General features: G+C 35.1%; 10 protein-coding genes and 1 long non-coding RNA gene across 11 annotated transcripts; 7 read left to right on the top strand and 4 right to left on the bottom strand.

Annotated features, from left to right (window-relative positions):
- Window positions 1-1,551: 1,551 nt before the first annotated feature.
- Window positions 1,552-2,620, top strand: LOC105954246 (putative F-box only protein 9; the record flags this gene model as incomplete). The annotated part of the gene is made up of 1 exon (XM_088827308.1): window positions 1,552-2,620. A coding segment is annotated over one exon (954 nt), but the record flags the coding sequence as incomplete, so codon positions are not given.
- Window positions 2,621-11,038: 8,418 nt separating this feature from the next.
- On the top strand, window positions 11,039-11,875 carry LOC148766477 (uncharacterized). The gene is made up of 2 exons (XM_088827307.1): window positions 11,039-11,087; window positions 11,544-11,875. The coding sequence occupies exons 1-2, from the start codon at window positions 11,039-11,041 to the stop codon at window positions 11,873-11,875; spliced, it is 381 nt and encodes a 126-aa protein (XP_088683433.1).
- A 5,367-nt stretch (window positions 11,876-17,242) lies between these two features.
- Window positions 17,243-21,763, bottom strand: LOC148766476 (uncharacterized). Its single transcript, XM_088827305.1, has 7 exons — window positions 21,474-21,763; window positions 19,836-21,425; window positions 19,460-19,709; window positions 18,895-19,357; window positions 18,723-18,744; window positions 17,703-17,875; window positions 17,243-17,544 (listed from the first exon to the last, which is right to left on the bottom strand). The coding sequence occupies exons 1-7, from the start codon at window positions 21,761-21,763 to the stop codon at window positions 17,243-17,245; spliced, it is 3,090 nt and encodes a 1,029-aa protein (XP_088683431.1).
- Window positions 21,764-28,684: 6,921 nt separating this feature from the next.
- LOC148766475 (zinc finger BED domain-containing protein RICESLEEPER 1-like) lies at window positions 28,685-29,750 on the top strand. Its single transcript, XM_088826742.1, has 2 exons — window positions 28,685-29,456; window positions 29,553-29,750. The coding sequence occupies exons 1-2, from the start codon at window positions 28,709-28,711 to the stop codon at window positions 29,594-29,596; spliced, it is 792 nt and encodes a 263-aa protein (XP_088682868.1). The 5' UTR covers window positions 28,685-28,708; the 3' UTR covers window positions 29,597-29,750.
- Window positions 29,751-35,568: 5,818 nt separating this feature from the next.
- LOC105950063 (uncharacterized) lies at window positions 35,569-36,444 on the bottom strand. Its single transcript, XM_088827304.1, has 2 exons — window positions 35,980-36,444; window positions 35,569-35,880 (listed from the first exon to the last, which is right to left on the bottom strand). The coding sequence occupies exons 1-2, from the start codon at window positions 36,442-36,444 to the stop codon at window positions 35,569-35,571; spliced, it is 777 nt and encodes a 258-aa protein (XP_088683430.1).
- A 1,111-nt stretch (window positions 36,445-37,555) lies between these two features.
- Window positions 37,556-40,456, top strand: LOC105954276 (alpha-galactosidase 1). The gene is made up of 14 exons (XM_012977950.2): window positions 37,556-37,902; window positions 38,020-38,078; window positions 38,235-38,291; window positions 38,392-38,426; window positions 38,534-38,637; window positions 38,732-38,807; window positions 38,910-39,034; window positions 39,152-39,235; window positions 39,311-39,375; window positions 39,471-39,553; window positions 39,660-39,750; window positions 39,859-39,908; window positions 40,049-40,189; window positions 40,280-40,456. The coding sequence occupies exons 1-14, from the start codon at window positions 37,775-37,777 to the stop codon at window positions 40,370-40,372; spliced, it is 1,191 nt and encodes a 396-aa protein (XP_012833404.2). The 5' UTR covers window positions 37,556-37,774; the 3' UTR covers window positions 40,373-40,456.
- On the bottom strand, window positions 40,427-45,816 carry LOC105954247 (DNA glycosylase/AP lyase ROS1). Its single transcript, XM_088826128.1, has 20 exons — window positions 45,371-45,816; window positions 45,211-45,249; window positions 44,361-44,843; window positions 43,959-44,264; window positions 43,793-43,883; window positions 43,335-43,674; window positions 43,191-43,270; window positions 42,954-43,038; window positions 42,762-42,853; window positions 42,599-42,667; window positions 42,424-42,460; window positions 42,257-42,339; window positions 41,751-42,137; window positions 41,592-41,628; window positions 41,443-41,500; window positions 41,281-41,339; window positions 41,129-41,194; window positions 40,907-41,021; window positions 40,786-40,824; window positions 40,427-40,672 (listed from the first exon to the last, which is right to left on the bottom strand). Exons 1-20 carry the CDS (start codon window positions 45,465-45,467, stop codon window positions 40,536-40,538), a joined length of 2,700 nt encoding a protein of 899 aa, XP_088682254.1. The 5' UTR covers window positions 45,468-45,816; the 3' UTR covers window positions 40,427-40,535.
- Window positions 45,817-52,889: 7,073 nt separating this feature from the next.
- Window positions 52,890-54,907, bottom strand: LOC105949477 (uncharacterized). The gene has a single exon (XM_012972789.2). It carries the CDS (start codon window positions 54,822-54,824, stop codon window positions 52,890-52,892), a length of 1,935 nt encoding a protein of 644 aa, XP_012828243.2. The 5' UTR covers window positions 54,825-54,907.
- Window positions 54,908-54,940: 33 nt separating this feature from the next.
- LOC105962645 (uncharacterized) lies at window positions 54,941-57,031 on the top strand. Its single transcript, XM_088827303.1, has 5 exons — window positions 54,941-54,966; window positions 55,607-55,823; window positions 55,906-55,963; window positions 56,050-56,108; window positions 56,173-57,031. The coding sequence occupies exons 1-5, from the start codon at window positions 54,941-54,943 to the stop codon at window positions 57,025-57,027; spliced, it is 1,215 nt and encodes a 404-aa protein (XP_088683429.1). The 3' UTR covers window positions 57,028-57,031.
- Window positions 57,032-57,099: 68 nt separating this feature from the next.
- LOC148766474 (uncharacterized) lies at window positions 57,100-58,059 on the top strand. The gene has a single exon (XM_088827302.1). The coding sequence runs from the start codon at window positions 57,100-57,102 to the stop codon at window positions 58,057-58,059; it is 960 nt and encodes a 319-aa protein (XP_088683428.1).
- A 982-nt stretch (window positions 58,060-59,041) lies between these two features.
- LOC148766473 (uncharacterized) lies at window positions 59,042-60,088 on the top strand. Its single transcript, XR_016035102.1, has 2 exons — window positions 59,042-59,676; window positions 59,763-60,088. It is a non-coding gene; the product is annotated as an uncharacterized LOC148766473 (long non-coding RNA).
- The last annotated feature ends 10,303 nt before the right edge of the window (window positions 60,089-70,391 follow it).

The raw sequence follows: 70,391 nt of genomic DNA, 5'->3' as shown, positions 1-70,391 counted from the left end.
CTACAAACCAAACTCATTTTTTTTGCTGCTATATAATCATGAATAGTGTTATATGACATAATCCTAACATTTTATCTATCCCATCCATCAAACCAAAAGAGGCCCAAGGGGATTATTTGCTGATATGCCGAGCAAAAGGAGGTCATCTACAAAAGCTTGTAACTACAGGGGATTAAGTGATATTTATTCTTCTTTTTTAGATTTTACATGAATAGGAAAAATGAAAATTGTAGTTCTGGTCCTCTATGTTGATCTATTTAGGAATTTAGTCCTCTAACTTGTCATATTTCACTTTTACATGCAATAACTTAACAAATATATAGTATTTTTAGTCCTATTTTGCATGATTTTTAATTTTATGACGCGACAAATAAACTTGACATATTTTACTTATATGGGCGATTGGAAATTTATAAATTAGACATCTAACATACCATTTGTAGAACTTTAATTATGTGAGACATCTATAAATCAAATTAGAGGAGCATTTATAATATTTAAGTGTCCATATAAATAGATTTCTACGGCTTTGTTAGGTGCATCATTAAATGACGGCTAAAATTCAAGTTCGAGTGAAATAGGACTAAAAATACTATTTTTTCATAATTCTTGCATGTAAAATTGAAATATGTCAACTTACAGAACTAAATCTCTAAAGAGACCAGCATATAAGACCAAAATTAAAAATTTCCCAAAAGGAAAACATGTACAAAGTTTAAGAATTTGGAATTTGATGATGCTAGAAATAGATCACATTAGAGAGTGGAAGTATGATGAGCTGGAAGAGCAGAAATGATCACTGGCTCACGAGCTTGATGACCTTGAGATACCTGCGATCATAGAACATGTAAACTAATCCGGGGTTTGATACGGCGGAAACCCTTCCGACGCTCAAGTCAGACGTGCGGATAGTGGAAATAGTCTAGAGAATAAGTGTTATAGTATTACTCAGATAATAAGACATACCTTAAGGAATGAGTTCAAACCTTTATTTATACCTCATTGATTGGGCTGAAGTTTAATTAGTTGAGATTATCGGGCCAAAACCTTATTTGAAGATGATTGGGCCTCGATAGTAGTGCTCTTCAATATTGGGCTTGTAGCTCAATAGGTAAAGAAATTGTAGGCATATTAGGTTGACCCAATTAGACATATCAGAATTGGTTGTACTATACTGCTTGTATATTCATTTTTTATTTTTATTTTGAAACGATATTTTCAAAGATAAGGAAAGTTAATCTTCTAGGAGAAGCAAATACCATACAACTCTGTTGCAGAATCCGTAACTCACGGAACTGTATATATATATGTATATATATATATGCACACACAAATGCTGCAAATCAATGCCGCTGCCTACAAACTCCAAACCATGGCTGATAAAAAATCAAATTTTCCACCGGAAATCGTAGAAATTATTCTATCAAACTTATCAGTAAAATCTCTTTACCGATTCAAATCAGTTTCCAAGTCATGGAATACTATAATCACAGATCCTGTATTCATCCAGAATCATATCCAAAAATCTAAGCATTCAACCTCGCATAACCTTTTCCTAACTCGTGCGATGTCGAGTACTTCTTCTATCCGATTTTCGTGGTTAAATTCGACGGTGAAAAATTTCAAACCCTACCAGTAGTAATAGAAGCCCCCTTTGGGTGTGGGTTGGTATTATGCTTTTGTGATGGCATCCTACTCTTAACCAGCCGTTCGTACCAGAGACTTGTGTTGTGGAATCCATCCACTCGAACAGCGGAAAAGCTTTGGCATCGGAAGGGCTGCAGTAAGGCGGCTTTCGGGCTTTGCCGCGATCCGAACACTGACGATTTTAAGGTTGTTGTTGCGGATTGGTACCACTACTCAGTTTATTCTTGTAAGAAGAAATCCTGGATTCTGATGAAAAAAGAATACGAAATTGAATACACTGGTTTAGGTTTCAATCCAAGGAACACTTCACCGAAAGGAGTCTGTGTTGACGGGGTTAGCTATTGGGTTTGTAGTCGCCCGACTGTTACAAAAATAGTGTATTATGATCCGAGAGATGACAAGTTCAAGTTTTTGCATTTGCCGGAAAATGTAGACGGGTGCAAAATTATTCACTTGGTTAATGTGAGGGGTTCTTTGTGCATGTATTGCAATTTCTACAAGGTTCGGATTTACACGAAGGAAAATGGCGTAGACAATAATTCTTGGAACGAGTTAATAACGGTTGAATATAAGATGCCAATTTGGTTGTCGTTGAAGCTATGTTCCGTGGGAAATAAGATTGTATTCCACGAAAATCATGATAGATTAATAATTTACAACCCTTGGGAAAAGAGGTTTGAAGAAAGTGAAGTAATAATTTACAATCCTTGTGAAAAGAGGTTTGAAGAAAGGGAAGATTACAAAGTACTTTTTCGCGGTGGAGTGGTTACGGTTCCATATATGGAGAGTATGTACTTCCCCATTGAGAAACCGAAACCGAAGAGGAAGTGGAAACGAAAGCGCTCGATAGATATATAGTCTCTATTTTTTGTCTCGAGTTCAGTGTCGAAGATTCTTTTGATCCACGCATATTCGTTATGTTTTAATGTTTTGGTTTTTATTTACATGTCATTCAGGTTTGTTCATATCATAACAAGTCGATTCTCTTTTTGAAAATAGGGGATATTTTCTTTACTTATTTTTTTTGCTGTAGTAATTTATTGAGCCCTTTCAGTTCTTGTTAATTTACAAATTTCGTGTCTGGAAAAGGTTAGTTGTTTGTTGTATACTAGCACACAATATTTTGTTGTCATCAACGAAGTTTTATTGTATAAATTAGGAGCTCTTAGCATTGACCACCCATGTGATATATTGCCACCAAAGTCTCCGTGTTAAAAAAATTAGCAAGAATCCCCCTAATAAAGTTAGTCAAAGGCAATAAGGCTCTTTCGAGTTGATGGTGGCATACACTCGCGAAATCTGCGACTAGGGTTTGGTTTTATTAACCTGAAAAGACTGAAATATCATTTAATTTAGAAATTTGATAAACAAGCCCCACAATGAAGTTTTTACGAACCACACTGCTAAATAGTGTTTACAGAGTTCATGATCGAAAAAAAAATTGGGTTAAGTTGGAGAAGATGGCTTTTCTGGAAGTGCTAAGGACTGAATTGAAATTGTTTTAAAACTTCATTTTGGGGCTTAATTTTTCTGGGGCGAATCTGTAATTTCTGAAATTTATAATTGAAAGGAGGGATAATTACACTTTTGGTCCCTCATGTTTGGCCCGATTTCACTTTTGGTCCCCTTGTTCCAAAGTGAACAAAGTTCACCTCAAAGTATCAATTTTAAACACTGGTCCCCACCGTTACATGTCCGTTAGCAAGTAACGGAAATCACTATTTTGGGGCGATAATTAAAATTTTAAATTGTTTTGGGGCTGGAAACTAATTAGAAATTTAAAATAGAGTACTTATAAATAAATATTTAATAATATTAAGTATGATTAAATTTATTTAGAATTTATGTTTTTATTATTAAAAAAATAATCATAAGTAGTATAATTAAAACTATGTTAAGTATAATTCACATTAATGTATTTAATTCATTTTTTATTATTAAAAAACTAATTATAAGTAGTATAATCATAATAATATTAAGTATAATTATAAATAACTTGTTTAGCTAATTTCTTTTTTTTTATTATAAGTAGTATAGATAAAAATAATATTAAGTGTAATAAAATTAAATTGTTTAGCTAATGTATTTTTTATTATTAAAAAATTAATATAAGTAGTATAATTATTATAATATTAAGTATAATTAAAAATAATTTGTTAAGTTAATTTATTTTTTTGGTACTCATTTTTTATCATAAGTAGTAAAATTAAAAATAATATTAAGTATGATTAAAAATAATTTGTTTAGTTAATTTTTTTATTATTAAAAATTTAATTATAAGTAGTATAATTATAATAATATTAGTTATCATAAAAAATAATTTGTTTCGTTATTTTCTTTTTTTATTATTAAAAATTATAAGTAGTCTATTGTAAATTTATAATTATTTTATAGCCCCAAAAAATTTTAAAATTTCAATTTTCACCCCAAAATAGTGTTTTCTTTTACTTGCTAACAGATATGTAACGGCGGGGACCAAAAGTGTGTAAAATTGAAACCTGGAGGTGAACTTTGTTCACTTTGGAACAAGGGGGCCAAAAGTGAAATCGGATCAAACATGAGGGACCAAAAGTGTAATTATCCCATTGAAAGGATATTTTGGTCTTTTTGGGGTAAAAAGTACACACCAGGGCACAAAATTCGCGCGGGTAACACACGATAAGCTGTCAAGGTCCGTATTGCCTTAGACTAATTTTCATAGGGGGGTTTTTGCTAAATTTTTTAATACGGGGTTTTTTTCGCCATTCAAGATTACATTTAGGTGGTTTTTGCAAAAATCCCATATTTTCAATTTAGTCCCCTACAATTTCAGAAAATCCCTCTTCTCCCTTATGTCAGGGACTGTTTTGCAATTTTTGCGGCTCCTCCATGACGAAAGGCAAAACACTAGAGAATCTTCGACTGCGAAGAAAGAGGATCTAGATGATCGGTTTGTAAAGCACATTTCAACTCATACTTCTCTCTTAATTTCCAAGCCTCAAGCTCTCTTGAAAAACAAAAAACACTCAGATTTGAGCCTCAAGCTCTATTCTGATCAAGATCCAAAAAAATCTAACAGTGGAATAGGAATAAGCTTCAAGCTTGTTTTTCTACTGTAAAAATCCCAGCAACAGCTTGTGCAAATTCGCCACAAGAAAACAGATCTCAAACCTCTTGAAAATCCCAGGAAACATCTGCCCCGATCGATATTTTCAGAAAAAAAAACATACATAATTCGAGATTTTTCAGAAGAAAAGATTCACAACGAATACTAAATTTCGTGCTTTTTCGGTGTCTTCTCCGACGTCCATTTGTCCTTTTTCTCTTCATTATTTAAAATTGAATTGTTTAAAATTTACTGGGGTAGTTTCGTCTTTTCACGAAATCCAACAGACAATTTTTTGCAACGACGGGTGTGCGTCGCAAAACATGACATAGGGGGGGTTTTCGTTAATTTTTTTAACATAGGGACTTTTTGGACAATTAGAGATAACACAGGGGGTCTACGCTAATGCCTCCATAAATTAGATGTAATAGCATTTTGTGACCTGTACTTTGCCTGTTTTTGCCCTTTGCCACCTTAAACAAAAGAATATGCATAGGCACATTCAAACCCGTTATTTTGACTCACTTAAAAACCTAAGGAGAATATTCTGTCAAATTTTCACAATTACCACCGCGCGGGACTTGCACATGCCTAAGCACATTAGCTTTTTCGTCTGTTTTTTCCTCAATTAACCACGCACGTAATTTTTCTATGGATTTCCCAATTGCTTTCCAACAAATATACACAAAACCTTTCTCGGATTATTACATCTTTCAAAATAATTTTTTTTTTGGTTTGAGTATTTTCTTCCCTGTTTAGAATTATTAACCATCTCTAACGAAAAAAATAGGAAAATTATAATTTTTAAGACAAAAAGAACTAAATTTTCCAAAAAAAAAAATTTCCCTACAATTAAAACTCAGTTCTTGATTTCGAAGAATCAAATTGAGTTTGCACCATGGTGGCCAAAACCCCAATGGTTCTTCTCGATAGATAAATGCATTAATTTAGGTGCACAAATTCAGATATATTCAGTCTAGCTCCGGTAGAAAACGCAGCCATTGATGGCGGTCCTCCAAATGTTGTTGGTGATGATGATGGGCGGTGGCGAACACAAAATGAGGGTTTTGGTACACAAGAACCACTCTAATCGGCCTCAGAAAATTGAGTTCTTCGTAGGAGAGCCCTTGATGAAGGTGGTGATGTGGCGAATGGGGAAACCAGCGGCGCGGTGAGCCGTCGTGGAGGGGGTGGCGGTGGAAGTACTGATTCGAGGGGAGGAATTCATTCTTGTGGGAAAAAAATGTTAGAATACTTAAAGCAGTTGCCTGGTGAAGGCTTGGCGATGGCGAACATTGGAAATAACGATAATATTGGTGGAGTTTCTTGAATTAAGGGCTCTCCTCCAGAACAATCGGAAGTTCTTTTCGAGCCACTCGAAGTATTTGTATTAGTATTAGTATCAGTATCCATATCCGTAATCAATATCAGTATCAGTATTAGTATTAGTATTAGTATTAGTCTTAGTATTAGTATTGGTATTAGTATTAGTATTAGTATTAAGCAAGTTGCTTCCAAAAGTCTTCCTATCAATATCATTCACCAGTTCCTGAGCCACAACCATTGTTTCATGAATATACCTATCACGTTCAAAACCACTTTATTCTTCATTAGTAAGCTTAGGTAAGATCTTGGCAAGTTAGAAGCTATAATCTTGGATATAACCTTTCTGGATAAGTTCCCAAGGCTAATAGGTCTATATTCTCCCAACTATATAGGTTGCTCCACCTTTGGCGATCAAAACCAAAGAAGTAGTAGATATACCTCTGATGAGGTGATCCCCTAAAATAAAGCTTGTAACTACTTTCATAAAATCATCCCTAATGATATCCCAACAATGTTTGTAAAAGTGACCAATAAAACCATCAATTTTAGGAGAGTTATCAGGAGATAAATTTTCAACTGCTTGATATACTTCTGTACATGTAGGTATTTGACTTAGCATGGCATTGTCTTCCTCTTGAAAAGCCAATGGGTAATCCTGGAAAAGAGACTCTTCCATATGGTATGAGGATGCTGTGAATAATTTGGAGAAGTGTTGAACTGCAAAATTACCCAGAATCTTTGTGTCCTCAATTCAATTACCATCATCATCCTGGATTTCTATCTTTTTTATTTTCCTTTTGTCTCTCATCAAGGCATGGAAGAATTTGGTGTTCGTGTCCCCATATTGAAGGCCATTTAGACATGGTTTTATTAATATGAATCTCAGCCTCCCATTTAAGAGCATGCTCTAGATCATTTATGTGGCTCTTAACTTGATTATCAATCTCATCAGACCATCCAGTTTGAAGTTGGGCTTCTAAAGTGTCAATTTGATCAGATAATATTCTAGATCCTAGCCTAAACATTATCAAAAGTATTCAATTACATGATTTAAGAGAATTTCACCCTTCTCAGATTCTTTACAAAGATAGAGGATGGGTTGCCATAAACTGGTTGATGCCAAGTTTCTTCCACCTCTTTAATAAATTGAGGGTGGTCAATCCACATTTTTTGAAAAATAAAATATATTTAGGCTTGAACCTACCTGTAAATTTTAACAAAAGAGGAGTATGATTTGATACAGTTCTAGTTAAGTGAGTAACTTTGAGATCAGGAAGATCCAGCTGAGCTTCCCCATTTATCAGAAAACGATCCAATATTTCCGAGATCCTTCTTCTTCCCGTTGATTGTTACTCTAAGTGAATTTGTTTCCTTCAAATCCTATATTAGATAATTGAGCATATAGAGTACAAATAATCCAAGGAAGATCTCCACTACTGGTATTTTGAATGTGATCCCAAAGATCAGTTCTCTCTGTTGGCACAGCGGAAGATCGTTAAATGAATTTGCCCTTTGATATGGAAGAATATTGTTGGTAAAGAAGACAAAGAAGATGAACAAACAAGAATTGATTTTTTAGGGGACAATTGAGCCCTTTCAGTTCTTGTTAATTTACAAATTTCGTGTCTGGAAAAGGTTAGTTAGTTGTTTGTTGTATACAAGCACAAAATATTTGCTGTCATCAACAAAGTTTTATTGTATAAATTAGGAGCTTTTAGCATTGACCACTCCTGTGATATCTCTAATTGCCATCAAAGTCTATGTATCAAAATAATTAGCAAGAACCCCCTAATAAAGTTAGTCAAAGGCAGTAAGGCCCTTCCGATGTCGCATACACTCACGAAATATGCGAGGGTTGGTTTTTTTACCTGAAAAGACTCAAATACCATTTAATTTAGAAATTTGGAAAACAATAAGTTTTCAATATTTTCAATTTAGTCCCCTTCAATTTTAGAAAAGCCCTCTTCTCCCTTGTGTCAGGGACTGTTTTGCAATTTTTTCATTCAGGCAACGGGTTATCAGCCCTTAAATTTCGGTCGCGGCTCCTCCATGACGAAAGGCAAAACTCCGGCGACTCTTCTTCGACGAAGAAAGAGGATTTAGATGATTGGTTTGTAAAGAACATTTCAACTCATTCTTCTCTCTTAATTTCGAAGCCTCAAGCTCTCTCGAAAAACAAAAAACACCCAGATTTGAGCCTCAAGTTCTATTCTGGTCAAGATCAAAAAAAAAATTAATAGGGGAAAAAGAATAAGCTTCAAGCTCGTTTTTCTACTGCAAAAAACCCAGCCACAACTTGTGCAAATTCGCCACCAGAAAACATATCTCAAACCCCTTGAAAATCCCAGGAAACATCTGCCCCGATCGATATTTTCAGAAAAAACAGAAATAATTCGAGATTTTCAGAAAAAAAAAAAATCCACAACAAATACTCATTTTCGTGTTTTTTCGGCGTCTTCTCCGACGTCCCTCTGTCCTTTTTCCCTTTATTATTTAAAATTGAATTGTTTAATATGCACATACACATCCAAACCCGTTATTTTGACTCACTTAACCACCTAAGGAGAATATTTGGCAAATTTTCACAATTTCCAACGCGCGTGAATTGCACATGCCTAAGTACATTAGCATTTTCGTTTTTTTTTTTTTTTTTCCTTTTTCCCGTGTGAATTTACCTCAACTAACCACACACATAATTTTTCTATGGATTTCCCCATTCCCCATTGCTTTCCCAACAAATATACACAAAACCTTTCTCAGATTATTACATCTTTCAAATTAGGTTGTTTTTTTTTTTTTTTTTTTTTTTTTTTTTTTTTTTTGTTTTGAGTATTTTCCTCCCTGTTTGGAATTATTAGCCATCTCTAACTAAAAAATAGGAAAATTGTAATTTTTAAGACAAAAGAACCAAAATTTCCCAAACAAACATATTCCCTGGAATTAAAACCCAATTTTTGATTTCGATGTATCAAATTAAGTTTGCTCCATGGCGGCCAACACCCCAATGGTTCTTCTCGATAAATGAAGGAATTATTTTAGGGCGAAAATTCAGATATATTCAGTCTAGCTCCGGTAGAAGACGCCGCCATTAATTGCGGCTCTCCAAATGTTATTGGTGATGATGATGGGCGGCGGCGAACGCAAAATGAGAGGTTTTGGTACACGAGAACCCCTCTAATCGGCCTCAAGAAATTGATTTCTTTGCAGGAGAGCCCTTGATGAAGGTGGTGATGTGACGAATGGGAAACCAACGGCGCGGTACGACGTCATGGAGGAGGTGGTGGTAGAAGTACTAATTCAAGGGGGGAGAAATTCATTCTTGTGGGAAAAATGTTAGAATACTTAAAAGCAGTTGCCTGGTGAAGGCTTGGCGGCGGCGACAATTGGAAAAAAAAGATAGTATTGGTGGAGTTTCTTGAATTGAGGGCTCTCCTCCAGAACAATCGTAAGTTCTTTTCGAGCCGCTTGAAGTATTTGTAGTAGTATTTGTAGTAGTATTAGTATTAGTATTAGTATTAGTATTAGTATTAGTATTAGTATTAGTATTAGTATTAGTATTAGTATTAGTATTAGTATTAGGCAAGTTTCAAGATTAAGTTGCTTCCAAAAGTCGTTCTATCAATATCATTCACCAGTTCCTGAGCCAAAGTCACTGTTTCATGAATATATCTACCATGTACAAAACCACTTTATTCTTCATCAATAAGCTTAGGTAAGACATTGGCAGGTTTAGAAGGTATAACCTTGGATATAAGTTTGCTGGAGAAGTTCCCAGGGCTAGTAGGTCTATATTCTCCCAACTCTTTAGGTTGCTCCACCTTTCGGGATCAAAACCAAAGAAGTAGTAGATATCCCTCTGATGAGGTGACCCCCTAACAATAAGCCTGTAACTACTTCCATAAAATCATCCTTAATGATATCCCAACAATGTTTGTAGAAGTGACCAGTATAACCATCAATACCAGGGGAGTTATCAGGATATAAATCTTCAATTGCTTGATATATTTCTGTACAGGTAGGTATTTGACTTAGCATGGCATTGTCTTGATTTTGAAAAGCCAATGGGTAATCCTGGAAAAGGGACTCTTCCATATCATATGAGGATGTTGTGAATAATTTGGAGAAGTGTTGAACTGCAAAATTACCTAGAATGTCCTTGTCCTGAATCAAATTACCATCATCATCCTTGATTTGTATCTTGTTTCATTTCCTTATGTCTCTCATCAAGGCATGGAAGAATTTGGTGTTCACGTCCCCATCTTGAAGCCATTTAGACATGGTTTTATTAATATGAATCTCAGCCTCCCATTTGAGAGCATGCTCTAGATCTTTTATGTGGCTATTAACTTGATTATCAATCTCATCTGACCATCCAATTTAAAGTTGGGCTTCCAAAGTGTCAATTTGATCAGATAATATTCTGGATCCTAGCCTACACATTGTCAAAAGTATTCAGTTCCATGATTTAAGAGAATTTCTCACCCTTCTTAGATTCTTTACAAAGATAGAGGATGGGTTGCCATAAACTAGTTGATGCCAAGTTTCTTCCACCACATTAATAAATTGAGGGTGGTCAATCCACATTTTTTGGAAAATAAATTATATTTAGGCTTGAACCTATCTGTAAATTTTAGGAAAAGAGGAGCATGATCTGATACTGTTCTAATTAAGTGAGTAACTTTGAGATCAGGAAGATCCAGCTGAGCTTCCACATGTATCAGAAAACGATCCAATATTTCCCAGATACTTCTTATTCCCGTGATTGTTACTCCAAGTGAATTTGTTTCCTTCAAATCCTATATCAGATCATTGAGCAGATAGAGTACAATTAATCCAAGGAAGATCTCCACTACTGGTATTTTGAATGTGATCCCAAAGACCAGTTCTCTTTTCCTTGTTACAACTAGCATAGACACAAGGAAAAATAATCCTCTTGCCCGTAGACCAAGTAACTTGAGTAGTAATACCTTGAGAGGTGATATGGAGAGGTTGAACTATGATATTCTGATTCCAAAAAAGTCGGTTATTGGTATGACCCCCATGCATAAATCCAGTCAGCCCCAGTTTCCTAGCATAATTCTCAATCTTGTTGTTATCTTGTTTAGGTTCCAAAATACCAATCAATCAGGATTGTATTTTTTCTATAGCTTTAAGGTATTCAACAGCTTATGCCATCATAATGCTCCTTATGTTCCAAACTATCACATACATATTAAATAATAGCAACAACAAGGTCAATCTCTTTAGTGGATCTAGTATTTCTCTTTTTTGTAATGGTGAATTTTTTCCTTTGTGTCTTCTTTTTTTCTGTACGAGTGGGAGCTTCCTCATTGTCCGAGGTGGGAGTTGATGTTGTGAAAGGGACTCCTTGTCTTGATCTATGTTTAGTCCCTGGTCCATCAGACAAATTGCCTAGTTCATGTGGTTCATTCTCCTCAATCTCCAGATCATTACGTTCATTGGTTTTCTCTTCTGTTCATATCAGGATCATTTCGTCCCTTTTCAGGAGATCACCTCAGCAAAGGGATATCTACTACTTCATTTGTTTTGATCCCTAAGGTGGAGCAGCCCAAAGAGTTGGGAGAATATAGATCTATTAGCCTTGGGAACTTCTCCAGCAAGGTTATAGCTTCTAGACTTGCCAAGGTTTTACCTAAGCTTATTGATGAAGAACACAGTAGTTTTGTACATGGCACATATATTCCTGAACTAGTGGCTTTGCCTCAGGAACTGGTGAATGATATTGATAGAAAGAATTTTGGAAGCAACTTAATCTTGAAACTCGATATGTCTATAGCCTATGATAGACTAGAATAGAGGTTCTTACTGAAGACTTTGCAGAGTATGGGTTTCGCTAAAACCTTCAAAGACATCATATATAGAATGATCAGTAATATTTGGTACTCTATAAGTGTCGATGGTGATAATTCCGAGTTGTTTAGATCTTTGAGAGGTGTGAGGCAGGGAGATCTTATATCTCCTATGTTATTCATCCTAACTCAACACATCCTATCATATAATATCAAATAAGAATAGAGTAAAGGCCAGCTGAAACCCTATAAATTGGGTAGACATTTACAAAGTATCTCTTATTTGTTCTATGCAGATGATATGTTGTTTTTCACTAATGGAAGTAGAAGATCTTTGAACCACTTGAATGGGTATATTAATTTCAATATATAATATTCGTTGAGTTTTATTTTCTTGATTACTTAGAAAATTCACTGGGCTACAATAGGGACTAACGAGAAAATATAAATCAAGAAATTATAATTAATCAAATCCAAACTCTTAAAAAATCATTTAATTAATCATTAAATAATTATTTATTTTCCACTACCAAATAATTATTGAACTCCCACTTATATTCTCAAATATTACATTCGAGTTTCGGTCGATCATTACTTCGATTCTCCCTGCATTAAGATGTCTTATAACCACCAAATAATTTATTCTCTACTAAATAAATTAAATGGTTTCTTTTCATGAGTCTTACCCGCTTAACTTGTTTGAGTATGCCGGATACGAAATCCTCCTGGCTAGGACTTGTCATAAACAAATTTTATAAGCTACTCAAGGGTTATGATCAATCTCATATTTCAGAGATGTGGATTCCTTTCGATATAACTTTCACCTATTAATTCTTAATGTCTCTACCCAACTCACCGGAGGCCATTTGACTCAATATAGCAATCTCTCCCATTGTGACATTCAAAGCAGAGATCATCAATTAAATGTGTACGTTAATTATCTAGGGATTATGAGAGTATGTAATTTAGAGCCCGTTTGGCTAAGCTTATTTAAAACATCTTATAAGTTCATACATCTGATAAGATGTTTTAGGAGCTGATAAACTGTTAGATCTTATTTTAAAAATTATTTTTTAAGGTGTTTGGATATGTAGCTTATAAGTTACTTTTTGTTTTTATAAGTTGTTCAGGTGTTTGGAAATAAAAGGTCTGTTTATTGCTATAATGACAAAAAAGTACATGACGCCAGTATAATTGTTAAACTTATTTGACTCAAATACTTTTGTTCCTAAAATATTATTATAATATTTACAAATTATTTTTTCAAATAATAATAATAATAATATAAAATTATATAATAATATAAAATAAAAGTTGTAAAAGAAATATAATTTTTTTTTGTAGATGAAAGAAATATAATTTATTATGGAGATAATAAGAATATTCGTGTATTTTTATATACATATAAAATATAAACAGAGAATATTTTTTTTTACAATTATTATGATAGTTACGATAATTATATTTAACTAATTATTAATCTTGATTACAAGAATACGTTGTTTTGATAAAATATAAATATTATTAGTATTCATGTAATATAATAAAGTAGTTGAGGGTAATTTTGTATTTTAAGTGTTTTAGTAAAGAAGCAAATGAGATCTTAAAGAAAAAAGGTGGGGTAGAGGTACTTTTTTAAAAACATCTTATAAGCTCCCTAACAGCTTATTTTTGGTAAAAATAAGATCTTTTGCAATTTTTTTACCAAACACCTTTTAACAACTTATAAGCTCCTAAACATCTTATAAGATGTTTTTAGGAGCTTATAAGCTTAGCCAAACAGGCTCTTACTGTCGACTAGAAATAATTCAGTTTCATTTATGAACAGTGATGAAACAATTATTTCACTTTGTCCGGTCCAACACATGTCAGATAAGCTAGCACAATAAGTTAAAACAGTAACTACAAAAGTTATTATTTGTTTACCATGATCAAGACCAATCACTCAATTATTGTGCTACAATCTTTTACCAATGGTTATTCCATTTCCATCTAGATGGTGAACGTTTAACTTTATATTCTAAACGAACTTCCGAAATGATCTTTCTGTCCGCCGTAGCACACCATTTCAAATACTATTAGAATATTAGACTTGTCCATTCAATTATTTAACAAACCATCAATCAAATGTATTGAATGCCCTAGTGCATATTCTCATTATAAAATGATAATATATTATTTATTAATTCAATAATAAAATTATGTAGCTAAAAGCGAGACCTTTAGTCGACTATCCTAACAATCTCACACTTAGACTCAAAGAGTCGCAGGTTAACATCTCTAACCCATCCATAGAACAAATATTTTGGGCTATATATCATCCGATGTAAAAGCATGCATCTTATTTCTAGCATAATAAGCAACCGCAGGATTGCATAAACCTCCCACTACACGGTTTCACTTCATTAAGAAAATAAATGTCCCAAAGTGATAACACACTAAAGAAAAATTACTATTACTCGACCATCAATTATTGAGTCGTACCAAGACTAACCGCCATATAAAGTAGTATATAATCTTGTAGCGTTGAATACTTAAGAATATAATTCTTTCTTTGGAATTTGTACATGCTAAATTTGGAAAGTACTTAAATCAATATAATCTTGTAAGGGTTCCTTTCAAATAAGAACTTTCTTTAATATATCTATTGCATTACGTGTTCAAAAACACTAATTTCTCGATAGAGTGACTTCGTGCCTGAAAGAAATAATTCTTTATTTAGAATTTGTATATGCTAAATTTGGCAAGTATTTAAATCTATATTATGTGACAACTTAATGTCTTATTTTATAGATCCTATAAAATGATACGTACGACATAACTAGTCTCACTCAAGTTATCCATATCGATTTGACTCGAGAAACAATTCTCGTACCTAAATAATTTCCAAAATATTTGTCCAGTATCTAGTATGTCTTTTAAGAGTTTCACCACGTTTCCGTTAAAATGTGATATATCGAGATTCCTAATCAAAATCAAAACATTGATTCTACGATCAATCTAAATATCACATGATATGCGAACTTTGCTTAAATTCGTAAATGAATTTATTAGGTTTACATTACAATGCATATGAATTTCACAACATTTCCGTTACAAAATGTGATATATCTCGATTTATAATCAAAATCAAAACATTGATTATATGATCAATCTAAATATCACATGATATGCGCACTTTGCTTAAATTCGTAAATGAATTTATCAGATTTGCATTACAATGCATGCATATGGCTCTAAGCTAAAATCCATTTAATTTGCATCGTGAAATGCACTCGTCAAGTGATACGAAATCTTGACATCCATCTACCAAATTTAAAACAAGGGACTAATAGATTATAGGAATTTAAATAGAGTAAAGTGTGGCTACTAGCGAGAAAGTTTCCTCCTAGTCGGTCCATTTCTTTCCGACAGAACCTTCTTACTTTAATCCTAACCTTTTAAAAGGTTTTCACTTTTCTTAGTCTAATAATTTTCATTTGGATTCTTATAGCATTAAGTCAATTTCTTGCATCTATAGAAACGAGCTTTTATTCATAGTTCTAGGAAGGAATTATATGTTTATCAAGAATCTCGTTATCACTTAACATTTAATAAACATGCAACCTTTCTCTTCCTCAATAAATCCTCCCACTAAGATAACTTCCTTTAGTGCAACGCTAGTAACTTAAATTCCTCCCACTGAACAGTGGCATTGGAATTTCTATACTACATTAAAAGCGAAACTCTTAACATATTTAGGGTATACTGAAGATTAAGACGGTCAAACTTCCTAAAACTTCGTCATTAGGCTATGTAGTCCAAAACATGATCTTCCTTTAAGAATCCAACATGAATACAAATCAATGTTTTCTTAATCAAAATGGACCATTATTATTTTACTCTTACTATTCCATACAAGAGACATTTATTTCTAACTTATCTTCTACCAATCGTGTTCTCCCGAAGCATAAATGTTAACTGACTCCAGTTCCAAATATAGCAAAGATTGTACGTTTAAACAATCTATAATTCGGAAAGAGTCATTAGATACTAACTTAGAAGATCTTAAGTTCATAAATACATAACCAATACAAAATACCAATAACAATACCATAACTATTATCATTACCATTATCATTATCATTACCATTACCATTATCATTACCATTACCATTACTATTAGCTTTTCCAATAATTAAATCTTAATCATAGTCCTAATCTTAATGCTAATGTTAATTATAATACTGAACTTAATTCTAATCATAATATTAATATTAATACAAATCCTAATCCTAATGATAATATTAATCCTAATACTAATACTAATACTAATATTAATACTAATACTAATACTAATACTAATACTAATGCTAATACTAATACTAATACTAATACTAATACTAATACTAATACTAATACTAATACTAATGCTAATACTAACACTATTACATTCGAAAAACAACGGACAAAAAAATGTACACGAATTTTGAATTTCAATATAATTATTAGAAAAAAAAAACCATAAAAACTAAAAAGACAAACGGAAAAAAAAATCTCTCACTATTTCTCTCTCGTGTTATTACTGAAAAAAAAATGGTGGTGATGAATGAGGTTGTAAGATATTTTATAGTTGTGTTTATGCTAAAGAAAAAGTAAACAAAGATTCCAAAATTGGCTAATTGAATTTGAATTTAAAATTAAATTAAAGAAAAATTAGAGAAAACTCCCCATCTACGAAATATAGTTAAGGAAACAATCCATCTCAATAATAATTAGAGAAAAACCCCCCTTAGCTAATATTCCATAATTCCAAAACTACACTTAATTGTCTATTATACTTTTTCAAAACTCTAATCTTATTTTTAATTTTTCATTCTGCTGCTTTAATTTCACGTTTCCAGCTTTTCTGATACGAACCCCGTAGAACTTGTTACGGGACCCAATAATCTTACGCGGAAGCAAGAATGGAACGTCCAAAAAATGAAGGATTCGATTGGCGGAATTCGGAATATTGACCACGTAGCTATAGAGAGCTAGAAACCAATATTATCAAGATGGAAGTATTGACCCCGTGATTATAATGAATCACAAACCAATACTATATTGCTAAGAATAATTCACAAGAATCCACTCGCAAAATATCCTGAATAGTTGTTGAAGAACAACGAAGGAGAATTTTAATCTCTCAAAATAATTCTTAAAAATCGTCCCAAATAATAATGACCCTAAAACAACCTATTTATAAGTGTCAAAGAGACCCAATCTAACAAGGAAAATAAATCCTAACTTATCTATTATAAGGAAATAACGAAATAAACTAAATCTAGTCCAAATCGGACCTAAATAACACGAAATAAATTTTCCAATAATAACATACGAAAATTAATAATAGTCATATTTTCCAAGTCACGTCTTCTTCAGCTGGATGACTAGACGGGCTCAAGTCCTTGAGCTCGGTTTGCTTCACAATCTGGCCCGATGATTCGCTACAATTAAGCTTAGCTGGGATCGAACTAGACTTCGTCAATTCTTCCTTTCGGAGCTCGTGTTCTACTAAGTTAAGCATGGCTGCTTCAATGCGCTTGGCCCGAGCTCGGGTAATCGGTCCTTCATCTAGCTCGGCACTACCTCGCGTAATTGGTTGGATCGTATCATCCTCCCCCTCTTGAAAATGATTCGTCCTCGAATCTGAACCTACATCAAACGGAGATAGGTTAGAAACATTAAATGTCGAACTAACTTGATACTCACTTGGAAGGTCGATCTTATAGGCATTATCGTTAATCTTTTCCAGCACTTGGAAAGGTCCATCTCCTCGTGGCTTAAGTTTTGAAGTCCGCTGATTGGGAAACCTTTCCTTTCGAAAATGAAACCAAACCCAATCTCCTTGCTGAAATTGCTGAAAGGTAAGGTGCTTTCGCCCCTTATTAGCTTGTTCGCAACTTGCTCATTCCTTTTCACAATGTGCTCGCGTGCTTCTTCATGGATTTTCTTCACTAACTCAGCCTTACGGTTCCCATCTAGACTAGAAATCTCATTAACAGGTAAAGGCAACAAATCCAAAGGAGTTAGCGGATTAAAACATAAACAATCTCAAAAGGTGAAAACTTTGTAGAAGAATGCACAGATTTATTATACGCGAACTCAATAAAATGAATACATTTCTCCCATGACTTTAGGTTTCTTTTAAGAACAGCTCGCAATAATATACCTAAAGTTCGATTAACTACCTCGGTTTGACCATCGGTTTGTGGATGACAAGTAGTAGAAAAGAGTAAAGCCATACCTAACTTACCCCACAAAACACGCCAAAAATGACTAAGGAATTTAACATCCCTATCACTAACAATAGTACGAGGTACCCCATGCAATCGCACTACTTCACTAAAGAATAAATTTTCTACATGCGTGTAGCATCATCAGTTTTATGACATGGAATGAAGTGTGCCATTTTAGAAAAACAATCTACCACAACAAAAATAGCATCTCGACCTTTACTAGACCTCGGCAACCCTAAAACAAAATCCATTGATACATCGGTCCAAGGGTGAGTAGGAACAGGTAATGGCATATATAATCCATGTGATTTAGGTCGCCTACATGTTAGAAACTTCGAACAAATCCTCTCAACATCTCGCTTCATACGCGGCCAAAAGAAATGTTCTTTTAAAATATCTAATGTTTTAGAAACACCAAAATGTCCCATTAAACCACCTCCATGTGATTCTCGCACAAGTAATTCACGAAGCGAACAATTAGGCATGCAAAGTTTGTTCTCCCTAAACAAATAATCATCATGCATGTAGAATTTTTCAAAAGTTCCTTTTTAACATGCAGCAAATATAGTAGCAAAATCATGATCGTTCACGTACAGCTCCTTAACATGCTCAAAACCTAAGAATTCAGAACTAAGGGTCGACACAAGAACATACCAGCGAGATAGTGCATCAGCTACGACATTATCTTTACCTTGTTTGTACTGTATCACAAAAGGAAACATCTCGATAAACTCCACCCACCAAGCATGTCATCGGTTCAGCTTGCCTTGGCCCTTAAGATGCTTTAGCGACTCGTGATCTGTGTGTATAACAAATTCCTTAGACCACAAGTAATGTTGCCAAGTCTCCAAAGCTCGCACCAACGCGTAGAGCTCTTTGTCATAGGTCGAGTGTTTCAAGGCTGCGCCATTGAGCTTCTCGCTGAAATAAACGATAGGTCTCTTGTCTTGCATAAGCACTGCACCAATACCAATTCCAGAAGCATCACATTCGATTTCAAAAGTTTTAGAAAAGTCTGGTAAAAGTAATAAAAGAGCGGAACGTAGCTTATCTTTCAAAGTGTGAAATGCATTCTCTTGCGCCTCGCCCCACTTGAAGCCAACCTCCTTCTTGATCACCTCGGTCAAAGGTGCTGCAATTGTGCTGAAGTTCGGTACAAATCTCCTATAGAATCCCGCTAGGCCATGGAAGATTCGCACCTCGGATGCGTTCTTGGGTGTTGAACGCCCCTAGAACTCACAACAAAACCAAGGAACCACTATCCTATCTAGGGAGAAATCACATTTCTTTAAATTAGCATATAAATGTTCTCGCCGTAAGGATTCCAAGACACCCCTCAAATGCTCAACATGATCATGCAAATTATTGCTATATACTAAGATATTATCAAAGTAAACAACAACAAATTTTCCTATGTAAGATCGCAGAACATGATTCATAAGTCGCATAAACGTACTTGGTGCATTAGTTAAACCAAAAGGCATCACTAACCATTCATACAATCCGTGCTTAGTTTTAAATGCAGTTTTCCACTCATCTCCCTCTTCCATGCGAATTTGGTGATAATCACTTTTCAAATCAATTTTAGAGAAGATAATGGAACCATGTAGTTCATCTAACATGTCATCTAATCGAGGAATGGGGTGTCGATACTTTACCGTAATTTTGTTGATGGCTTGAAAATCAACACACATTCTCCAACTCCCATCCTTCTTTGGTACTAGTAAAACGGGCACTGCACAAGGACTCATGCTTTCTCGAACATCTCCTTTAGCTAACAGGTCGTCCACTTGCCGTTGTAACTCCTTCGTCTCCTCGGGACTACTTCGGTAAGCTGGTCTATTTGGAATTTGGGACCCTGGAATAAAATCAATTTGGTGCTCGATCCCTCGAATTGGTGGCAACCCCGTTGGCATCTCGTCCGGAAAGACATCATCGAACTCCTGCAAAAGAGAAATAGCAATTGAACTTGCAGCAATAGACTTCTTAATCTGATTTTGCTCCTCAAACACCTGACGAGGTGGTAAAGGTGCAAGTGTGATTCGCCTGCCATCCTTAATAAAAGTGTAGCGATTTTTGTAACCATCATGGACTGTTCGTCGATCAAATTGCCAAGGTCTCCCAAGTAAGATATGACTTGCTTGCATGGGCACAACATCGCACATCACCTCATCTTTGTATTGTCCAATACTACAGGAAATCAGTACTTGTTTCGTCACTCTTAACTCGCCACTTTCATTTAGCCACTGAAGTTTGTAAGGTCTTGGATGTTTGGTGACTTGCAGCCCTAGCTTGTCTACCATTAGCTTGCTCGCTACATTCACGCAAATTCCTACATCAATTATCAATCCACATACTCCGTTTTGAACATGGCAGTGTGTATAGAAGATGTTCTCTCGCTGTATTAAATCACCATCTTCTTCAGCTTGCACGTGAAGAGTTCGAAGTACAACAATTGCGAGTCCATCAACAGCTTGTAATACGTTACCTTCAATAGGTGCTATTGACTCTTCCTCCTCCTCGGACTCCAGCTCGCCGTTATCCAATAAAATCATAGCTCGCCGATTAGGGCAGTCCATGGCGATATGACTTGCTCCATGACATCTATGGCATTTAATATCACATGTTCGTTGTGGTTGTGACGAATTATTACCTCTCTCAGGTGGTGCTCGGTTGATTGGATTTTCATTGGAAGGTTTTGTTGTCGATTTCTCCTCGGGTTTCGAAGTAGGATTCCATCGCGGTTTCCAGGTTGATGCCTCGGCCCGAGCTGTAGTTCTCCCTCCTCGCTTAAGCTGCCTCTCAACTTTCATGGCCATATGAACGACCTCCTCAATCTTAACGTAGTGCTGCAACTCCACTACATTAGCGATCTCCCGGTTTAGCCCGCAAATAAATCTTGCCATCGTGGCCTCTCGATCCTCCTCAACATTGGCTCGAATCATTGCAATCTCCATCTCCTTATGGTACTCCTCGAATGATTTAGTACCTTGATTCAAGCTTTGCGATTTCAGATGTAAGTCTCTATAATAATGTGAGGGCACGAACCTCCGTCTCATAAGTGCCTTCATAGACTCCCAATCGACAATTGGTGGTTCGCCGGTTCTGCGTCTAGTCACTACCAATTGATCCCACCAAATGATAGCATAATCGGTGAACACTACAGCTGTAAGCTTCACCTTCTTTTCCTCAGAATAATTGTGGCAATCGAAAACGAGCTCAACCTTTCTTTTCCATTCTATGTATGCCTCGGGATCACTCTTCCCTTGGAAAGACGGTATACTCAATTTGATCGAGCTGAGGTTTCGATCAACTTCATCTCTTTCTCGTCCCACATTACCTCACCTTGGTATGTCAAATCTGCCACCTATGTTCCCTCGTCCTCTACGCCATCGTCTAGAAGTATTAGACTCTGCCTCAGATTCTTCATCAAAGACTTGTTCATCGAAATCCAATTCGTCACGTTGGCGTACAACAGGTTGATGAATAGGTTGCCGCAGTTGTGGCGCCGGTGCAGGTCTCACCGTACTCAACTCATCGATTTCATTTTGCATCCTTTGAAGGGTTATATGCAGACGTTGGAAGTGCTGCTCCGTGGTTTCGTCCCTTTCATCACCACTACCATTCCTTGACATGATGTTGGAACTGAAAAATATTGTTAAAGAAAAAAAAAAGATTTTCCTCACCACTCCCTCACGTGTATCACTCAAGATGATGTTCACTCAATTCACTCGTGTTTCACACAATTCGGCTTTTACCCTCTTTTGATCTCACACTCTCTTGCCTTTTTCCACTCGTAAACTCCCTTCGAAGTTCTAAAGAAACTAATCGAGAAAATATTAAGTGGATTTTCGTTTTTTTATTCAAAGCTAAATAGTATTTTATCAATTCAGAAATTATGTGGAGGCAAATAAAAGGAATTTCGAATTTAATGGTAAAAGGAAACAAAACGAATAGGAAACAAAGAAACAACGTGGAATTCAATTAGGAGAAAGGTAGACAAGGAAACAAGATATTCAAGGAGTTGCCCAAGTCTATTAAACTTGATTTGTGTTGCCCTAATCTATTAAAACTCCTTCCAAGGAATTTTCCTTGGTTGGATTTCGAATTTTGCTTCTTCTTCTTCGTTTTTTTTTTATCTATTTTTTTTTTTTTTTTTTTTTTTTGTATCCGGTTTTTTTAACATATTTCGGATTTTATTTTTTCTTTTGTTTTCATTTTTTTTTACTAACAAACACTAACGTGGCCTGAAAGTAACTTTAAAGAAAAGCAAAATTCGATTTTTTTTTTGACGAAGACTCTGGACAACACAATTCAAGAAAAGATGAGATAGAGAAGACACGAAAAATCGAAGAACAACGAAAACAAAACAAAGACACGAAAAAAAAAAAGGATAGGTGAAACCTTTTTTTTTTGGAAATTGGCTCTAGTTACCAACTGATACAAACCCCGTAGAACTTGTTACGGGACCCAATAATCTTAGGCGGAAGCAAGAATGGAACGTCCAAAAAATGAAGGATTCGATTGGCGGAATTCGGAATATTGACCATGTAGCTATAGAGAGCTAGAAACCAATATTATCAAGATGGAAGTATTGACCCCGTGATTATAATGAATCACAAACCAATACTATATTGCTAAGAATAATTCACAAGAATCCACTCGCAAAATATCCCGAATAGTTGTTGAAGAACAACGAAGGAGAATTTTAATCTCTCAAAATAATTCTTAAAAATCGTCCCAAATAATAATGACCCTTAAACAACCTATTTATAAGTGTCAAAGAGACCCAATCTAACAAGGAAAATAAATCCTAACTTATCTATTATAAGGAAATAACGAAATAAACTAAATCTAGTCCAAATCGGACCTAAATAACAAGAAATAAATTTTCCAATAATAACATACGAAAATTAATAATAGTCATATTTTCCAAGTCACGTCTTCTTCAGCTGGATGACTAGACGGGCTCAAGTCCTTGAGCTCGGCTTGCTTCACAATCTGGCCCGATAATTCGCTACAATTAAGCTTAGCTGGGATCGAACTAGACTTCGTCGATTCTTCCTTTCGGAGCTCGTGTTCTACTAAGTTAAGCATGGCTGCTTCAATGCGCTTGGCCCGAGCTCGGGTAATCGGTCCTCTTGGCACATGCAGCTCGTCCAAGTCATCAACTCCTTCATCCAGCTCGGCACTACCTCGCGGATCGTATCATTTTCTCTCCTCTGTTTTCTTCTTCTTCTTTTTTCTCTATTTTCTCCGGCAATCTTCTCCCTGCCGCTGCCGCCGCCGCCACCAGAAGATGGAGAAAGAAAAAAGAGGAAGCACTTGTCGGCATGTGGAGGAGAAACACTCTTCTTTTGCAACAGCATGTTCCACCCCATCGGCATGTGGATGAAGAAGAAGAGGAACAGGCTATTGAGAAAGAAGAGGAAGAACTCGTCGGAGGAGGAGAATCAACGAAAATTCTTGATGAAGGTATTTTTTTTTGTGAACATTGAAATACATTTTTTTTTGTATGAATTATTTATTTTATTCTTGTTAATGATTAGTTGAATTGTGTGGTGCGATGGTGTGGTGATGATGGAGAGGCAGATTAAGGGTTTTTTGGTGGATCGGGCGGAGGACAGCGCGTGCGCAGAGTGTTGGGTTATCGAACACGTGTACGCAGCGAAAAACAAAAAAATTACATGAAATAAACAATTTAATTCACATAAACACATGCTCGACTCATATTAAGCAATTAATTACGTACCTTAACGCTTCCAGCGAAAATTAAGTACAACATGCGTATAATTAATTCAATAATAAATCATATAGCATGCTCGCAGTACATCATGAATTAATACAAACGATTATGTATAGCAATTCACGAAAGTTCATACTACGAATATAAACATATAATTTAATCTTATTAAATTAATATCTAATTAAAACGGATCCGAAAAATACCTCTTGAAGCATGAGGCAAACTCTTGGATAGAAGCAAATTGCCACGGAAACCAATCCGTGCAGTCGAGAGGAGCAACGGGGGTGCAGCGGCGACGGACACGCTCAATGACGGCGGCACGTGAGATCCACGCCCGGTCTTCAGGCGGCGCGTGCGGCGGTGCTTCGACGATGGCTTCTCGGCAATTTGGGTCCTTGGTCTTCCTCCTCTCGGATTTCACCTCGTATACTGAGATATACTAAATACGTGGCACTAGACACGCAAAAGTCAGAATAGACGGAAGAAAAAGACAAAGGAAAGAAGCTACCAATAGCAATCGGCGCGTGAGGCCGATTATGGCGACGGCGGCAATGGGGGAAGTGGAGAATCGGCCGAGGGTTGTGAAAGAGCGGCTAGAGTTTTCTATTGTGTGTTGTCTTGGTGCAAGACCTATAAATCATGTATTTATAGTGTCTTGTATAAAAGCCCTAACGGGCTTAAGTTGGACCGGGCCCAACAACTTAAGTTCTTTAGTCTTTACTCGCTCGTTTCTCACAACTCAATGATCGAAAAATTATAACGATTACATTTTCGGAATCATTGAAACGTTCTCGTCATTACGAGTCCCAATTCTCGATTTCCAATTTCCAAAAGTGGAAACCCTAATTCAGTGGACCTTCTAAATTTGGAAACTTACCAATTTTGAAATTAAAGTTCACTAAGATGTTCGCGTAGTTCTTTTCCTTTTCTTATTCTCATTCATAATTCCAAATTACGAATGTTGGACTCAATCACATTGACTTCCAATCATGCAAAGATTACATATTTTTATCTTTAACCGTTTATTCAAAGAACTCGAGTGCACGAGCAGTGTGACCCTCGATGGTTCAGGTGTAAGCTAGCAGTGGGTCCACAACCATTTTGTGGTTCAAACTCGTCCCTAGAGTTACGATTAAGATGAAGCTCGTTTCAACTTAATCACCCAACGAATTAAGATTGGCGTCTAGAAAATACGAGTCATGATTCCCAAGATACAAATGAAGTGCATGCAAGAACCTTTTGATATAGTTAACGTACAGTACGATCTCTTCAATTCATATGTCCCGATTAAACTAGAGGCATTGGTTCATCGAGACCACCTTAGTAGTTCAATAACTGTGCGATCGTTCTAAGTGTTGTAATCGGTATCGAATTCTCTAATCATCACTTAGTCAGCTCTGGCCAGGGACTTAAAGATTACAAACTATGAGAACACACATGACATCCAAGACTATTCTAGCGATCGAATCCCCGACTACAATGCACAGACCTCCCACTAGATTTCGGTCTGCACGAACACTGACCCTTGGGGCGGTCCTCGGTGGAACTCAGGGACAGGTCACGAAACAGCTGGTCCTCAAGTGAAGTTACGGTGATGTCTAGGTCTTAAGGATTAATGGTGTACAACTATACCATAGAGATCTCTACACGATTATTGAGAACAACTTAGAGATTTCAAGGGTGATGGAGTTCAGTGAACTCGTCAACTTACGAGCACCCACTTATGCATGCGGATATCACAATACCGTTTACTGATGAGACGCAGTACACACACACTAAGTGCTAGTCTATTAATGGGAAACGCCGATATCCTCATTGGTGGCGTAACCCTTCGACTAGGAACACGTTTAACAATTATAATACATAAGTAAATATCTCACGATCCTAAAAGATCAATTACAAGTACTTGTAATAAGTGTAACGACTATATCTATGTTTGAACAGGGGACAAAGATATAGAATGCGAATGTGTTTTATCATTAATACTAAAAATGATTATTTACTACAAGAATAAATGGAAAGACCACAGCGACAAGTTGGCTTGTTGGTCACTCGACTATGCTCTGGTAGTCGATTAAGGTTGATCGACTCCATTTTTTTTTTGTTTATTTATTCCAATTGTATAAATCATTTATAATGTTTGTATATTTTTTGTTTTTGTAATATATAGTTTATTATGCATTTTTTCGCAGTTGTGATTTGTTATCTTTAGTAGCAGATTCTTAATCAACTATGCTTCATATCATAGTCGATTAATATGCTTCATTGACTCCAATTTTTTTTTTTTATTCATTCCAATTGTATAAATCAGTTATAATGTTTGTATATTGTTTGCTTTAGTAAAATATAGTTGAGTTTGCATTTTTGTAGTTGAGATTTCTTAAAATTAGTAGTCGGTTCCTTAATCGACTATAGTTCATCATAGTCGATTTAATATACTTCATAGTCGATTAATATACCTGATGGAGAAAAAAAGTTAAAAAACGAAAAAAAAATTAAAAAAAATGAATTTAAAAAAAAATAATAATAATAAAATAAAAATAATTAAAAAAAAAAACACGGCTGGGTCATGGGCGCATAGTGTTGATGAAGTGGCAAAAAAAGGGGATATAATTGGGAAAATGAGTGGTTGAAATTAGGAGTGGGTTTTTCTCAAATGGTGCAAAATAGTTTGGGTCTCTCCCTATTAGCGGCGACTAGGGTTTTGGCAGGAGGCGATTCGGGTGAGGAGTCACTGGCTGTTTGGTTTAAAATTCGTATCATTTCCCAGCTATAGCCTCTCTCTCTATCTCTCGATCTCGTAGTGTTTATTGATTTTTGAATGTTTTGATGTTTCTTCAATTTTTGTTGATTTGTACTAAAATATTTTTTTTTTGTTTTGATTTTGCAATTGCAGCTTAATGAAAGTCATTGGTCATCTCCTTGAAGGTGCCAAAAATTTGGTTGAAGTTACACCTGCTTCAAGTTACAATGTTCGACAGACTGTATACATTACTCTACATTACTATATATTATTATACATTACTGGTTACATGTAGTTACATATGCATATATTTGTGTATTTTCAATTTGTATTTTATTGGTTCTGAGGTGATTTATAATAAAAATATTGAAATTTGTAAATTTTTTTTGTTGGGAATTATGAATTTCTTTTGTATAAGCCAGTATTCGTGTGTGTATACAATTGATCGACTAAAAAATTGGGGTATAAACAAAACATAACTTCGAATTACTATAGTTTACTACAGTTACATTACATGTAGTTAGATTTAGTTTTTTTCAATACAAAACATATTGATTTGAAAAAAAAATTAAAAACAAAAAGTTATAAAGAATTATAAAAACTAATATATATATAAGTATATATATTTAACAAATGGGTTTATTTAAGAAATAAATAAATCAGCAAAAATGCTAAATGCAGGACCAGAAATGTTGAATGCAGTTTTGCCGAAAATTACATATAAGGGTAGTATAGTACTTTCAACTCTTCAGGGGTATGTCAAAAGATGATTTTGGCTTGAGTTTATCCTAGTTTATTTGATAGCTAGAGGGAATGTAAAATAAGCCCTTTATAATACATATAAATGGCAGGCCGGCAATCTATACCTGAAAGATATAAATTAATATATACATGTAATTTAACATATGACTTTTCCACACAAGAATATTATATATGTAATTCATATATTCAAACTCCATAGTAATATGTTTAATATCCTTGATTGAAGTATAATTTTGATTTTTTCATAAAGTGAACATATTTGAAATGAATTAATCGGAATATATATAATTGTAATTAATGATATCTAAGAATAAATTAATATCATCTCCATAATTAAGTATTGTGAAATTATATATATTGTAATTTGTAATTGACATTAATTGATCACTTTTGTATAAGATATTATGAAATATGAAAATGATATCCATCAAATTAGTACAGAAAATAATAATATATTATAGTAAGTTGGTAAGTTAATCAATGTGTGTCTATAATGGACTAAGTGCATTAAATAACTAATTAATGTGTGTCTATTAATATGGTCATAATAACGGAACAAAAATTGTTACGTTGGATATGAGGTGGATGCCACATAGATATGTCACATGCCCAATTCTTAAGTTACGGGGGTTTCAATTTATATATTATATTAATATTGTATTTGACTTGTATGATCATATAAACAAATAAAAAAGAAGTAAAGGGTTTCTTGTATTTTGGATTGAAGGAATTTTTTTTATATAAAATTCTAAAAAGTTATGATTTTTTATTCGAATTGGAAGTTATTTATATATATATATATATATATATATATATATATATATATATATATATATATATATATATATATATATATATATATATATATATATAATAGTTTTTTAGAAATGAAAATTGTTCATTTAAAAACAACTCGGTTGTGCAAGATGGTTTGAAAGCTAAAAGGGAGAGTATGGCTATAACTCGTATAAGAGGGGCTGTGAAGTTTATACGGAGCTCTCCAGCTAGGTTCCAAAAGTTCACCAATTGTGCACAACTCGAAAATCTTGAGTCAAATAAAATGTTGTGTCTTGATGGACCAACTAGGTGGAACTCGACATACTTGATGTTGGAAGCTGCTACATCCCTTAAGAAAGTCTTTCAAGCATATGAAAATGAAGAAAACTCTTTTATAATCGAACTTGATGATGGGGTGCCTAATCGGCATGACTGGGATAGAGCTACTCTCTTGTTGAAGTTTTGAGTCATTTCTATAATCTAACTCTCAAAATTTCAGGCTCTTTATATGTGACAACCAATCTTGTTTTCAAAGAAATCAGTGCAATATCTATGTTGCTTACTACGTGGTTGAATAGTGATGACTTTGAACTAAGTGAGATGGCAAAACAAATGAAGGAGAAGTACGACTTGTATTGCGGGCCGGTTCACAAAATGAACAGGATTATATATTATGCGGTGATTCTTGATCCACGTCGTAAATGGGCTTATATGGAGTTTTCATTTGACAAGATGTACCCTTCTCTATCGACGCCGATGGGTCAGGTTGTAAATCCAATGCGTGGAGAAATGAAGCAAGGAGTTCTTCAAGATTTTAAAGAGTTGTTTGACGAGTATGTTCGAATCCATGGTGGTGCGGTCCGATCAAGTTCCGGTCAAATAGCAATTAATGAGAGTTCACTTCAGAGCTCGAGTCGGGATGGTTTATATGACCTGGATAATGAGTTTGAGAAGTCCAAGAAAGGAAAAGATAAAAAAGAAAGGTACGAGTTAGCTAAGTACTTGAATGAGGATTGTGAACATGGTGGGCCAGACTTTGATATCTTGAAGTGGTGGAAGGTAGAAGCTCATAGGTTTCCAATTCTTTCTAAGATGGCTCGTGACATTCTAGCAGTTCCAGTCTCTACCGTTGCTTCAGAGTCTGCATTTAGCACGGGAGGACGAATTCTTGATGCTTTTAGGAGCTCTTTATCTCCTAGAATAGCTCAAGCTCTTCTTTGTACTCAGGATTGGTTCCGATCGGATTCAAAGCCAGTATCTGTGGAAGAGGACTTATACGAGCTAGATAGACTTGATAAAGGTAAATTATTTTTTCTTATTTTTCTCATTAATTTCCATCCATACTTTTTAAAAGATATTATGATACTTACACTTATGATTTTGTTTATTGTTATAGAGTTGGTAGCACTTGGAGCTGATTCGTCCGTTCTCGATTCATAAACTTTTGGCTTAGTTATTTGGTCCATTTGGAGTTATTTTGTTAATTTTGCAACTGATTTGCATTTTGCATCCATAAAGTTTGCTGTGTGTTTGTGGTGTTTATGTTTGACATGTGCAAACATATTTTATGATTTTGTTAATGGTGAATGACTTTATTATTGCTTCAACAGTATTACAGGTTGGTTTCCATCTATTTTTATTTTTGAGAATGCAAAAATAAAAAAACTCTATTTTTAGACAAAATTTGGGATTTCCCGGTCCCAATCCCGAATTCCCGAAATATTTAGGGATCCCGATACACTCGGGATTAAAAAGTTTGCGACGGGATTGGGATTTATAATTCCTATCCCGAATCCCAAAATCCCGATCCCGAATATCCCGAAATACCGAAATCCCGTCCCGAACTCACCCCTAATGCTAATTGTAGCGGAACAATTGACTTATTTGCAGCGGTACTTTCATTTCACCTTTTTCCAACTTTTTAAAAAAACGCAAAACGCTCTCAACTTAAAAAAGTCGAAAAGAAAGAATTTATTGTTTATTTGATAAATAAACTACCCGACAACAATAAATAAGATAATGGCCAATTCGGATGAGTTCTACGAGGTAAAATCAAAGAAATTAGTGGAATTTATATTTTTCTACGGTAATATCGTGTTGTGCTGCACGAAAACCCAATTATTTTGGGTTTCCCGTGCTACGCAACACGGGACAATCAAAAAAAGAAAATCGAAAAAATTGGTTGAATCGTCCTGTGGAGAACGGGAAAACGGAGTTCCCGTGCCCTAGAGGACGGAACATGTGTTTCCCGTGCCCTAGAGGACGGGAAACACGAACAATCGTGCCCTAGGGCACGAGAACCCCATTTTTTTTTTACTTTTTTTTTCATTCATAGTGTTATTAATATACTAATTATTATTTTTTATACCTTGGTAGGCTAGTGAAGGTGATTTTGACGATGAGTTGGCAATTGAATATGACAATGAATACGAGGATCCCAACATGTGTTGTGGTGTTCCTCAAAACACACCAACAACTTCTGAGGATCACAGTCAATATTTCAATGTGGATGTTGAGTTTAAGAATTTGTGGTATGGGCAAAAAAAACGGCTGCTACTCACGGTCATCGATTGATAGTAACTTCAAGGGAGAAAAACATTTATGTAGTAATTAGATGTCATGTGTCTGGGAAGGGACGTGAAAAACGAACCAAAGGTGTGAAGCAACGAAATGTGGGAACAAAGAAATGTGGCTGTCCGTTTCGTATATACTGTAGCGGAATCGATACGATGGACTATGGCGAATGAATTTAAATAATGGATCCACACTCACACGACGCTACCGTATCTTATCGGACGAGGAGCAGATAGTCGTTTGACATCAGAAGAATACGAGGTATTGAAGTTACTTAGAAGGAGCCACGTGAAGCCGGCATTAATTATGGATCGATTGATGAAGGATAATCCGCAGACATTGACGAGCGTGAAACATGTCTACAACCAACTTGAGAAGATAAAAAAAGAGAATATGGCGGGGAAGACTATGATACAACCCGGGATGTCGAACCTTCAAGAATCTGGGTATGAATATTGGTATCGAACTAATGAAGCTGGTGATACACTTACTGATTTGATGTTTGCCGCTCCTATTTCACTGAAACTTTTGCGGTTATTCTCTCACGGTATATTGATGGACTGCACTTACAAAACCAATAGGTATGTTGTTAATTAGTATTTAGTATTGGGTTATTGTGCATTGATTGCATTTTATATTTATGTTTTTACGTAGGTATGAGATTCCACTTCTGGAAATAGTTGGAATCACCCATGTTGGTTACAATTTTACAATTGTTGTTACTTTCATGTCACATGAAGATGCATACATATATTCATGGGCTTTGAGTTGTTTGAAATGTGCATTGGGGGGGCTGGTACCTGATGTGATATTGACGGATCGTGAATTATGACTCATTAAAGCAATGCCCCAATTTTTTTCAGATTCTGCACATTTCTTGTGTCTGTTTCACATCAATAGAAACTTGGAAAAAAATGCATCGAAATTTATTGGTAGTACTAAACATGGGGTTATATTCCGGCGCGGACATTGGGCAACATTAGTGGAATAAAAAACAGAAGAACATTACTATGAAAATTACGAGAAAATGGTTAGATGCTATGGTTGTTACTCCAAACTGATATCATACCTTAACAATACTTGGCTAATATACAAGAAAAAATTCATTAAAGCATGGACTAATAAGATTTTGTATTTTGGGAACCCGTCGACTAATAGGTATTTTCGGTTTTATTTTTGGCTTGTATTTTATATTATATTGTTGGTGTTTTTAGTTATTAGTTGTTATTTTAATGGCTATCAACATGGTGGAAAGTTCTCACAGTTCATCGAAGAGTTGGATTAATGCTTCTACCGGCGCTGTGAACACCATTCAATATCAACTTGATTCCGCAGTCGAGTATCAACTTATCAAGATCAAGGGTGAGTTTTCAAAATGCAGCTTAATCACGATACATAAAGCATCGTATCCGGTATTTCAGGGTTTGATATGCAAATTCACACATGATGCATTAAATTTGCTTGATGATGACCTCGGTAAACTGGGGGCTAGAAGACCCATCTATTTGTGATCACGTTCTGTGGGTTACTCATGGACTTCCATGTGCGTGCCAAATTTCGTTGAAAATCTAGCAACGTGATACGTTTATAACTATGGATCTACATCCATTTTGGAGTACCATGCACGTTGAAGAACCAGAAATAACCGAAGCACAGATAGACCGCAATTTATGAGAGACCGGATATTCAGACTAGCCACTGAAGTGTTACAAAAAGATTACATGACTCAAAAAATGATTGTTGATTACATGAATAGCCCTATTAATCCAGACACCATCCACTTGGTTGAGCCTGCATATGTTAAACCGAAGGGAAGGCCAAAGGATAAACCGACGAAGAGAGATAAATCCGGTTGGGAGTACCCACCATTCCCGCCGAAGTCTTCTACTGATGAAGAAAAGGGTCAATCGTCTGCAGGTTCTAAGGTTCGAAAAAATACTTCTACCGGAACCCCACCATCGAAAGTAACCGATCCCGCTCCCGGTCACGGACGGGGGCGGGGTCGAGGGAGTGGTAGGTCAAGTGATGAATCTACTGCCAATCAGAATCGTATGCCGAGGCCTCGAAAGGAACCGGGCGAGGAGCTCAATTGCAGATCTTACATCCCAGGTTTTGTGGCAGGATCTATTGTGTCGTATGTTAATGTTGCCGCAGATGGAAATTGTGGGTACAAATGTGTTGCAGAAAAAGTGTTCCGAGATCAGCATTGATGAAGTCGTATGAGGAGAGATTTAATTTCTTATATGTCAAGCGATTTGGTACGTACGCATCGCAAAATGGTCAAGATGTGGTTGGCAAGAAGGAAAGTGTGGTCCGGACAAATGGATGTCATTTCCGGATATGGGAATGTCGATAGCGACGAAATACAATGCGGCTTTGGTCTTATACTCTGTCGGCAGAATTACGACCTACTTACCTCTAGTAGGTCCGGGTGAATTGTCTCATATGATCTATATGGTGTTGTTAGAAAACCATTTTTTCTTTATCCAGTTACCGGTTAATTGTCCTCTACCACCTATCACTCCACAGTGGCGATCTATTAGAGCCGCAAATCTTGCCCACTTGTCGGAAATGTTCAAAGAACACCTATATATGTAGCGTCGTTTATCTAGGTTGAGATAGGCTTTTCAACTTTATTTGTATTTTATTTTAGTTGGTATGTATTTGAACCTTGTAGTATTTTATTTTAGTAGGTATGTATTTGAACCTTGTATTATTTTATTTTAGTTGCTATGTCTTTGAACCTTGTAGTATTTTATTTTAGTTGGTATGTATTTGAACCTTGTATTATTTTATTTTAGTTGGTATGTACTTGAATCTTGTAGTATTTTATTTTATTTCTCGCAACTTAAATAAATAACATAATTAAAAATCAAACTAAAACATAAATAATAGTTTAACAAAAAATAAAAGTGTACAAAAACAAAACATAAGATTTTCAGAAAATAATAATCTAAAAGTAGCGAACCGGAACCCGAAAAATAACAGAAAACAGTAAAAGTAAATAATAGCGAGTCCAAATAACAGATAAAATGTCAAAGTAACGGATCGTTAGTCTACTGTCTACCCCTAGACCTCCTCGGGGTGCCACCCATGCCACAAGGTCGCCGACGCGGTGGTAGCATCTCCATAAAGTCGTCGTCGGAATAATCTCAAGTCTGAGGTGGGGGTAAGCCGAGAAAACGTGCGTGCAGCTCCACACGGGGCTGTAACTGCACACGTAGATGTTCGGGTATCTCGTGCATGTACGGGTGGATGATACGTACGATGTCATAGACGTCTGGCTGAATAGGAGGCGGACGTACGATGGGTGGTGGTCCTTGTGGCGCTCGATCCCTATTGATGACGTATTGATGCGTGCGAGACACGTACCAGTCCATGTACCCAGAAGCATCTCACGGCAGCCAGGCTAATGTCCTATCCTCCATTGTAATCGAGCTACCAGTCAGGTCCATCCACTTCTCGCCTGGAGGATTGTACCGTACCTCGTATGTCTGACCTCCAAGCGTGCCACGTAGGCATGACTCTCTAGACTGAATGTAGCACTGTGGTATGGTCTGTCTAAAGCCGAACTGCCGTAGGACGCGATCTGGCAAATATGGCTCGATAATCTCCATAAACTGTATACATTTGTAGTACAGTGTATGCAGAACGCATATATGTACGTGCGGACCGTAAGGCATCCAGTCAATCTGGTAAATTAGATTTACGCAATAACAATTAGATTTACATAATAATAAATACTAAATACATCAACCGAACAATAAATAATAAATTCAACAATTAAAATACATACCTGATCAGCCTGCATATAATCAATCATCCTTCGGACCGAGAACAAGTCCGAAAATACCCTTGTGTGGTTTCCATTTCAGGAAACAAGGCTGCATCTCCCAATAATCCGGATTAATAGGTGCTCGGAAAGGGCAGAAGTACTCATAAATCCAGCACTATAAATAAACGAGATTATATTATATTAGTACCTAAGTTATACTAATTGATACTACATTATTAACATAATATATTATATTATACAATATATTATATTAAATTAAAATTATATTACACTAGATTATATTATATTAGTACCTAAGTTATACTAATTAATACTACATTATTAACATAATATATTACAATATATTATATTAAATTAAAATTATATTACACTAGATTATATTACATTAGTACCTAAGTTATACTAATTAATACTACATGTTTAACATAATATATAAAAAACATATTATATTAAATTAAAATTATATTACACTAAATTATATTATATTAGTACCTGAATTATACTAATTAATACTACATTAGTAACATAATATATTAAAATATATTATATTATTACAATATATTATATTAAATTAAAATTATATTATACTGGATTATATTATCTTAGTACCTAAGTTATACTAATTAATACTACATTATTAACATAATATATTAAAATATATTATATTATTAAAATATATTAAATTAAAATTATATTACACTAGAATACCAGGAGCAGTAACGTGCATCCATGTTACCCTTTTCACGTGAGTTCTACTAGACATACCCAACTGCTGGTATAAAATGAGCTAAGACAGCTGCACCTCAAGCATACTCGCCGACGTGCTCAAGATCAAAAGAATATCTCATCCACGTTGGCTTGAACCTTTCTACACTCCGGTCGGGAAACAAAGCCATACCGATCAAAAACGTCAAAAATCCTACCACTTTCTGCCGACAAGACCGGGACCGATTGCGTACACGCTCAACAAACTCCGACCATTTTATTCCACTATTGCCGAGCTTGGCATGCGCCTCGGCCAGGTCCAAATCAAAAACCTCTACTAGCAATCACCGTAGACTGATAGACCGTCGATACACAACCCCAATATAAATACAACATCATGCAGGGTGATCGTCATCTCACCCAAACGCATGTGGAAACTGTTCGTCTTCGGCTGCCACCTCTCTATAAATGCCTGCATGAGTCCCTTGTCCACATTTTTTATGTAGAAGTGCTCGAGTGAGTCCAGGCCAGATACCTCCAGTAGCTCTAACTCATCTTGCCCGTAAGGAGCCATGAGTTTCTTCAGCTCATCCTTCTTAAAAGCATTTAGCGCAATAATCCTAGACTCACATCGTCCAACGCTACGCTTCTGTAGAATTTCAAATTTAATTAGAAAATGTATATTAATAGAAAAAGAAATAAAATATATAAAAATAAATATATATAAACTTTCATGTCCTGCCCAAACGTAGTAGGCAATATGACTCTTGAAGCTAGGAATCATCCTCCAATCAGCCGGTCCTCCTGGAGCCGGACCATGTAACACAATTGGACCACTGAAAGTATCGAACTCGTACCGAGACTTGCGTGCGCGCGGAGTCGGGACGGGAACATCATCAAAATCGCTCGCCACAGGGTTCTGCTCCTCGTCGTGTTTCTCGTAGGGGATACGGGAATCTTCCCGTAAAGATCGAATGCTACCCGCCATAGATCTCGAACTCCGGTCTACGTGGGGTATCTCGTCCACGATGGGTAAATCAGTGCCCCGCTCAATAACTCTCTTACGCCGGTGAGATGCAGTCATACGAATGCGCTCGGCTTCCGCCGCGGCTTCCCCGCCTCCCCGGCCGCCATATCGAAATTTAATTTTCGAGACTTTATCCGAACTCGAAGAAGCACTCATAATCCCTTTCCCCTTGTCCTGACGTGCCATATGTAAAAAATAAACAAATTAATTAAATATAAAAATAAAAAATAAATAAATAAAACTTGAAGCTCCCGTTCTGCAGAACACGGGAACTTAAAGATTATTCAAGTTCCCGTGTTCTGCAGAACGGGTGCTTCAAGAATTTTGAGTCCTCCGTTCTGCAGAACATGGGAACTTGAATAATCTTCAAGTTCCCGTGTTCTACGGGACGGGGGATGCATATTTAAATTATTATTTTTTTCGAAAAAAAAAATTCAAAATTTTTTTTGAGTCTCCCGTTTTCTGGAGCACGAAAACTCGAAGAACTCAAGTTTCCGTGCTCTGGAGAACGGAAGATTCAAAACACTTGAATCCTCCGTTCTGCAGAGCACATAAACTTGAAGTTTCTTCGAGTTCTCGTGCTCCAGAAAACGGGAGCTTCAAAATTTTTAATTTTTTTTTTAAATTTGGCTAGATCTAATCCTAAACATGTGTTTTTACCTAAATTGTAAATAAAACTAATTAAAAGTAGTGGGATATTGAAAATTTACCGGAATCGAGCCTCGTTTGCTACGGATTCAAAGTCGAAAAAATTTACGAAATTCAAATTTCTAGAGAGAGTTTGGGAATAGGAGAGAGAATTTAAAAAAAAAAATGAAAAAGTTTCCACCGCATTCAATAAAAGACGCACTGAAAATAGCAACACCCTTTAAAAAAAATATAATTTGAAGGTAGGCATCCTATTCTAAAATCGAAGGGTGCAAATTGAAATTCATGTACTTTTTTGGGGTGCAAAAGGCAATTCACCCGCCAACACGAGTTGACACCTGGAAAATCTTTATGAGGCTATACCAAGAAAATCTTGTCTATTCTTTTCCAACGCACAAAGAAAAGCATTATTATATTCCAAAGCTGATTTTGTTTTAATGGCAAACATTTTTAATTTATTTCCTCTATGTGCACGACCAAAGGTCACTATGTAAAAACTAAAAAGACACCTCCCATTACTACCAAACTTGAAAAATAAATATGAGAAAAATTCAAAGAAATTCAGAATCCATTCATCTCTGGATTAGAGAGAGAGTAGAGAGAGAGAAGAGAATAAAGGCAGGCAGCTGGTATTCAATACTTTATCTCCACATTAAATTTCTCTCCTATCTACATTCATTCATTGTCTTTTTTACCCACAGCTAGCACACGCCTCCTTTTTGCGTTTGCTATATAATGCACTCACTCGCTCACTCACTCACTCACTCACTCACTCAACACTCTCTCATATTTCATTACCCATCATCATAATCAATCATCTGTCTGTGTGTAATTAGCATTCCTTTTTCTTTTCTTTTTTAAATTAAGTATGGAGTTAACATATGCTCTTGCATGGCTAACAACATGTTTGCTTCTAACCCTAACTACCGATTCTCAAAGCTTAATTAGCCGACGCAATCTTCTCGGAAATGGCCTTGGTTCCACTCCTCCGATGGGGTAATGACTACTTTTTATTCATTTAATATTATTACATTTAAGTATTTAATTTCAAGCACAGAGTTTTCAATTATATTCCTTGTTTGTTTTCTTGCTGATTCACTTTAAATGTTTCAGATGGAGTAGTTGGAATTATTTCAACTGTAAGATTGATGAAGCAACAATCAAACAAACAGGCATGCAATGCAACCACTTTTTTTTTTTTTTTTTAATTATTTCTTTTCTTGCTCGGTTTTCTTTTCAATGTTCTATTAATATTATTGAAAAAAAAAATTAAATACAAGAACTTGTATTCCCTGTCATAAATTTTTGAGTGTTCTTTATTTTGTCAGCTGATGCTCTCGTCTCGACCGGTCTTGCTAAGCTCGGATATAAGTATGTCAACATCGGTAAATTTCTGTCTCGATCCTATTTTTAACCTCGTTTAAGTATGACTTCATTTCGATATTGGACATCTTTCTGATGGAGAATGTGTAACTTGACTCTTAGATGATTGTTGGGCCGAAAGATCTCGAGACAACCAGGTTCAATTTTTTTTTTTTTTACCTCTCTGAGAAACTATTGATTAAATGTATATTTGCTGTTTATTATTTATAAATATATACCTGATGAAATTAAATTGAAATTGCAGGGTGCTCTAGTGCCTAAGAGGACCACATTTCCTTCTGGTATTAAAGTTTTGGCTGACTATGTTCATAGCAAGGGACTTAAGTTGGGAATATACTCTGATGCTGGGTAATTTCATTTAATTTTTTTTTTCTTACTAAAACGAATATATAAACATTTAATAGTTATTATCGCTCATGCACACTGTTCGTTTTGGTTGCAGTTTTTACACTTGTAGCAAAGAACAGCCCGGTTCACTCGGGCACGAGGAACAAGACGCCCAAACCTTTGCTTCTTGGGTACGTAAATCATTAATCATTCTTTTCTTTAATTTATGGTTCTTTTAAATTAAATTTATTGGTTGAAAATACATTAGTATTAATTATTTGGGGTGCATGCAGGGGATTGATTTTTTAAAGTACGACAACTGTAACAATGATGGATCGAGGCCAACACTTCGATACCCTGTGATGACGAGAGCTTTGATGAAAACGAAGCGGCCAATCTTCTTCAATCTATGTGAATGGTGATTTCTATTTTTTTTTCTGTTTTTTTTTGTTCAAGCAACTACTGTATATTTGATTCTCTTTTGTTTCTGTCAAATTTGATTGTGTTTTATTTTTATTCTTGTTCGTTGGGGCAGGGGAGATATGCACCCTGCCTTGTGGGGTTATACGGTAGGAAACAGCTGGAGAACCACAAACGATATTTCCGATACATGGGAAAGGTACCTATACATATATACATATATACATATGTAAGATCATATCGTAGTAGTTAACTAATAAGAATGTTGCTGCAGCATGGTCTCAAGAGCAGATCAAAATGAGGTTTATGCAGATTTTGCTAGGCCTGGTGGATGGAATGGTTCGTACATTTATGTATATATTCATCTTGAATTACATTTTACGGGCTTATGTATTCAATTAATTAGATATAAAATGGTTGGTATATTTGGACAGATCCTGATATGCTTGAGGTTGGAAATGGAGGGATGACCAAAAACGAATACATTGTTCACTTCAGTATATGGGCTATTTCAAAGGTCAGTCATCTCTGGTTATTATAACGATTCCAATTTCATGGTTTTTAGACTATAAATAACCTTTTGTTTTTTTTGTTCCTTCCTATTTAATTACATATATAATTAGTCTCCACTCGTAATCGGCTGTGATGTAAGAAATATAAGTAAAGACACAATGGAAATTATTGCTAATAAGGAGGTGATCGCCGTTAACCAGGGTAAGCCCACATATATATGCAAATATATATCATCAACTCGTCGACTCATTTTCTTCGTATTCAAATTTCGCTCTAGTAATTTTAACTGTTGATGAATATGTGGTGCAGACAAACTAGGTGTTCAGGCTAAAAAGGTCAGGATGGAAGGTGATTGGGAGGTAACTAATAAATCCTTATGTGATTAGTTTTGCATAAAACATTCGTATACAGTGAGGAAGCCAGCATAGGGTCCGGGGGCCATGGCCCCCCAACGTTTCTCAAATCCCTATTATTTTATGTGTGTGGGTTTTGGTGGTAGGTGTGGGCAGGGCCACTTACGCACGACAGAATAGCGGTATTGCTCCTGAACCGTGGCGCATGGCTCACCACAATTACCGCTCACTGGGAAGATATAGGCATCGCTCCGGCAACTACTTTTAAAGCAAGAGATCTTTGGAAGGTACACTTTATTTTTATTTTTTTTATAATTTGTGCAAAAATAAAAATATATACATATATAATTTGCTTTGATGTTTTTTTGTGTTGGCAGCACAAGACCCTGAAGCCAAGATTTACTGGGAATTTGACAGACTCTGTTGAAGCGCATGCATGCAAGATGTTTATACTGTCACCAGTTTATTGATGCCATGCATGAAAGTTTATATGTATGCTGTAATAATTTAATTAATGATCCCGATTTGCCAATGAAACGACGCTGCTTCGATATTTTGCATACTTTTCTCCTTTAGCTAATTACAAAAATATATATGCACTACATTCAAAAAAACATACTTTTTCGAAGTGATTTACTCGTAATTTTCCTCAAGTTTCTTCTTTATGGCCCTTGAAAGTCTTTCGCCAGTACGCAGTGGGAGGTGGAATCTTGCTGAAAGAGGTTTCGCTTCCCTCGTTTTTCTGTTGAACCCTCGGAAACATACGTATCCTGTTTTTTTTTTTTTTTTTTTTTTTTTTGTGAAATAATAATTAAACGTGGTTACGAGACTATCGAAGATAGTATTAAGTTTGCCAAATATAATTTATTTTAATCTTCCTTACCCTTCCAAAAGCATTTCTGGACTTCGTGAGTTTTCATCCCTGCCATTTACACGAAAACAAAACACTCAAATAAATTACTGATCTTGGGGTAATATTATGGTATTTCAATTTCGATTTCGACCTTTGCATACTGCTGAAATGTTGTTTCCACAATATAAAGTTCTGCGGGGAAGATGCCGTAAAGATTCCCTCGGAACTTTTATCGGAACTTGGCTAGACTCATCGTCAGCAAACACCTGCTCATAAAAAAAACTTATCTGTATTTTAAAGCAAATGTTTTATTTTTGCCTAATAAGTATTGTTATTTTTTTTTTAAAATTTTGCAATTGAAAAGCGTAGTCACCTCGTTAGCTTGAAAATACGTTCCATTAAGTGGGAATATTCCTCTCACTCCTGTTCGGACAGGTATCTGAAACATATATTCTCGTACTTTTCAATCCAATCATTTAATATTTTTTTATTTATTTTTATAAACATATTTGTGATTTGTCTTACCAGAAGTGTGCCATTTACTGTATCTTCTTCAGAATTACACTCGTCCGTATCGACATTTTCTGAGTAGTCGTGTAGTAAATTGTATTAGGACAAGTATAGTATTATGAGTACAAATACTTGCAGCCTTTTCAATAATTTTTTTGACATATTTAATTTGTGTACCTCGAGTCCATATGGCGAGTAGATACGGGCACGAGTCATTAGATTCTCTTTTGTCTAGCTGCAGATATATCAAACACTTGTGATTTAGCTTATCTTATAAAAGAAAATACCAAATAAATTAATCAGAGTCTATTCAGTGAAGCAACTACCCCTGCCAAAACATGGTGCAAATCCGGAAGCACGAAGCTGCAATTAACAATCACAATTCATATTAGATATTTATACAACAGTATAAAATTAAAGATAATCTCCGAGTTTATATATATATAAAAAAAAAAAAAAAAAAACTGTAATTAATTACAACATACACTTGATGCTCCGTCCTTAAATGGGTTCTATTCTTAAATTTAGGCATTGGGATGGAAGAAGTTTCCGATGTACGAAGCATCAAAGCTTTCGACATTTGGCCGTGTTCTTCTTCGAGTGGAATATTCCTTTCATTGATGAACTTATGTACATTCTCCCTCAATTTCTCCTCGTCGATTCTAATTTGAGGTATTGCATGATTAATGAGACCAAAATCCTCGATATCACATTCAACCATTTGTAGACACCTTGAACTTGAAGGTTCAGTTTCGATGACGCATTTGGAGGTTGTAGAGTTTCCTTCTAGAAGGGGAATATTCTGCGATTCCATTGGATTGTCTGAATGTATATCGTTTTCTTCTTGTACACCCGGGAGTGCAAGCTGAGAACTGCACCCATAATTATATTTCCACTAAATAAAATCAATTTATGATTATGATATTTTATTTTATCGACTTGTGCAAATGGCTGAATTACTAGGACAATGGGGTTCGGGTTGGGTTCGAACCTTGCTAGAGCACTCGCGAAGTATTTGCAGTCTGCTCTCAAAGGGCATGCATTGCAATTCGGGTTTCTCTTTGTACAAAATACCTGTTAGGTATAAGTATAGTAACAGTGAGACTGCTTATTACCAAGTTTTTTTGTGAATTAATAAAATAATTAGAACAGTAATACCTTCCCCAAAGTGATCATATGGCAATGTAGTTCATACCTGCACCATGCATTATTACATTTTAATACATGAACTCGTGATAAATTATGTCATGTATTAATTTATGTATTTATTGTTGATCTTAAAAAGTGTGAATTGAACAAGGTGATAAAAAATACGGAGTTGCATTTTTCTTACAGTGTCGACGGATCATGTTTACAAAGGCGGGGCCAGAGATATATCTGTATAGAGTCCACCTTCGGGTACCTATATTAATATTGCTAATTAATATCAAGTAACATGCTGCATTTATATATTTTGTTTATTGTATTTTAAAAGCTATATAGTTTAAATTTGTCACTCTTTCAAGAGGTGGAACTCAAGTCCTTCTGGAAGCGGTTGAAGTGGGACCCATCCGAGACGTACAGCTACTCGTCCAGCATTCCTATCAATCTAATCAACAAAAAAAAATGATATTTTACTTGTTTTTAACTAAATTAAAAAAAAAACGTGCGTAATATATGTAATAATGATAATTTCGAGAAATACTTACGGGGAATGCCTTATGTAAAAGTGTCAACAAGCGTATGCACTCCACACTCTTCAGTCCAAGACCAGGTATGCTCAACAGGTATTCTCTACACCATAATCGAGACTTTTATATACTTGCATGCATCTAATTTGCGTTAATATTATTTATGCTAATAATATTATACTATTCCAATTGAAATAAATACAATTTTCTTGATTATGATTATAATAGAACAAATGTAATGAACTGGCTAATTACTTTGCTTTGTCGGGTGGAACATCTCTTATCCATTCCAAATTAACGCTCCCAAGATCCTCCGATAAAATGTTGAGACAATTCTGCAACAGAAATTTTAATCATAATTTAAATCATAATTATAAGTTATAATATAGGAAATTAAACCTTTATTCTTTCAGCCAAATGATTGCTCATTCCTCTATTCTTTATGGCTTTAGCTATTTCGTCGGGCTCCGCTATTCTAACAGCGTCCCAATCCAAAGCATTTGATGACGTGTCGTGTGCTGTAATGTCGTCTTTAGAATAATATTTCCTTAAATTATCCCAATCGATAGCTTCTTCTTCCTTTTTAATTCTTTTTCTTCTAAAACATTTATTTTCCGTCCCCATCTTGAATTTAGAGTTAGGCCCTAATACAGTTTTATCATTCAAAGATCCAATGCAATTTTCGACTCCAGAATTTACTCCGTGTGGATATTTAGCAGCAAGTGATATAAACGCGGAGCTGCAAGCATGCACAAATTTTATTCAATGAAACGAATAAAATAAAATAAAAAAAAACATCGTCATATAATACTTATAATATATATATCTTCGTTTTTTAGAATGAATAGGTTGTATACCTTGAAAGAGTGTCGCTGACATTCTGCGTAAGGTATGCTCCACCGATGGAATCAATTACCGAACCTTTCCATTGGGAAAATTTCCTTTCACCTGCAAAATTAATATTGCAAACTAAATAAAATTTAAATAAATAAATGGATCCAAGCTTAAAATAAATTAAAGTACCTTGGATAAGGTGCATGCTGGAGATGAATGATTTTACACGCTCGTTCATCAATTCTCTCTCCTTATCCCACCACTCTCTCTCCTCTTCATCTACATCTTGATCTTCAATGTTTTCGGAATCTCGTTTCTCCATCAAAATTGTCCATTCTTTCAATGTCCTTTCATCAAGTTCTACTTTTGCTATTTCTTGCGTTTTCACATTTACTATTTTGTCCTTGCAAGGAACTACCATCATTCCTTCCTTTGTATGCTCTGTTTTCGCAAGGACTAAATTGCCCTTCTTTTTCGTAGCTCTTCTCTTCGCTCCTGCATGCATGCACAATTATGTGAACTACATATACATAACATAAACTTCACTAATATTCACATTTAGGTATGAATCACTATATTATATATATATACCTTGTCTGAGTAAACTCGGCCAGATTATTTTCTTTCGAACATGGTACTTATCGTTTTTCCTCCTGTGATAAACTACGATTTCCTCCTCATCATCATGCATATGTTCATGACCTTTACTCGTAAATTGTTGATGAATTTCGAGAAATGGGTTGGTTTTCTTTTGATGAATCTCTCGTTTTTTGCGCTTTGTAGCTACAATATCAGGGGTCGGGGGTGCAAGAACTTCCCATGGATTGACATCAGAATATACTATAGGTACAGAATACCAAATTCGACTTGTTGATTTAATCTTTTCTATCAGTTTTTCGTTGGTTTTTCGGACCGATCTGCTTCTTTTTTTTGTACTCATCCAACATGATGACAAACTTAAAGCAGCATTAGCAGGAACAAGAGGTTGGGTACAAAAGTTAATTTGACATTTTTCGTCACTTCCGAAGCATGAAGTTCCATCATAGCTTGTTTCATCCTCTAGAAGAAGCTTTGCTAAAAAATTGTAACATTCATTTTGTTACTAAGTTAATAATATTGATTTCTTTTTTGCTTCTCTTTTTTTTTTCTTTTTTTTTTATTTATAATATTGTTTGTCAACATAAAGTAAACAATAAAATAGTTCTTGAAAGAAAAAACAAATAATAAAACACTAAAAATAGGAATTATTATGAAATTACACTACACAGAGAGAGGAAGAACAAATTAGACCATGCAAGAACAGTAGTGAGTCCAACCACAGTACTCAGTGAATTAAATTTATCTAAATGCAATTTTAATTATTGAATGTGTAATTTTATAATTAAGAGAAAATAAATAAAAATTAGAAAATGCAATTAATTAATTGATGCATGTGACCAACCAATTGCAGTGTCATCCTTGCATTTGCGATGCCTATACCCTGCAGATACACAAGGAGGAAGTCCTCTGTTTTTTAGGCAGGAACACAAGTAACGAAGAAAACAGAAAGGAAAAAAAAAATAGGGAAAATAAATAAATTGGAATTAATGAATTGTTCTTACTGTATGAGAAATGAGGGGCGGCGGCGGCAGAATCAACCAGCTTTACTCGAGTCTCAATTAAACCCACACCATCTTCATTGTCCGAATGAATTTCCATTTTACAAAATAAAAATTGCAAAAAAGAAAATTAGAAAACATGCATGCATGAGACGAAAACAAGAGAGCAGATATATAGATATGAACTCTGCTGCCGCCAAGGAAATATAGATGAAAGCTTTAATTCAGATGATCAGAAAAAGAAAGTGGAGTTATATATATGTTAGTCTGTAACTGTCAATTTTTATATGTATAGGGAATTGGAATTAATCACAGAAACTCATGCAAAGCAGTGACAAATAGCAATGATGGTTATAAATTGGAATACACCACCTTTCCTATGCATGCACTTCCTTCTACCAACACGTCACCCCTCTAGCTAGTAGCTACAACCTATATTATATTCTTTCTTTTTTTGATAAAAAAAGAAAGAATATAATATAGGTTGTAGCTACTAGCTAGAGGGGTGACGTGTCACCATTTATTCTTTTACCTATATACACCCATTTATTCACCTTACTTGTCACCATTCTAATCTATTCAATATCGATGAGCAATGATATAGCACTCTAGTCCAATTGTGATTTTCCTGTCCCACATCGATTATATGTGGCATTTTTTGAGGGAAAACGCCCGATAAATCCTTTCAATATATAGTTCAGATTCATTTAATAATTGAACTTTGTAAAGAAATTCTAAACTATTTTTTTATGAATTCCTGGGCGATCGAAATCGACTCGTGTATACTTCGGTTTTTGAGAAAGCCGGTTTTTGAGAAAGCCCGTTTGCTCTTCATATAGATTATAGTCGGCAAAAATTCATTCAACCTGGTTGTTAAAACCCTCGAAATGACTTTGCTAACAAAATTCCCCAAGCTAACATGGCGAAAATTATTAAAAGATTCCGGGTTGGGGACTTTCGGCATAAGCACCAAAAGAGTAGTGGACGTGCTCTTGGATAGATAATCTCCGAGGAAAAACCCCTTCACCAAATTTATAAGATCACTTTTGACTATATTCCAAATGACGAAAAAGAAGCCTGTAAACCCGTCTTGGCCCGGTGCACTCTCCGGATAGAGATCTCTAACAGCTTGGAGAACCTCCTCCTCAGCCGGAGGAGCGCAGACTTTAGAGTTCATTTCTTCCGAGACTTTAGGCTTCACGTGATCGAATAAAGAATTTTCCATATAATAGGGGGAAGATTGAAATAGATTCGAAAAATATTCAATCGCTTTCTCACCGATCGCCTTCCCGTCGGAAGAGAACAAACAATCCTCAAGCTTAAGAGAAATAGTGTTTCGCCGTCTTCTATCTTTTATCCGAGCGTGGAAATAACTGGAATTCCGATCACCATCTTCAGCCCATTTAACCCTTGCCTTGCTAGTTAAAAGATCCCTCTCCCATTGGAACTATTGATTAAGCTCCGCTTAGTCTTGAAGGCATTCTTGATAAATGTCCCCGCTCCAACCTTGAGAGAGACATTTTTCCAATTCTACTATTCGACCTTGAAGAAGTACAATATTATCTTCAAATTTTCCGAAAGTCTGCCGATTCCATTGCTTGAGATTTTTACGGAGATGAGCTAATTTATTCCCTAGCGAATGGCAAGTGTCGGAGAGCCAATTTTCCACTACAAATGATATAAAGTCTGGGTGTCCAATCCACTCCTTTCCGGGGGGGCTGCACACAGTTGAAAACAGTAAGAAGTGGGCAATGATCGGATTCGAGTTTGGCAATTGTAAAATTTTGAATGAGCACATGGCAGTGGCTTCAGCATTCATCAATACTCTATCGATTCTCTGCCATATACAATTTCTTCCCTCTTGATTATTGCTCCAAGTAAATGAGTTACATTCGTATCCTGCGTTGAAAGCCTAGCTTCAAGGAAGAACTCATTAAATTCATGTATACCTTGAAGGTTACAAATCCTATTGATCTACTATATATTTCACCTTCAGTATGTCATCTCCACAAAAAATTCATGCAATATATGAGACATGGGAGCTCGGTGATCGGTTTGTCCTTCTTGGTTCAAATCCAGTGCCACAAATTGAGGAAATTTGTTCTTTCTCATCAATTTCAGCCATTTTTTCAAGGCATGGTTGGTTAGTTGCGTGAATACTTAGCTTAAAATTTTGAAATTAGATTATTCTTAAGCTTTAAGAATATTCTTATTTATTATTTCTTTTTTGGCCATATAATGAGGGTTAACCGTTTATTTTAGCTTATGGGTCGTTTTTTTAAAAGAAAATATAGCCTATACCAGAAATCGGTATTTGCATACCGAACTTTGTTACAAAAATCAGTAACCACGTGTCGATATTTGTAACAAAAATCAGAATACCAACTTTTTTGGACAATATCGGCGATGGAATGCCGATTTATAAGAAATATTGTGAATGATGGCGTATTCGTCCTCTTTGGTCTTGAAATAAGGAAATTAGATTAATTTGTGGTCTTGAACTAAAGAACCCTTTCTTGTGTGTTTGAACAAAGAAAAAATTGGGCTTTCATATATCCGCCATCTAAATTTTATTCCATAACAACGCATTACAAGGGGGCCTCGTTAAAAACCTTGTGGGCTTACACAAGGAAAAGAGTACCCCTATAAGAAGGAATAAAATTGAGATCGATCAATCGCACGAATGCTACAACCCTCCAACAGTGAGAAATTATGCCTACAAATATAAAGGAAAATCCTATCTAAACTCATAACTACGGAATAAAAATACTCCATGAAAATCTCTTCGGACGAAACCCCGACATATCAAGTGAATTGCACTGAAAAGCGTCCCAAGCCGAATGGGCAAGATCCATAGTTAGGATTAGTATTACAATAAGTAACTTTGATCGAGTGGTTAGTACTCAACTAATCCACTCGGGCCAACCGGGTTCGAACACTCCAGCCGATCATCGATCCAACTATCATCCCAAAACTGCACCTCACCTCTCCCGATGAGCCAACAAGAGGAGTGACGAGGTTTATGCAAGCTGATCGATTTCTAAATAGGACAACTTAGATGTTTGCCAATAAGCTGGCCATTATTGAAATATTTAGCTTTCGCATAATTCACCCATAAAGACTTGCCTTGGAGCACCATCCACATCAACTTACCGTGCAATCAACTCTGAACCGCTTTAATAAGGGTGATTTTGCCACCGCGAGATAGAAGCTTAGATTTCCACCCTTCCAGTCGCTTGCGGATCTTGGCAACTGCATGTTCAAAGTGCTCAGCTTTAAGACGGCCCACACACACCGGTACGCCCAAGTAACGAATGTTGGAATAAATTGAATAAATGTGAATTCAATATTGGAATTAGTGACAATTCAATATTGGAAGAAGTGGGCATTCATGTTGGAATAAGTGGAGGATTGAATGTTGGAATAAAAGTGAATTTGAAGCACCAGTGTCTAGATGTATAGACAATTGTCTTTTGATTTTCCTAAGTATTAAATTAGAATTAAAAGAGTTGTTAGTCTAAAAGTTTTCTTGTAATTTATTAGTAGATTAATGTACTGCTCACTATAAATATGGAGTGCTAGAGATGATTGTAAGCAAGACAAGAAAAATAAAAAAAGAAGTAATTTTTCCATCCACAAAACACTTGTATTTTACTTTCTCTACTCAAAAATATTATTTTTTTCAAGTCTTCACAAAATCACTAAAATCCAAATTCGGGATTAATCATTTTTATCCTATCCTGGTGCCTACAAATTGGCATCGGAGCCATCTTAAAAATGTCCACCAACCTTGCTTCTCTTATACCTCGTTTCAATGGAGAAAAAATCGATTATTGGAGTAATCTTATGAAGCTTTGTCTTGAATCTCAAGACATTTGGAGCATCGTTGAAGTCGGTGTTCAGACTCCCGAAAATGAGGATCAATTGACGAATGCACAAAGGCAAACTTTGAGAACCGAAAAACAAAAAGATCGAAAAGCTCTTTTTCAAATATATCAAGCCATCGAAGTTCCCGTCTATGAAAGACTAACCAAGGCGAGTAGTTTCATGGAGGCATGGGAAATTCTACAAACAACCTATGCCGGGAAAAATGAAGTAAAGAAGGTTCGTTTGCAATCTTTGAGGGCTGAATTCGAAAAATTGGAGATGAAAGAAAACGAAAAAATTGTTGAATATTTTACAAGAATCACCTCTCTTGTAAATCAAATGGCGACAAATGGCGAAGTCATGGAAACCCAAAGGGTTGTCGAAAAAATTATGCGAAGTTTACTGGTGAAATTTGATCATGTTGTTGTGGCTATCGAAGAGTCACAAGATCTTTCATCAATGGCGTTGGAGAGTCTACAAGGACGATTGGAGGCCCACGAAGCAAGGATCCTTCAAAGAAATCCTCAAATTTCTTCTTCGGATCAAGCATTAAAATCCCAAGTTACATTCACGGGAGGCCGTGGCTCGTTCCGTGGTCGTGGCCGAGGTCGTGGCCAAATAAGAGGAGGAAGAAACTCTTACAACAATTACCGTGGACAAGCCAAATCAAATGATGAGGCGAAAGAGGAGGAGAAATATTTTTCAAACAATTTTCAAAAAGGAAGAGGCCGAGGCCGAGGATCATATAAAGGTACAAGGCCTTACGTTGAGTGTCATTATTTTCATAAACTGGGACACAAAATCAATGATTGTTGGGAAAAATATCCAGAAAAAAGGCAAGCAGTTGGTTATTTGCATGAAAATAAAGTAAAAAATATGGAGACTTTATTGATTGCATCTAACGGTAGCTTTGAAAATACTTGGTATTTGGATAGTGGTGCGAGCAAGCACATGACGGGGAATAAAAAATTATTCTCAAATCTTGTCGAAGCTAGCCATGGGACAGTTACGCTTGGAGATGGATACACCTACGCATTAGAAGGTGTTGGAGAAATTGTCTTCAAAACAAAATCCGGAAAAGTCGAAACAATGTCTGAGGTTTACTATGTACCTAACTTGGCAAGTAATTTGCTAAGTGTTGGTCACTTGATGAGGAAAGGTTTCAACATGTTTTTCGACGACTTCACTTGCGTTTTGAAAAAGAAAGATCAACACATTGCAAATATCGGTATGACCGGAAATAATATTTTTCCGATCAAACTTGATAATTTTGAAGCCTCTTGTCATTTAACTGTGAAGGACGATGTTTCAAAGTTGTGGCATGACCGGTTGGGCATCTTAATTTCCAAAGTTTGAAGGAGTTATCAAACAAGCAAATTGTTCAAGGATTGCCGAACATTAAAGCCATGGACGAAATTTGTGAAGAATGCCAATTGGGGAAGCAACACCGAGAGCCATTTCTTTCCAAGTCAAATTGGAAATCAAAGTCACCATTGGAGCTCATTCATAGTGACCTTTGTGGACCATTTCAAGTTCCCTCTCTCGGTGGTAATCGGTATTTCTTGTTATTTATTGATGATTTTAAAAGAAAAGTTTGGGCTTATTTTGTGAAAGAAAAATCCGAAACTCTTTCATGCTTCAAAGATTTTAAAATCCAAGTTGAAAAATTTTCCGGTTTCAAAATAAAAAAATTGAGGAGTGATCTTGGTGGAAGCGTGGATGACTCTAAAAGTACTTCCGGTTATGTTTTTAATCTTGGAAGTGGAGCAATTTCTTGGAGTTCGAAAAAACAACCAATCGTGGCCCTTTCTACAACCGAAGCGGAGTACATCGCGGCTTCTTCCGCCGGATGTCAAATTGTGTGGTTGAGAGGAATTCTCTAAACCTTGAGTTTCAAGCAAGATGGGCCTACAACTCTCTTTTGTGATAATAGCTCGGCTATTTCTATCTCGAAAGATCCAGTTCTTCATGGAAGAACAAAGCACATTCGACTTCGTTTCCATTTCTTAAGGGAACTTGTTCATGAGGGTGAACTCAATCTTGAGTATTGCAAAAGTGAAGAACAACTTGCCGATATTTTCACTAAGCCACTTGGAGGTCCCATTTTTTCGAAAAATGTGGAAGGTTTGGGAGTCAAAAGCAAATTCAATTTACGGGAGGCAATGTTGGAATAAATTGAATAAATGCGAATTCAATATTGGAATTAGTGGCAATTCAATATTGGAAGAAGTGGGCATTCATGTTGGATGAAGTGGGCATTCATGTTGGAATAAGTGGAGGATTGAATGTTGGAATAAAAGTGAATTTGAAGCACCATTGTCTAGATGTATGGACAATTGTCTTTTGATTTTCCTAAGTATTAAATTAGAATTAAAAGAGTTGTTAGTCTAAAAGTTATCTTGTAATTTATTAGTAGATTAATGTACTCCTCACTATAAATATGGAGTGCTAGAGATGATTGTAAGCAAGACAAGAAAAACAAAAAGAGAAGTAATTTTTCCATCCACAAAACACTTGTATTTTACTTTCTCTACTCAAAAATATTATTTTTTTCAAGTCTTCACAAAATCACTAAAATCCAAATTCGGGATTAATCATTTTTATCCTATCTTGGTGCTTACAACGAAGCGGCAGTTTTTCTGCAACGAATTCCGGTACTCGCTTCGAGACTAGTTGTATTGCTACTAGCTCTTTTACCCAAGTATTAGACCATTTTTACCTTGATTAACAAGTTGGTCTGGCAATTTTTCGTACACTCTCATCAAGACCGTCAATGCGTCAATCGACCACGTTGAGCCATTAGTAAATAATAGAACATCGTCCGCATAAAAGAGATGTGTAATGCTCAACTCATTTCTCCCCATCTTATATTTATGAATCATCTGTTCGGAAACTCAAATTTTAAGATTGGCTGTCAACATTTGTTGCCCAAGGATAAATAGTAAAGGCGATAAAGGATTTCCCTACAGAACACCACGAAACGACTGGAACTATCCCACACTTTCACCGTTAATTTTAAACGAGTACCAAATGTTGCATATACTACGAAATATCAGGTCCACGACTGAATGGGAGAATCCAAATGCACGTAGCGCTCGCAAAAGAAAATGCCATTCCATCCTATCATATCCTTTCGACATATATAACTTGAGCACCAAGTTTCCCCCGGCCACGTGACGATGAATATTCCCCATAAGTTCCTGGGCTAGCACAGCGTGAGTAGCTATACTATGACCTTGCACAAAACCCACTTGCTCCTCATCAATTATACCAGGCAATAATTTTGCTAACCTCTGCGATATCTGCAGAGATACTGGCTGGGATATGCTCGAATAGCGACTCATCCATGTAATACTCGCTGGCGTCAGGGGCGGACCCAGGGACATCGTGGTGGGGGGGGGGGCGAAAAAAAAGGAGAAAGATTTTTTTTTTTTCTAAATAAATAAATTTTTAAGAACACTATAATTACAAGAAAATAAGCTTAATTTTTCAGAGTTTTGATATGGTCAACAAAATATTACAATTCTCCTCGAAAATAGAAAGAGGAAAAAAAAAAAAACAAAAAAAAAAAAAAAAACCAAAAAGAGTAGACTCTGTACTCAAAAGAAAAAAAACATACAATCTGTACTAAAAAAAGGAAGAAAATTATAATAATTTAAAATTGTGCTTTACGATCCTTCAATGAGCAAAAATCATCTGTTATAGAGTCTGTACTAAAAGATTCAGCAATTTCCTTCTCAATGTGTAGAAGCATGCAATCTCCAAGAAATCCATCCTCCATTTTGTTTCGAAGTCTAGTTTTAGTAAGCTTTATAACAGAAAAAGCTCGCTCTGTAGTAGCAGTAGAAACTAGAAGAAGTAAAATCAGACGAATCAACCTATCAACCAGGTAATATATTTTCGTATTTCCCGTCTTTGTCAAACCTTCACACAACGCCGCAAGAGTTGATACATGACATAAATCTTGATGCTTAGTCACATCAAGATGATAATGGTTCAACTGAAATTTTAGAAGAAGTCTGTCATGTTCTGTGAAGTCTGCGGGAAAATACTTTTCAACAAGAGTGAAAATATCCTCTACATTGAAGGACTTGTATGAGTCGTTCCGATCCAAAGCACAACTAAGAGTTAAGAGTTCCAAAGTTCGATCATTAAATATGCAATTCAACTCTTTCAATTGTGTATCAATTGTGTTCACAAAGATATCAAAATGAAAATGATGTTCTGTTGTAATATTGATACCCCGTGGTTGATGAATCGACTTTCCCCGGCCTACTTTATAAGCACAACTCATATCAGGCACATCAACTTCATTCCTTTCACAAAATGATGTAACATCATTCATAAAAGTATCCCATCCATCGTCTCTTAAATTTTGAAGAAGCTGCTTCGTCGTTGAGACCAAATGCATAGCATTTATAATATCTTGGGACCTCTGTTGCAAAGCTTGACAAAGAACATCAGTTATTCCCATTACCTCTTTCATCAAAAGTAGAATAAAAACAAATTGAAAGGATAACATAGAAGTATAAGCAGAATCGGCATCACCACGTTGAGAATAATTTGCTCCATCAGCTACAATACTTTGAAGCACGGTCCCAGTTGCACTGAACATTTTTATCAAACTGCAAACTGAAGAAAAATGAGACCCCCATCGAGTATTCCCAGCTCGTTGCAAATTACCAATCTGATTGGCTCCACGACCCATCTCAAGTTCATTAATAGATATCAAACGAGAAATTTCAGCTTGTTGTGCGGTAAGTAACTCACCATTTCGCTTACAAGAAGCACCCACAATATTAACAACGGAGTCCAACTTTGAGAAAAATTTATGAACAAGAATCACTTCTCTCGATGCTGTAACTAATGCCAATTGAAGTCGATGCGCAAAACAATGCACGTAATAAGCATATGGACAATCTTGTAAAAATAATGCTTGTAATCCATTCCATTCACCCCGCATATTGCTTGCGCCATCATAACCTTTCCCTCTAAGGTTCTCAACATTTAAAGTATGGAATGAAAATATAGCTAAAAGCTCATGTTTAAGGGTCAATGAAGTCGTATTCTTAACGCTTACGACATCAAAGAAGCGCTCTTGGAGAATACCCATCTTCTCAACAAATCTCAAAACAAGAGCCATTTGTTCTTTTTTGGATTCATCTCGTGCTTCATCAACAAGAACACAAAATTTAGAATCACCAATATCTTCTCGAATTTTTTTCCTTACTTTAGAAGCAATAATATGCAATATCTCCTTTTGAATTTTTGGAGATATGTATTTGGCCTTAGGAGGAGCTTTTTCTAGAATCGTTGATGCTATTTTATCATTATAACTAGCCAAAAGTTTCACCATTTCACGAAAATTACCTGGATTCTTTGATGTTGGTCCTTCGTCGTGACCTCGAAAAGGACATGATTGATATGCAAGCCACCGAACACAATCAATCGAGGTTTTAAGCCTCAATCGATTATTCAATATTTGCTCCGTCGATTGTCTTTGCATAACCTTATCAATATGCCTCGAGTGATTTATTAAATCCTGGCATGATTCCACAAAGAGAGAATGTGGGGAAGTATGATCTCCCATATGACATAAAAAAACACAGTTTAGTCCATCATTTATCTTCTTCAAGCCTCTAAATCCCTTCACAGTATATGCATCTGCACCAAATTTTGCATTTGTCTCACTAGAAAAAAGATAGCATGGTAAATAATAAGCGGCATTTGTGGTAGGTGAATATTCTAACCAAGAAGGAAATTGAGAAAACCAAGAATATTGGAATCGTCGAAGATTGTTATCACTCCCTGAATAAGGATATGCTTTTAAATGAAATTGATATGGGCCAAATTTGATGTACGCACGTCGTATTTCACCTCGTTGGTTTACGGGATATGTCCAAATTTGAGGTCGTTTTCCCGGATCACGTTCCAAAGAATTGATATTAAACTCTTGATCAAGTTTAACTCCAACTTCGGTAATAGGTTCAACGGGTTCTTTACCGACACTCTTAAAAAATGCATCAATAGTATTACTTCTATTTCGTTTGGCTTGTGGCAGAGACATAAGAAAAACTGATCTGCAATTCAAAGAATCAAACAACCTATAAATAAATTTCAAACATTTAATAGTATTAGTGATTTCGTTTTTATTTTTACTTGACTATGTAGTCAAAAAAATTGCAACAGGAGCACAAAAATAAATTAAAATTATGCATCCTTGATACAACACAAATATATATACTCAAATTGGTAAGGATGCATAATTTTAATTTATTTTTGTGCTCCTGTTGCAATTTTTTTGACTACATAGTCAAGTAAAAATAAAAACGAAATCACTAATACTATTAAATGTTTGAAATTTATTTATAGGTTGTTTGATTCTTTGAATTGCAGATCAGTTTTTCTTATATCTCTTCCACAAGCCAAACGAATAAGAAGTAATACTATCGATGCATTTTTTAAGAGTGTCATTAAAGAACCCGTTGAACCTATTACCCAAGTTGAAGTTAATAAACTTGATCAAGAGTTTAATATCAATTCTTTGGAACGTGATCCGGGAAAACGACCTCAAATTTGGACATATCCCGTAAACCAACGAGATGAAATACGACGTGCGTACATCAAATTTGGGCCATATCAATTTCACTTAAAAGCATATCCTTATTCAGGGAGTGAGAACAATCTTCGACGATTCCAATATTCTTGGTTTTCTCAATTTCCTTCTTGGTTAGAATATTCACCTACCACAAATGCCGCTTATTGTTTACCATGCTATATTTTTGCTAGTGAGACAAATGCAAAATTTGGTGCAGATGCATATACTGTGAAGGGATTTAGAGGCTGGAAGAGGATAAATGATGGACTAAACTGTGTTTTTTTATGTCATATGGGAGATCATACTTCCCCACATTCTCTCTTTTGTGGAATCATGCCAGGATTTAATGAATCACTCGAGGCATATTGATAAGGTTATGCAAAGACAATCGACGGAGCAAATATTGAATAATCGATTGACGCTTAAAACCTCGATTGATTGTGTTCGGTGGCTTGCACATCAATCATGTCTTTTTCGAGGTCACGACGAAGGACCAACATCAAAGAATCCAGGTAATTTTCGTGAAATGGTGAAACTTTTGGCTAGTTATAATGATAAAGTAGCATCAACGGTTCTAGAAAAAGCTCCTCCTAAGGCCAAATACATATCTCCAAAAATTCAAAAGGAGATATTGCATATTATTGCTTCTAAAGTAAGGAAAAAAATTCGAGAAGATATTGGTGATTCTAAATTTTGTATTCATGTTGATGAAGCACGAGATGAATCCAAAAAAGAACAAATGGCTCTTGTTTTGAGATTTGTTGAGAAGATGGGTATTCTCCAAGAGCGCTTCTTTGATGTCGTAAGCGTTAAGAATACGACTTCATTGACCCTTAAACATGAGCTTTTAGCTATATTTTCATTCCATACTTTAAATGTTGAGAACCTTAGAGGGCAAGGTTATGATGGCGCAAGCAATATGCGGGGTGAATGGAATGGATTACAAGCATTATTTTTACAAGATTGTCCATATGCTTATTACGTGCATTGTTTTGCGCATCGACTTCAATTGGCATTAGTTACAGCATCAAGAGAAGTGATTCTTGTTCATCAATTTTTCTCAAAGTTGGACTCCGTTGTTAATATTGTGGGTGCTTCTTGTAAGCGAAATGGCGAGTTACTTACTGCACAACAAGCTGAAATTTCTCGTTTGATATCTATTAATGAACTTGAGACGGGTCGTGGAGCCAATTAGATTGGTATTTTGCAACGAGCTGGGAATACTCCATGGGGGTCTCATTTTTCTTCAGTTTGCAGTTTGATAAAAATGTTCAGTGCAACTGGGACCGTGCTTCAAAGTATTGTAGCTGATGGAGCAAATTATTATCAACGTGGTGATGCCGATTCTGCTTATACTTCTATGTTATCCTTTCAATTTGTTTTTATTCTACTTTTGATGAAAGAGGTAATGGGAATAACTGATGTTCTTTGTCAAGCTTTGCAACAGAGGTCCCAAGATATTATAAATGCTATGCATTTGGTCTCAACGACGAAGCAGCTTCTTCAAAATTTAAGAGACGATGGATGGGATACTTTTATGAATGATGTTACATCATTTTGTGAAAGGAATGAAGTTGATGTGCCTGATATGAGTTGTGCTTATAAAGTAGGCCGGGGAAAGTCGATTCATCAACCACGGGGTATCAATATTACAACAGAACATCATTTTCATTTTGATATCTTTGTGAACACAATTGATACACAATTGAAAGAGTTGAATTGCATATTTAATGATCGAACTTTGGAACTCTTAACTCTTAGTTGTGCTTTGGATCCGAACGACTCATACAAGTCCTTCAATGTAGAGGATATTTTCACTCTTGTTGAAAAGTATTATCCCGCAGACTTCACAGAACATGACAGACTTTTTCTAAAATTTCAGTTGAACCATTATCATCTTGATGTGACTAAGCATCATGATTTATGTCATGTATCAACTCTTGCGGCGTTGTGTGAAGATTTGACAAAGACGGGAAAAGCGAAAATATATTACCTGGTTGATAGGTTGATTCGTCTGATTTTACTTCTTCCAGTTTCTACTGCTACTACAGAGCGAGCTTTTTTTGTTATGAAGCTTACTAAAACTAGACTTCGAAACAAAATGGAGGATGGATTTCTTGGAGATTGCATGCTTCTACACATTGAGAAGGAAATTGCTGAATCTTTTAGTACAAACTCTGTAATAGATGATTTTTGCTCATTGAAGGATCGTAAAGCACAATTTTAAATTATTATAATTTTCTTCCTTTTTTTAGTACAGATTGTATGTTTTTTTTCTTTTGAGTACATAGTCTACCCTATGTTGTTTGGGTTTTTTTTTTTTTTTTTTTTTTCCTCTTTCTATTTTCGTGGAGAATTGTAATATTTCGTTGACCATATCAAAACTCTGAAAAATTAAGCTTATTTTCTTTTAAATATAGTGTTCTTAAAATTTTATTTATTTAGAAAAAAAATAAATCTTTCTACTCTTTTTTCGCCCCCCCATCACGATGTCTCTGGGTCCGCCCTGCTCAAAGCATAGGTTGATTAAATTATATTTAACCCATAATTTTAAAAGAACCCAAGAAATCCATATCCAAAATATAAATTCATATAGTTTTCTAGAATATAAAAAATCCTAACACAAATGATGAAATGGAAAAAAAGAATGAAAGGGATAGGGATATAATAGACAAGGAAAAAAAATTATTTACCTTACAGAAATTACCCTTAAAATTGTGATTTGGAACTTGGAAGAAATAAAATTGTGTCGCTTTCGTCTGTTCTACCTCTTCTGTTAATGGAAGAAAATAACTTTTTTTTTTGCTTGAAATTAAATCATGTATGTGGATGTAAGTTAATGGAAGAAAAGAATTTTTTTTTTCTTGAAATTAAACCGTGTGTGTGGATGTAAATTGTGGTAGAAGTTTTGACTATTCAATTACTTTTAATTACAATTTACAAGTCAAATAATATTATATTACAAAAGTGAATCTCTAGTGGGCCAAAGCTTGTATAGTTGGTTATTTAAAAAAAAAAAAATAGGGTTAATATGCTAGGAGCCCCTCAAATCAAACCTAATTCGAACTAAATGACAACCTTAAATTTAATCTTTTAATTAAATCCCTATTTTCAAATAATATATGAGGCACATCCTTTAATTTTTTTAATCCCTAATTTGCCCTTATAACCTAAATATAATATCTTATTCCTTTCGTTTTCTCTCTCTCACGTTCTCTCTCGCCGTTCTCTCGCTCTCACGTTTGCTCCCATCTCTCTTTTTCTCTCCTCTCTCTCTTCTTTTTCTCCAGTAACACCATGAAGGCCGCCGTCGCCGGCGACGGAGGGAGAAGGAGCAGGGGCAGCGAAGAGCGTCGTGGTGGAGGCAGCGTTGTGGGAGAAGGAGCAGGGGCGGCGAAGTATATCACGAATCTGACGAAGAAATGTTGGGCGACGGATCCGAATCAACGGCCGGGTGTTTCACTATGCGAAGAGGTTTTTGGCGATGAACCATGAGCACAGCCAGATCGACGCGCCGATGCCGCCGATTGATTTTGGGGAGATTGAATTGGGGATTGTGAGGGGGTTTCCGTTGATTGGGAACTCGAATTTGATGTCGATTTGGCAGATTCCGTTTAAGATGTCTGCGTATAGGGTTACGGAGAGGGAGAGGGCTAACGTGAGCCAGAGGGAGAACTCTGAATCGGGAAGCGATGGGGCTTCGACTTGCGACGAGAGCGTCGTTCCGGTGGAGGATCCGTTCACTTCGCCGTCGGGGAGGAAATCGTCGCTGCCCGGAAATTATGATCAGTAAAATCTCTATGTCGAAGAAATCGATGGAAGTCAAAACCCCCCAAACAACCAGGTAATTATTTTTCTCCTGTGTGTGTCTGTGTGTGAGAGAATAGAGATAGATTAATAAAATAAAATGATAAAAATGTTTGACGGTAGATACGCCGAAGGGGAGATCGAGTCGCATACTCCGACGGGAAGAGCGATGAGGATGAATTCGGAGAGCCAACTACGATGATGACGATGAGTCCACGAACACGGACAAGTTCCGGACACGCCTCCGATTTTGAACTGCCATAGTATATATACATATATATATATGTAGATATAAACATATGAAGTTGGAAAAAAATGATGATTATAGAACACTTCCATTTTGACTAGTGTCTCAATTATGCATTTTTTTTAGTTGTTTGTTTTTAAATTTGTGATGAACTGAGAGTTATATTCATAATTTATTTTTTTCTAATCATTCATTTCAATTTGAATTTTAAGTTATCTGGAACACAATATTGCAATAATTAACTACTAACTTGAAAATTAATAATTGAACATGGTGACGCGGTGTTGGCCATGAGGATGGCGTTCGCTGGTTTGCGGCCCTCGTGGTTGGGGGATGGTGCCGGTGACGCAGCGATAAGGGGGTGGGGGATGGCGACGACAATGTGGGTGGGGTTTGTGATATCTTTAGCGGCTTGACGTTGGCGTTCGATTTCATATCTACAGTTGTCTATGGGTGTCTATGGTGTCTAACGGCTAGGATTCAAAGGGCGTTCGATTTCATATCTACAGTTGTCTATGGGTGTCTATGGTGTCTAGCGGCTAGGATTCAAAGGAGGAGTTAGAGTTTTAAGAATATTGTGACTTCAGATTACTACAGTTTTCTATGGATGTCTATACGTGACTATGGTCTACTACAACTTTCCTACAATTTCTATGGCCGAATTTTTTAAAAAAAAAATCATAATATTCAATATTATGTAGAAAGAAAAGGAAAAAATAGATTATTATAATGATGAAAAAATACGAAAATGCAGAAAGGAAAATGATCGACGAAAAAAAATAATAACAAAAATGCTAGATGTAAAATTTAAAATATTAAATGCAGAATGAAAATGATAAATACAGTTTAAATATTACTTGATGCAAATTTTATTTTTTGTGTATGAGGGGTATTTTTGGAATAAAATTTATAAAGGATGTGAAGCAAATGTTTAGTTTGACTTGTCATTTAGTTCTAATAAAGTTTCTCACCAGGGACCTATATCTTAAAGCCCCAAAAAAATAACTGAGAAGAATTTTTTTTCTCTACAGGGGCTAGGTGGGCTTGTCCATTAGTATATTAATTGATTATTAAAAAAAAAAAAAAAAAAAAAAAATTGGTAAGGATTTTTTTTCTGCAGGGGCTGGGCCCCCCGGATTCCAAGTAGTTCTGCCCCTGGCTGGCGTTAAATAAAGAGTAAAAAGCAGTTTGCCCCCTAAACTATGGGCCGATTTGCACTTTACCCCCCAAACAAAAAAAATTTGCACGTTTTTACCTAAACTCGTTAATTCGTTGCACGGTGCCCCCTAAACTCAATTTTCCGGCAATTTTGACCGGAATGTTGTATCATGTGCGATGCACGTGTGATTTGCGGGGGTAAATTTGTCTATTCACTAAAATTCTATATATTAAATATAATTAATCATTAAAAAACAAAAAAAAAAAATTGTGATCTTCTTCCCCAACAACCTCCCAGACCCAATGCCAAAAGAACAGAGAGCAACGAACGGAGCAATTAAACCTCATCTCCATCCATAAAAATATTTTCAATCAATTCTACATAGAATAAAAAAATTTACAGAAATTGATTCTCATTCCTAATTTACTCATTCCTTCTTCGATTCCGCCGAGTGTGTCTTCGAACATCTCGTCAATCAAAACAATCTAGACTCAAAACTTTACTCATTCCTTCTTCGATTCCGCCACCGCCGTTTTGACGGGCTCCTTCCCCGGCTTCACATCCCCATTAGCCTTGTCTGCCGGCGCCGAAATGGAGTCGTTTCGCAACGGGGTGGTGGGAGGTTGTGGGCTGGGGTTTGAGCGATAGGTCTCGTTGTCGGAGTTGGGTCCTGGGTTGCTTTGGTAGAATTGATTAGGGAAATTCCGACGGCGGAAGGAGTGGGAATTGGAGGCGGCGCAGGGGAGGAATTTGGGCTAAGCAAGATGGGAACAATAATAATTTTTTTTACAGAAGTTGAGAATTAGAGAGAGAGAAAGAGATTTGGCAGATTAAAAAAATGAAAAATGAAAAGGAGAGATAAAAAAGAAAAAGGAAAAATTAAACTTTTAGTCAAGATGCGAGTGAATAGACAAATTTAACCCTATCAATTTCACATGTGGCGCGCGTGCACAGATTTCCGGTGAATTTTGCCGGAATATACCACTTTTTGGGCACCGTGCAACAAAAACTCGAGTTTAGGTAAAAACGTGCAAAAAAAAATTGTTTGGGGGGCAAAGCGCAAAATGGCTCATAGTTTAGGGGGCAAACTGCTTTTTACTCTTAAATAAATTACCAAAATAATTTGTGGCGATAGCCGCAACTTCCGTCGGACTGGTGGTGAGTGTATTGTCATCTTTAACGAGCGTGATGAGTTTCTTTCTCCGATGTTCTTTGATTGTCGCATGATATATCTTAGTGTTACGATCCCCATCTTTATTCCAATCTAATCTAGCTTTTTGACAAAGCATTTTAGCTTCCCACGCAAGAGTTGTTGTTTTGATCTTAACGGTTCTTGAAAGATTGCGTCATCCCAGCCCTGTTGGATCGGAGTTGAGCCTCCAAACGATGACATCTTTCCTCAGTTTGTCTAATGTTACTGCGAAGATCCCCAAAAGTCGACCAATTCCAATTCTGCAACACATGTTGAAGACGAGTGAGTTTTCGATAAAGTTTAAGCCCTGGAGATCCTGAAACCGGACCTTCCCACGAAGACTTAACTACTTGAAGAAAAGTCCGGTGGTTTGCCACATACGGTGAAAATGAACCGAACACTCAAAGGGGCATGATCTGAACAAATACGGTCTAAATGAAAAACTTTCAGCTTAGGAAACGAGAGATGCGTGGCAGAGTTAATTTAATACCCGATCCAGGCGTTTCCATACTCGACTTGTACCACTACGATTATTGCTCCAGGTGAACGTATGCCCGATGAAACCCGAGTCGATCAGGCACATGTGATTAATGAAATTCTGAAAATCGTGCATAGTCCTAACCTCCATCGGCCTTCCTCCTCAACTGATGTGTTATTCAAAAATTACAGGTACAAATTATATTCCATGATTTGGTGTTGTTTATAAATACATAATTGTAAAATCAAATTTATGCCATTCATTTTTCATCGTCAACTGAATTTGCATGAAGTTATCTTGTTTTCTTGAAATGTTGTCATATTTATTATAAAAAAAATATATTGATTATCTATTATGCTTTGCTACATGACTGTGTCCATGTGAGCGTAAAATTAAGTGCTTCATTAGTGATGACTGATGTCTATTATTAGTCCTATTTTTGTGAACACAATATACATACCAAGGAACTCGTAATAAAATCTGAAAAATACAAAGACATAGGTAAGATCAGCGTAGCCAAACAGATATGTATGTGATGCTGCTCCAAAATGTTGGGTCAGCCAAGCGTCCAAGGTAGTCGAAGGGATCGCTCCACTCGTTAACCTACAAAACAGTGAAAACACTAGGTGACATGCCGACGAAGGAATCGCTCCACTCGTTATGCTGGGCCTCGTTATGCCGGGGTGGCCCAGCGATTGTCCTCCGACGCTCAAGTCAGAAAACTATCACAATATAAGCAAATAATATTAATTAATTGCCTAAATAGTGTTTACCTTGTTATGTGATTGATAACACATATTTATAGGTGGAGTTTGGTATGGTTTTCTTGTCGACAACCAATGTGGGACAAAAACCTTAGATTTCTTCCCATAGCTTCTTATGAGGTTCTTAATTAAGTGCTTTTGTGTTGGGCTTTTCCTTTGAATGAGCCTCATGGGCTTTTTGGGTTAAAACCCAATTAGACACATCAGTATGTTCAATATGAAATTCATACACAAGCAAAATGCATACTTTGTATGTTAGGTTAGTAGTGACATGTCCAAATAATTACTAAAAAATCAACTTTCTTGTCCATAAATTTATATTGTCTTTTCTTTCATACTCCATTCTTGATTTCTGGAAGTTGCAAAAAACCACACTTCTAGAAGTATATGCATATTCCATCATTATATTTGTTATTATTACATTAATACACTAATAAATTAATTGGCGGTGTTCCTATGTTAGAGCAACTCCAATGGAGTTACTAAATGAGTTATCAAATCTCTTAACTACCATTTGACTCCTAAAATTTAGAAGTTATGTTCTCCAATGGTGTTATCAAAATGGGTTAGTATTTTGATATTTCATCTATTTGTATCTAAAAATACTTCCTGCAGATACTAAAAAATTAACCACCTAATCAACCATTCACAAATTGACATGTGGCAATTAAAAAAAAAATCACCAAAAAACTTCCGATTGATAATAAAATTTGATAACTATGATTGGAGTTGGTGAGTTTTAAATATATTTTAAAATATTATCTCAAATATTAAATGAGTATTCAATAATTCAATTTTGATGTTTAGCATGGAGTTGCTCTTAGTCTATTTATTAGAAAAACCTCATATATCATATATAAGTATTAGTATAAACTTATCTATCATATAAAAATTAATAGAAAATATAAAATAACTAAAAACATTTAGATAAAAAAAACTACACAATATTTAAACAAAAATCAAGTACAAATATTTATAAGAATACGAAATACAAGGAATCTTTAATAATTGCAAAATAATTTCAGAAGAAATACTACTCTTAAAGAATAAGTAAAAAAATATTTTAATTTTCATCAGCTCTACGCACGCAAAGATATTGTGTTTATAACAAATGAGACAATTGGAGTTAAAAATGGGTAAGTAATAAAGAATATGTTACAAGCAAAATAGAGGGTAACCGCTTAGAAAAACATGTAAATATCGTCCAAAGTTTCATAACAATGTAAAAGGTTAATGGAAGAATCGAAAAAGACAGGTACAAAAACAATTCATTTTTAACAAAAATACGAAAAGTATTTGTCATGGAATTAGAACACATCACAAATTTATTAATGTTTTTCGTTATTAAATAAAATTTGGTTATATGGCCAAAAATTTAACAATGTAACGAGATATTTATACATTTTATAAATGTAATAATACTATTTTGATAAACTAGAGCATGCATGATACATAATTAAGAAAGACAGAAAAATTAATATAACAAATGTAACAAAATATTTATACATTTTATAAATGTAATAATGCTATTTTGATAAACTAGAGTATGCATGATACATAATTAAGAAAGACAGAAAAATTAATACATTGACCTTTCTAGTTCATGAAAAGAAAGAAAGAAGTAATGTATCTATTAACAAACAAAATGAGAAAAACTAAATAAAATTAAAACTTACCAAACAAAATATTAAAGGACATTAGTATGTACTCCGTATGTCAAAATTGTGTATTAGTAGGACCGTCAATTGAGTCAGGCCTAACCGAAACCTTGAGTCATTTTAATAAACCCTATTAATTTAGGGACTATTAGTGAGAATCTCCTCTAGCATTATTTTAATGAGCATGGGTCCAGCTCCTTTTCCTTTATTAGTGAGGGACCCATCTTTTTTTTATTCTCAAATTTACCCTTGCTCTATTCACTACCTATTATACCATACTTAGATGCACTTTTTATTTTTATATTTTAATTTTAATTTTCGTTTATTTATTTATTTCTTATTTAAAAAATAATATTTAAAAACAAATATTTTTTTATAACTTTCTATTATATTTTTTAAAAAATATTTTTTTAGTATTTTTTTTATCTTCAGCTAAAACAACTATATATCTCCAACAACTCTCATTTATCAAAATCAACTATTCTATTTGTTAAATCAACTATTTATTAACATCAACTAAAATGTAGTAAAAACAACTATATTGTTGTACGAAAACAACTATATGTCTGTAAATAACACCAACACAATTTCAACAAAAAACAAACATCCATTATACTATTGATTGAACACAAAATTAGCCTTCAATATAAGAATTCAACCAAAATCTCCAACTAAGAAAATTGAGATTCGAGAATTGGGTTAAAAAAATCAGAGAAGAAGAAGAACCACAACAATCAAATAATATTTGGCGGTGGTCTCTATTGAAATCTCAAACGCAATATCAACCCTAGCGCCGCTGCGTAGTCTCGTCATTCTCCCTAACGAAAACCCTAATGCCGTCCATGACGAGGGAATTCCAGGGGTGGAGACTGCCTTCTTTTCGCGGCGGTGGAAGGAGGAACGCCGATGGGAGAGAGTAGACGACGACACATAGACGGAAGATGGTTGGAGATGGCGGCGTCGACAACGCATAGATGGGGAGGGTTGGAGGCGGTGGTTTATAGAGAGAAAAGGGAGAGGAAAATCAGAGAAATAGAGAGAACGTAAAATAAGTTTAGTTCTTTTAAATATAACATAGAAGGACAAATTAGGTATATTAGTAATATTAAATAGGGTAAATTACAAACACCCCCTGAGGTATGATCAAATTACAAAAACACCCCTCTTGTTTGGATAATTACAATCACCCCCTCAACTCCTCAAATTTAGTGGAATCTTCGAGATTATATGGAATATTATCACTTGTGTACCCGTTTTATCCCATTCAAACTCTACATTATGAAGCAAGATGATCATAACATGCGATTTTTAGCTTGTATATATCAGTTTGTGGTGCATCGAAAACTGTATTTTTACACAAAACGAGTACAAACTAGAGCACATTCCACGGAATCTAGATGATTATGTTGAATTTGGCACAATAAGGGTGGAGGTGTAAGAAAAAATCATAGTTAAGGGGGTAGATGTAATTATCCAAACAAGGGGGGGATTTTTATAATTTGACCATACCTCAGAGGGTGTTTGTAATTTACCCTATTAAATATAATATTAATTAAAAAATAAATTATTTAATATAAGGTGGGGGGTTCTCACTAATAATGAAAAAGATGTTATATCCATCCTTATATAAGTAAATGAATTGGGGGGTTTTCACTAATTATCCCATTAAATTTATGAGCCGAGTTGAGCCTACTATAGCTCAACCACGCCAACTTAAAATAATAATTAAATACATACTATATTTATTATTCTAATGACGTGGCTCAACATACAAGTTACAACTGTGTAAGATCATTTTATCTATACTATATTCATTGGTGCAATGAATATGATTTGGATTTCTTCCATTTTTTGTATGTACAAAAATGCCCCTAAGTGATTAAGTTAGTAAAAATAATTTAGTTAAATAAAAATAAATTACTTAATACATGTATACGTAGAGGTACATATACATATGAGTAGTGGGTACATGAATGTTATAAGTAACCGATTCAACTTTACATGGAAATTAATGGGTAAAAGAATTCGCTTAATCCCACTTTGCACCCTTGAAATGGAGTCTTTTGACACTTTGCACCTTTGAAAAACAATAATAGCACTTTATCCCTCAAAATGCAATAAATTATTGACAATTCACCCTTACTTGAATAATAAAGAATAATTCATTTTTTATTGTTTTTTTATTGGGTGCAAAATAATAAATTAAATTATTATCTTATTCAACCTCCAACCTAATTTCGAGCGCACAAAGTGCGAGAAAATAAAAATCACACCGGATAATTGAAATAAATTATATTTTCTTATAAAATAAAATCAAATAAACTTTTATCACTAAATCATTCGATTGATAAATCTTTTATTGTAATTGTTGGAAATATTAGGTAAAAATATTTGGAAGAAAATATGATTTTCAGATAACTTGATAACAAAATAGCTGAATGATTTATTTTTTCGTAAAATATTTTTTTGTGATAAAAAATATAATTTTAATTACCACAAAAAAATATTATTTACATTTATTAGCTTTAAAAACTCATGTGAGGTGCATTATGCATGATATATTGTATTTCGAGGGTGCAAAGTGCTATTAATTTGTTTCGAGGATGCAAAGTGCCAAAATGGCATATTGAAGAGTGCAAATTGGGATTAAGCCAAAAGAATTTGAAGAGTTTGGGAGAATGAATGATAAAACGTCTCTTTGAATACTTGTTTGCTACTAGAAAATGCATCATATGTAGAGTGGAAACAAGTGCAAATATATGTCTCCATTTTGTTTCTACAAGTTCTTCGGTCAATTGGCAACTACATTTGGCAAGTACAAGGAGCTTACTCTAATTAAGGTCTATGTGATCTCTTTTATCATTTTTCTAGAGTTATCATTCATTTTCATTTGCTTTTCAGTTTTTTTTGTAGCAGATTCAAAAAAATTGGCGTCCATCACAACAAAACTCTTAGCACTGAAATAAAACGGCAACTTATGTACAAGAAATTGAGCTTTTCACTTCATGTGTATCCAGAGTTGGATGTCAGAACTTTCAGGTTTAGGAATTGGTTTTGCTTTACGGTGTTCCATAATATTGAATTAGCTAGAAATGATTTTTTTAAAGTTGAATGGATTTTAAGGTTTAGGAAGTGGTTTTGTTCTGCGGTGTTTCATAATACCGAATTTCTAATAAACATCAGTTTTTTTTTTTTTCCTTATTGAGGTTGAAATTTTATTACAGAACCTTCAGTAAAAAAAATCACTTTAGAGAACAAGGACTATACGATGACAATAATGTATATTTAGAATCATTGACAAAATTACTTTGCCTGAGGATGCAAGCCATGAATTTCATGTAAATTAATAGTATAAAGTTCGTAATTTCTTATGCTTTCATAATTTTAATGCATATACTTAGAATGTTATTTTTCTTCTCTTTTAATTATATTCTTCTATGTAAAAGGTTTCTATAGATCCAATACAGAAGAAACCAAAACTATTATTAACCAAAACTACGCAATGCATTGAATTTGTATGGTCTCATTCTTTAATTGATAACCAAAACTTATTTATGCTATGCATGGAAATTGTAGCCCTTATTCTTTAATTGGTAGCCAACTCTTCATAATTGTAGTCAATTAATTATCCCACAACTTGTTGCTTAGCTTATATTAGTATACTCCCATCATCTTCTTCGATTGAGGAATTAACATCCATGTTTTTCAGTTCATGTGCGTAATTCCTTCCTCATCATTTCGAGTAGTGAACTAATTTTACAGTTTGTGCCGCCCTGACAGGCCCTCTGCCACCACCGTACTTTGACAATGGAATATTAGTTTTCCAGCCAAGAAACAATTAAGTTGAAATAGATGCACGAGGCTGCTAAATGGAGCGATATTCAAGGTTTCATTGGATGCCAGAGAGTGAAACTATGCAGTACAAGAAGGCAACGGCGGAAGCAGCGTGGCCAAGGTCCAAAACTCGATGCAAATTCCAAATCGTAAGAGATGGAATGGAAGATCAAGATATTACATTTTTCTCTTTATTTATTTATTTACTTTTTGTTTTTTAGTATTTAGTACTTTGGTAATAATATGACTTGTCCAATTATAATGTGTTTTTGCTTTATTTTATTTAATTGTTGTGATTTTTAGATTTTGTATTTATGGATATTTCATGAACTAATTTTTTTTGAGGAGTATGTATGTTTAATTGTGATTGCATTTCAAATTTTACCGGAGAAGTTAATTTCATCATTGAAATATTTCATCTAGGTTTCATTTGAATTAAAAGATTCGAAATCTATTATAGTCTCATTACTCAATCCTAACAAGTTCAATGAATTTGTTAATATGAATTTTAAATGAATCCTTAAATCCTTCCATCCAAATACACCATTGTAGTTCTTATTGTGAGTTCAAAACCTAAATTTACACAAACACATAAATAAGAGTTCCTACATAAATTTTAAGGGATATGAATAGAGCATACTCACTAATGAATAAGCCATATGATTTAGGTTATACACTTTTGGAGTAACTTAGACCTCTTAGCAAGTTATGTTCAAATAAATATTTTTCAATAGAAAGTGAGATAATATAAATGAAAATGGGGGTAATTGTGAATTTAGAGGCTGTAAGTGAAAAATGAGATAAAGTAAAAAGCGAAAAAATAATCGGTAGGAAATAAGTAAATATCGTCCAAAATTTTGATGGGACGATGAGTAAACACTGGAATTGAAAGGGAATTAAGAGATAAAATAACAAAAGTAACATGATCATAAACACACATAGCCAAAAAACGTAATTTTTTTTAATTTGTGTATGTTTTTAAATATTGAATAATAAGTAATTTAGGATTCTATTCTCTACAAAATATTTCTCAATATTAAAAAATATTGCATTTTGCATATGTAAAATTATTACGCTAAACATATAACTAAAATATATATACAAAAACAATAATGCTAACACGAGTCCACGACGCGTGCAACGCACGCGCACGTTTCTAGTTTGAAAAAAAAAGGCTAAAATGAAAGATACTCACCCAAACCCAAGTACTGAAATTTATCACTGACCCTTGAGAAAATAAAACGCTTCCAATAATAAAGGATACTAAAGATTAAATGTATAATTACTTAAGAATTAAACAATTATAACATTAAACTTCATTTCTTATGGAACATACTATGGTTTTTTTATCTTATTTTGCTCTTCATGAATATTCTAGATTGTACTATTCCGGTGATTTTTTTTTTCTTTTTGAACAAGT

This window comes from Erythranthe guttata, chromosome 12, assembly GCF_056151865.1.
Source record: "Erythranthe guttata isolate IM_541 chromosome 12, IM_541, whole genome shotgun sequence".
NCBI classification, from domain to species: domain Eukaryota; kingdom Viridiplantae; phylum Streptophyta; class Magnoliopsida; order Lamiales; family Phrymaceae; genus Erythranthe; species Erythranthe guttata.
Note: the sequence above shows the minus strand (reverse complement) of the source record. Positions and strands in the feature narration are given on the sequence as shown.

What these genes read in the sequence shown, in the direction of transcription:
- LOC105950063 (XM_088827304.1), bottom strand. Translation starts at nt 36,444, where the DNA reads ATGGCACGTCAGGACAAGGGGAAAGGGATTATGAGTGCTTCTTCGAGT. An exon ending in AGAGTCATATTGCCTACTAC is followed by an intron (nt 35,881 to 35,979) that starts GTTTGGGCAGGA and finishes GAAATTCTACAG; the next exon opens with AAGCGTAGCGTTGGACGATG.
- LOC105954247 (XM_088826128.1), bottom strand. Translation starts at nt 45,467, where the DNA reads ATGGAAATTCATTCGGACAATGAAGATGGTGTGGGTTTAATTGAGACT. An exon ending in TTCGCGAGTGCTCTAGCAAG is followed by an intron (nt 42,138 to 42,256) that starts GTTCGAACCCAA and finishes TTATGGGTGCAG; the next exon opens with TTCTCAGCTTGCACTCCCGG. An exon ending in CATTTCAGCAGTATGCAAAG is followed by an intron (nt 40,825 to 40,906) that starts GTCGAAATCGAA and finishes TGTAAATGGCAG; the next exon opens with GGATGAAAACTCACGAAGTC.
- LOC105954276 (XM_012977950.2), top strand. Translation starts at nt 37,775, where the DNA reads ATGGAGTTAACATATGCTCTTGCATGGCTAACAACATGTTTGCTTCTA. An exon ending in GGTTCCACTCCTCCGATGGG is followed by an intron (nt 37,903 to 38,019) that starts GTAATGACTACT and finishes TAAATGTTTCAG; the next exon opens with ATGGAGTAGTTGGAATTATT. An exon ending in GGTGATCGCCGTTAACCAGG is followed by an intron (nt 39,751 to 39,858) that starts GTAAGCCCACAT and finishes TATGTGGTGCAG; the next exon opens with ACAAACTAGGTGTTCAGGCT.
- LOC148766477 (XM_088827307.1), top strand. Translation starts at nt 11,039, where the DNA reads ATGGAGAGGTTGAACTATGATATTCTGATTCCAAAAAAGTCGGTTATT. An exon ending in TCCAAAAAAGTCGGTTATTG is followed by an intron (nt 11,088 to 11,543) that starts GTATGACCCCCA and finishes TGTTCATATCAG; the next exon opens with GATCATTTCGTCCCTTTTCA.
- LOC148766475 (XM_088826742.1), top strand. Translation starts at nt 28,709, where the DNA reads ATGTTGCTTACTACGTGGTTGAATAGTGATGACTTTGAACTAAGTGAG. An exon ending in GCTAGATAGACTTGATAAAG is followed by an intron (nt 29,457 to 29,552) that starts GTAAATTATTTT and finishes TTATTGTTATAG; the next exon opens with AGTTGGTAGCACTTGGAGCT.
- LOC105962645 (XM_088827303.1), top strand. Translation starts at nt 54,941, where the DNA reads ATGGTAAATAATAAGCGGCATTTGTG. An exon ending in AATAATAAGCGGCATTTGTG is followed by an intron (nt 54,967 to 55,606) that starts GTAGGTGAATAT and finishes ATTTATTTATAG; the next exon opens with GTTGTTTGATTCTTTGAATT. An exon ending in CTCAAATTTGGACATATCCC is followed by an intron (nt 55,824 to 55,905) that starts GTAAACCAACGA and finishes ATCCTTATTCAG; the next exon opens with GGAGTGAGAACAATCTTCGA.
- LOC148766476 (XM_088827305.1), bottom strand. Translation starts at nt 21,763, where the DNA reads ATGTCAAGGAATGGTAGTGGTGATGAAAGGGACGAAACCACGGAGCAG. An exon ending in GGCAGATTTGACATACCAAG is followed by an intron (nt 21,426 to 21,473) that starts GTGAGGTAATGT and finishes TCGAAACCTCAG; the next exon opens with CTCGATCAAATTGAGTATAC. An exon ending in AAAGCATCTTAAGGGCCAAG is followed by an intron (nt 18,745 to 18,894) that starts GCAAGCTGAACC and finishes CTGAATTCTTAG; the next exon opens with GTTTTGAGCATGTTAAGGAG.
- LOC105949477 (XM_012972789.2), bottom strand. Translation starts at nt 54,824, where the DNA reads ATGGGAGATCATACTTCCCCACATTCTCTCTTTGTGGAATCATGCCAG.
- LOC148766474 (XM_088827302.1), top strand. Translation starts at nt 57,100, where the DNA reads ATGTTCAGTGCAACTGGGACCGTGCTTCAAAGTATTGTAGCTGATGGA.